A 70,280-nucleotide genomic window follows, 5' to 3' on the forward strand; every position below is an offset into this window, starting at 1 on the left:
GCTCCGGTGCGGTAATATATCGATCGCAGACCGTATGATGCGGTGGAACCTCAGTGACACGTTTAGCTATAAATTTCTTGGCTTCCGAGATCCGGATGATCTTCATCGTCCCGGCTACAGAATCTTTCTTGTACTAGTATATTCAGGGTTTTCTTCATCTCATCGAATTCTGATGCTAACCGCGCCACAACATCTGCATCCCGATCCATCTTTCTCTTACGGCTTCTGTAACCGTACGGGTCATCGTCCTGGGAGAACCCTATTTTCAACGGAATGGCCCCCATGCCTCATACACGTCCTCCGTGTCCAGGATTCCCGAGGGCTTTTGTCAGCGCGTCATTCTCTCTGTTCAACTTGATCTTCCCCTCTTGAGCATCCCTCATTGCGTCAATAAGGGCTTGGGTGGGTTTAAACGTTTTGTTCTGGTGAACACACGCCCCTGCCTCCGGGTGTAGCGTTCTCCCATGTCCGTACCACCAGCTTTTGGCCCTTGGGTCCCATCCCTCTGTACCTAGAGGGATTCCTCGCACCCTCAGGTCGTTCTCCATCTTCTCCCACTTAGGCTCCGAAAGGCGATACCCTCCTGGCCCCATAATATGATTGTACTCCTTCTTAGCCGCATTTTCCTTATATTTTTCGATATTTCAGTGAACTGCTCCGATTTCTTTTGCCTCACAAATTCTGGCCAATCATCTTTCAGTTTCTCATATTGTCCTTTGAAATCCGGAGTCTTGTTCTGGTTGACATAGTCACGGGCTAGATTTTGCTTGAATTTTCGGAATGCGTCGGCCATCTTATTAAGAGCGAACTGTTTGACTAGCCTTCTCCTCTCCTTGTTTTCCGGAATCTTGTTACCCAATTCATCGAATTTGTTGTATTCCGGAGGTAGAACGAAATGTTCCATAAGCTTTTTCAAGCAATCTTTTTTTGTTCTCTTCTCGACAAAACTGAAGCCAAGACGTGCCTTCTTTGGCTCATTCCACTCCTGGACGGTGATCGAGACGTTGTCTCTAACAACGGCTCCGCATTGGTTGATAAACTTGGTGGAGTTCTTGTGGGGCTCCAGCGGCTTGCCGGTTGCAGCGACAACCTCGATGGTATATGTTTCTCCTTGTTTCAGCGTCTTGGTTGCGCCACGCTTTGACGACGTACTCGATTGTTTCGACGATCCGCACGAGGGATAAAATAAGAAAGAGAGTCGCGCGCGTTAGTACACACATATTTATTCAAATCGGTAAGTTTGTATCACCGGAGGCTCAATGTATATATATACCTCGCCGGAGGTGGTTGCTACTTGCAATTGAAGATCGTCGTTTATCGACGTTTCTTCGTCATCATCTCGCTGACGGCCTTCATCTTGACCGTCAAGGTTCAGATAAGAAGAGATATCCTCTTCTTCATCTTCTTCGGTCGGCACATAAAGAACATCGCCGTTTATGAGGCCAATTATATGTTCTTCAGCTTCCGGATCATAGTTGTCCATAATCGGGTCAGCTCTATCGTCCGCCATATGTCAGTCCTGAAAACATGTAGTAAAAACTAATTAATTAAGTGAAGAAGGGGGGCGGTGGCGGTGGCGAAAGGGGGGCGGTGGCGGTGGCGGTGGCGAAAGGGCGGTGGCAAAGGGGAGTCCGACTACGACTTGGCCAGCATTATCACATCTCTTCTACATATAAAGAGAGAGGGCGACGAGGGAGACGAGAGGGGGACGCGTATTAGATGTGTATATGCGGATGATCGATCTCGCCTCGCAGTGACCGCGTGACCGAGAGACCGCCGCTACCTCTGCCAATGGACTGGGTGATTGGCGTGGCCGTTCCGCGCCGGTATATATAGGGACACCCCAACGCCGGGGGTCGAAGGCGGAGCAGGAGGAGGCGGAGCGAGGGTACTACGTAGGAGAGGGCGAGGAAGGGGTGGGAGAGGGTGTCGCGGAAGAGCGCGAGACGGGGCGGCAGACGACAGCGTCACGGAAAGGGAGGCAGAGGAGGACAGAACTTCGCGTCGAGGGCGGCGAGGGTGGCGATCCTCTCTCTCGTAAAAAAACAAAAAAAAAAACCCGCGCGTATACGGAGGGGCGGCGAGGGCCTCGCCGCCCCCTCCGTATACACGCGGGGTCGGTGCGTTAACAAAATTAGCACTATTTTAGGTTTTCAAAATTTTAAGTTTTCAAATTGTTAAGTTTACAAAATTTTAAGTCAATTTTGTTTAACAAATTAATTGTGAGTTCATGAAAAAAAACAAGAAAAGGGCCGCCGGTCGGCCCCTTCGATCTGCGCTCTCCCTCTCCTCTCTCTGTAACGGCGCGCGCGGCGGTGCAGGCGGCGGGCGACGCGGGCGGCGGGCGAGGGCGGCGCGGGCGGCGGCCGCGCGCGGCGCGAAGTACACACGGGCGGACGAGAGTGGCGCAGCGACGTACGACGACGGGGCGACGGCGAGCGACGGGGCGACGGCGACGACGGCGACAACGAGGGCGGGCGAGGATCGGCGCGGCGCTGCAGTGAAGGGGTTCGGCGGAGAAGACGAGTGGCGCGGCCGTTTCACGCCGCGCAAATTTATAGGACCCCCCTTTAGTCGCGGTTGGTGTTTCAAACCGCGACTAAAGGGGTACCTTTAGTCGCGGTTGGCCAGACCAACCGCGACTAAAGGGTTTTTTCGCCGGGTTTTTCGTTCCCGCGCGCAAAGACCTTTAGTCGCGGTTGGCCTATTTTTCAAATTACTTTTCTTTTTCAAAATGTTAAAAATATATATAATATATCAATAAATTCAGAAAAATAAAACTAATTCATTTCAAAATCTTAAAATACAAATAATATATCAAAAATTTCAGAAAAATAAAACTAATTCAATTCAAAATCTTAAGAATATAAATAATATATATAAAAAATCAGAAAAATAAAACTAATTCAATTAAAAATCTTAAAATTACAAATAATATATCAAAAAAATTCAGAAAAATAAAACTAATTTATTTCAAAATGTTAAAAATACAAATAGTATATCAAAAAATTAAGAAAAGTAAAACTAATTCAATTCAAAATGTTAAAAATACAAAAAATATATCAAAAAATCAAAAAATAGAACTAATTCATTTCAAATATTAAAATACAAATAATATATCAAAAAAATCATAAAAATAGAACTAATTATGTTTCCTCGGTTTGCTACTCATGTCCTTGACATAGAAAACCTGAGCGACATCTTTCGCTAGGACGAATGGTTCGTCAAGGTAACCAAGATTGTTGAAATCCACCATTGTCATTCTGTATTGCTAGTCCACCTTTACCCCACCTCCTGTTATCCTGAACCATTTGCACCGGAACAAAGGGACCTTAAAGGAGGGTCGATAGTCAAGTTCCCATATCTCCTCTATGTAACCATAATATGTGACCTTTTGCCCATTCTCGATTGGTGCATCAAAGCGGACACCACTGTTTTGGTTGGTGCTCTTTTTATCTTGGGCGATCGTGTAAAATGTATTCCCATTTATCTCGTACCCTTAGAAAGTCGTTATAGTCGAAGATGGTGTCTTGGCTAACATGTACAGCTGATCTCCAACATCATTGTCATTCATTAAATGTTTTCTCAACCAACTGCCGAAAGTCTCCATGTGGGCCTTCCTAATCCAGGATTCAGGCTTCCCCGGGTTGTCCGAGCGTAAAATATTCTTGTGTTTCTCAAAGTACGGAGCCACCAAGCTAGAATTGGTCGAACTGTGTGGTGTGCTTCGATCATAGAATGGCCGTCCATACATATCGTTGATTTCCTTCCGATCGTGCCTTTTCCACTTAGTCTCCCCTCGTGCCGCGATCGAGGAAGACCAATCGGCTTAAGGTCGAGGAACAAAGTCAACACAAAACTCAATTACCTCCTCATTTCCATAGCCCTTGGCAATGCTTCCTTCGGCCTAGCACGGTTACGAACATATTTCTTTAATACTCCCATGAACCTCTCAAAGGGGAACATATTGTGTAGAAATACGGGACCGAGGATGGAAATCTCTTCGACTAGGTGAACCAGGAGGTGAGTCATAATATTGAAGAAGGATGGCGGGAACACCAACTCGAAACTGACAAGACATTGGACCACATCGTTCTGTAGCCGTGGTAGATCTTCTGGATTGATTACCTTCTGAGAGATTGCATTGAGGAATGCACATAACTTCACAATGGCTACTCTAACATTTTCCGGTAGGAGCCCCCTCAAAGCAATCGGAAGCAATTGCGTCATAATCACGTGGCAGTCGTGAGACTTCAGGTTTTGGAACTTTTTGTCCGCCATGTTTATTATTCCCTTTATATTCGACGAGAATCCAGACGGGACCTTCATACTGCTCAGGCATTCAAAAAAGATGGCCTTCTCTTCTTTGGTAAGAGCGTAGCTGGCACAACCTTGAAACCATTCCGGATGCCGGTTATCAGGGTCTTTCAAACGTTGCTGGTCCTACCGTGCTTCCTTTGTATCATTTGTCTTCCCATACACGCCCAAGAAGCTTAGCAGGTTCACACAAATATTCTTCGTAACATGCATCACGTCGATTGCAGAGCGGACATCTAGGACTTTCCAATATTCTAGCTCCCAAAATATAGATTTCTTCTTCCACATGGGTGCGTGCCCGTCGGCTCCCTCGCGGAACCGATTGCCCGCCAGGACCCTTTCCAAAGATGACTTTCAAATCCTTGACCATATCAAATACCTCCGCACCGGTACATTCCGTGAGCTTCGGCCGTGATCTGCCTTGCCGTTGAAATGCTTGCCTTTCTTTCTTACGTTATGATATCGGTGAAGAAATCGACGATGCCCCAGGTACACGTTCTTCTTACAATTTGGCAAATACACACTTTCAGTCTCATGTAAGCAGTGCGTGCATGCATTGTATCCCTTATTTGTCTATCCCGATAGGTTACTAAGAGCAGGCCAATCGTTCATGGTTACGAAAAGCAACGCTCGTAGGTCAAATTCCTCTTCTTTGTGCTCATCCCACACACGTACACCAGGTCTGCCCTACAAGCGTAAAAGTTCATCAACTAATGGTCTTAGGTACACATCGATGTCGTTGCCGGATTGCTTCGGACCTTGGATGAGCAACGGCATCATAATGAACTTCCGCTTCATGCACAACCAAGGAGGAAGGTTGTAGATGCATAGAGTCACGGGCCAGTGCTATGGCTGGAGCTCCCTCGCCAAAAGGAATCATGCCATCTGTACTTAGACCAAATCTCATGTTCCTTGGGTCAGCTGCAAAATCTTTAAACTCTCTGTCGATCTTTCTCCATTGCATTCCATCTGCGGGGTGTCTCAACTCCCCGTCCGACTTACGGTCCTCTTTGTGCCATCGCAACAACTTAGCATGCTCTTTGTTCCCGAACAGACGTTTCAACCGTGGTATTATAGGAGCATACCACATCACCTTGGCGGGAACCCTCTTCCCGGGTTTCTCGGCCTCAACATCGTCCACCGGGGTCATCGCCTCTCGATCTTATAACGCAATGCGAGTGCATACCGGGCATTCATTCAAATTCTCGTATTCACCACGGTAGAGGATGCGATCGTTAATGCATGCATGTATCTTCGGAACCTCTAAACCTAGAGGGCGAGACAACCTTCTTTGCTTCGTACGTGCGGCGGGCAACTCGTTATTCTTTGGAAACATATTCTTCATCATTTTCAGCAAATTTTCAAATCCCGAGTCGGATAGACCTTCCGTGCCTTCCATTTCGAGCAAATCCGGTGTGCAGCCCAACTTTTCGGACCATTATCGCATCCGGGTACGGCGACTTTTTGTGATCCTCTAACATGCGATCCAAATTCTTCCTCTCCTTTTCGGTTCGCAGCCTCTCCGTGCATCAGCAATGGTCCGACCAAGATCATCGGCGGGCTCATCACGTGCCTCTTCTTCACCTTCCCTTCACCTTCCCCTTCACCTTCCCCTTCACCTTCCCCTTCACCTTCCCCACCTTCAGCATCCTCCATGAAAGTATCACCGAAATGATCAAGATAGTTGTCATCGATGAAATCATCCCCTTCTTCATCTTCTTCCATTATAACCCCTCTTTCTCCATGCTTGGTCCAACAATTATAGCTTGGCATGAAACCCTTCCGAAGCAGGTGCATGTGAACGTCTCTTGAGGAAGAGTAACCCTACTGATTCTTACAGGCAACACATGGACAGATAGCAAAAACCCCCCTGCTTGTTCGCATTAGCCACTACGAGGAAATCTTTCAAACCCGTAATGAACTCGCCGGAGAGTCGGTTACCGTACATCCATTACCGATTCATCTGCATTATTATAATATAAAATATATAATTAACCATCATGCATTTAACTAACTAGCTACAAACAATAGAAATTAAACAATGAACTACACACATGCATATTTTATCAATGACACATGAAAGGTTCAAGTTGCTAACCGCGATCGAGGAGGAAAAAATAAATGAGGAAGCTCAAGTGTGGCTCCGACACTTCATATCATGTTTGTTTCATGCTCTTGGGGAATTTCATCAAACACCTTGTGTGCATAAGAGGAACCAAAAGCAAACCTAACACCCCCTTGTGAAGTTTGTGAAGAGAAGTGGCACCAAATGGCTAAGTGCTGTGAGCTGAGGTCCTTTTATAGGGATGGGCCTTTAGTCCCGGTTGGCCTGGCCAACCACGACTAAAGGCCTTCGGCCGAGCTCGAGGACCTTTAGTCGCGGTTGGCTCTGGCCAACGGCGACTAAAGCCCCTCCCGTACACCGGCGGCCACCGAGCGCGGCCGGGCCCAGGTCTTTAGTCGCGGTTCGCCTCCCGAACCGCGACTAAAGACCCCGTGATAAATTCCTTTGGCCACAAATAATGTTGCCCAATGGTGCGCTGATTTATTGGGGAAGTAAGAGCATCTCCAGCCGCGTCCCCAAAACGTCCCCCAAAACAATTTGGGGCGCGCCGGACCAAAAAACCGTTTCAGCCGCATCCTTCAAACCTGAATTTTGTCCGGCGCGCCCCGATACGGTGTCCGGCTCCCCGAGCCCGTCCCCGTCCCACATGGGACGCTCCGGGCACGCCGGACACAACGAAAAGCGAGGCGGGGAGTGGCAGGGCCGACCCGTCAGCGGCACAGTTAATTTTAACTTAACCGTCGCCTACCTCGCGACGGAAGTTATTCGCGCGCAGTGACACACGGCGACATCTTTGACTTAATGGCGACGGAGGGGCAGGCGAGACGTCTCGTCGGTGCTGCGCAGCCTCCACGCGTAGCCGGCGTTCGCACGCCACCGCCCGTTCCCGCGCGATCTTCCCGCCTCTTCTCGCCTGTTCCCGCACTTTCTTCCCGACGCCGGCGTCTATAAAAGGTCTCCCGGCTCAATGGTAGCCACCACACCCGCCGGCAACAAACACAGCCCTCGTCGCTCCACCGGCGTCTCCTCCACCACCAGTGGCAATGGCGAACCGCCCCGGCGCTGGCCACTTCCCTCCACCGCCGTCTCCTCCACTTCCAGTCCCGGAATCGCAGGTCGACACCGACCCCGCGGCCCGGGAAGAGCGGCGGCGGCGAGGGATGCAGAACTGGCGTGCACACCGTCAACAGCGGCGGGAGGCACTCGAGCAGCAGGCCCGCCAGTAGCGTGAGGCGGCGCATGCGGCGGATCTAGCGGCGTTCTGCGCCCATGGCCCCGCTGCTGACGAGGTCGTGGCGGCAGCAGCGTGGCACGAGCAGCAGTGCGACACCGTTGCGGCGTTCGACGCCTCGACGTGAGAAGAGGCGGCGCCGGACGGAGGAGATGGAGCAGCGGTGGGCTGATGAGCGCCAGCGCCAGCGCGATGAGCGGGAGGCGCTGTACCATGAACGGCGGAAGGCGATCGAGCGCCGGCGGCGGGACTCGATCGAGCGCCAGCAGCAGCTGGCGGCGGAGGAGCGTCAGCAGCGGGAGGCGGCGCTGGCAGCGATCAGGGGGAGGCGGGCGGACCAGCTGGCGGCGGAGGCCGACGTGTTGGCGGCGGCGATGATGGAGGCGCCAACAGATGTGGAGGAGGAGGCGCCAATGGAGGAGGAGGCCGAGGCGGAGGAGACCGAGGTGGAGGACGACGACGACGACGAGTTTGAGTGGTCCGACGACGACGAGCCGCACCCGGACGAGACGGCCGATCAGCAACGCGCGCTCGTCGAGTCCTTCGAGTCGGAGAAGAAGCTCCAGGACGACGCCCGTGCCCACGAAGAGGCGCAGATTCGTCGCGCCGTCGAGCTCTCCCTCCAGGCGGTGCAGCAGGGGAGGGCGGAGGAGGACGCGCGGCTGGAGCGGTGGCGTCTGGCAACCGCCCAATGCAAGGAGAGGAGGCGCAGGAGGAGCTGCGGCGTATGGGAGGCGACGACGGGGCGTGGCCGTCGAACGCACCGTCGGGCGGTCAGTAGTCTAGGTTTAGATGAAATCTAGCCGTTTTCATTCAAAATTTGTAATATATAATAAAATCTGAATGAAAACCTTTATTTTCGTGCACCAATATTTATTTGGGGGCGGCACCTGGGGGACGCGGCTGGGAAGCGACGTCCCCCAAACGCGGCACCAACAAAACACGTCCCCCAAACGCTCAATCCGGCGCGTTTTCAGGGACGGTTTGGGGGACGCGACTGGAAATGCTCTAACGCGCACCGGGGGACTCACGGTGTCACCGCGGCCGGCTGGGATTTAGTAAGTTCTTGACTGCGTTAGGGCATGTCCAGCGGCGCGACGCATTTTAGCGTCCGGAAATATCCGCGCGCGTCCGTTTGCGTCGGTCGAAATGGTCGAAATCGACCGCGCGTCCGTTTGCGTCGGGGGTGGCTCCAACGGCACGACGCATTTTTTGGCCGAAACATTTTTTTAAAACACGAACACATAATTTACATAGTTTAAACATGAAAAAAAAACCCAAACGCCTACTGCTGCTCGTCGTCCCTGTCGAGCACGATGAGCTCCGGTATCGCTCACGGCCAGTTGCCATCCGGGGGAGCGTACGCCGGGCGCGCCAGCGGTGCTGGAGGTGGAGGCGCCCAGGGTTGCGGCGGTGGAGGCGCCCAGGGATGCAGCTGTGGAGGAGGAGCCCAGGGGTTGTACGGTGGCGGTTGTGGCGCCGCCGAGTCCTGTAGAGCCTGTCGAAGGGCTTCATCCTCCGACAGGCCCGGTGGCATGACGCCGGTGGCATAGCGGGGCAGCGGCGGCTGCACAGGCGGGTCATTCTCGGAGACAAGGACGCCAAGCTTCGCCATCTCGTCGTCCGTCATGTTCTCCGGGAACTCGAAATTGCGGCCCTCCGCCATGGCCTGCTGCCATTCGTGGAAGACGGCCGCGACGTAGTCATCGGTGTCGTCGTTCACCTCCTCGTTATGGTACGTGAGCGCCTCGATGTAGTCGTCCTCGTCGTCGTAGGCGTCGTCGTCGTGGTCGTCGTCGTCGTCGTTGTACTGCGCGCGCGTCGGCGGCTGCTGACGACGCGTCGGCGCCTCCTGTCTTCGTGGACGAGTCGGCGGTGCACGCGCGAAGGGAAAATCTCTGTCGCCCATGAAGCCCGCCCTTCTCCTCCTATCCATCTCGGTCAACAGATATGTACGCCAACTTGCGGAGTCGATGGCGTACGCCGTATCGGCGCGGAGGTCCGGCGGCAGGTACCGCCTCCTTCGCCGGATCTCCGCGCTCCGATCAGGCTCGCGCGCAGGACTGGAGGGATGGGCACCCGGCGGCAGCTGAGCCGCCAGCCGCCAGACAGTTGCACGCCGGACCAGGCCTCGCACGACAACCATTTGTCGTGCATGAGCCTCCCCAGCGTGACCGGCAGCGTCACCCTCTTGCTGCCGCTGCCGGAAGCCTCGAAGTCGTTCTTCTTCCCCATGGCGCTGCGACGGTGGTGGTGCGAGTGGAGTTGTGGGCGAAGGAGGAACGCGGTCGGTGGACTTTTAAGGGCGGCCGCGCGCGAGATACGATGCCTTGAAGGCGGCGCAGAAGCCCAGCCGCCGCCCGCCAATGCGTGCAGAACAGGCAGTCAAGCTATTGATGGCGAAAGTTGCGGCGCAGACGCGGAAGCGCTGACCGCCAAAGCGATGCCCTCGATGTAGACTCGCTGCCAGGCGGGCCGATAGAGACGCGAGCGGATACTTTGCGCCTCCGTGCAGCGTCCGCACAGACGCAAACCTGCCGCATATTACTTTGCATCGCGCCGCTGGAGGTGGTGCCAGACGCATTTTCGCTCGCGCCGCTGGACATGTCCTTAGCTTCTTCCCGTTCCCCTCTCTCTCCTCGCCGCGCCTGGCTCTGGCGGCATATAAATCGGCGTCGTCCGTATCGTCTCGCGCTCTCCCCGCCCCCTCTTTGACCCCGCCCAACAAGCCAACATCACGGATGGCGCGCACCACCGTGTCGGGGTCCATGGCCTAGCCCTTCCCCTACCCACATCACGGCCCTGCCAAACTGTCGTATGTACCTTCTCCCCTCACTCCCTCCTTCACTCGGTCAGTCCATCCCTCGTCCCTCTCAGAGCAGGGGACGACCGTCGTCTCGCCGACCGATCTCCGGTGAGTGGGTAAACCACACCAGCCTGCCTCGTCATCTTGCCGCTTCTTCGCGCGTCTGTTTGTTCGATCTCTTGACGAGTTTGTTTTGCCCGCAGTTCTCGCGGGCTCTGCTCTGCCGCCGCGGCGACCGCCATTGGAGGCCCGGGTGGCGATAGCTCTGAACCTGCCGAGTCAAGAAGGCGTCGCTGGGAAGGACGGACACGAGGAGGACGGAGATGGGGAGATCCGCGTTGTTCGTAAGTTCCCTCTGATAACTCCTGTTTCGTGATCTCCTTTGGGGCGGCGCGCGAGAAGGGACGGATGCCGCCTGATATTGCGGTAGTGGCTGGTAGGGTTCTAGGGTGTGATCCGTCCCAATGCGCTCCCCGCTCTTGCCGGGTGAGTGGTTAGCCGTGGCGGCCGCGGTGATCCGGTAGAAAAACTTTGAGGGAGGCGGCGTTCCAAGCCGAGTGATCTTTCTCGGGGTTGTGTCAGCCTCGTGTCATCTCACTGTTCGAATGCTGATTTTGGAATTCTTGATAGGCCTCAGATATAATATGGTTATTGCCGCGTTACTGATCCGCTATTTTGTGTTGGGTATCAAGAAGTGGTTCAGGTTTGCTGTCCTTTTAATTTTATACAAGTGATCGCAAGGGGACAAGGGGATGTTCTTCAGAAACATGCCGGAAAAATAAGTGATATCGCGCTAGAGTGCTATGATACTGTAAAGCACGAATTAGTTCAGATTTCAGTATAATTTTTGTTCCCGGCGAGGCACTGATTTGATTACTCTATGTGTTGACAGCCTGCTTGAGTTCCATCCTATGATATTTTTTGCTCATGATGCTAAAATTTATATTTATTGCCTCCAATTTACGTAATTGCTACTGACTTTTTTTCTTCTTTTGGAATTTCTCCTAGGTGTTTCAGTTTCTGGTTTTCGTAACCATATTTGAGACCCAATGGTCAAGTGTATCTGGCATATACTGCAAGGACATGGCATCGACGGTGTATCGACCTCATAGTGTCACGCTTACCGAATTCGGTGCCGTTGGAGATGGCAAGACTCTTAATACAAAATCATTCCAAAATGCCATATTCTACCTCAATTCGTTCGCGGACAAGGGTGGCGCACAGCTTTTTGTGCCTGCTGGAAGGTGGCTAACCGGGGGGTTTAATCTAATCAGCCATCTAACTTTGTCACTAGACAAAGATGCAGTAATTATTGGATCCCCGGTGAGTTTTTGCACATAATAATCTCCTCTCAGTTACTATTTTGAACCTTATGTTTTTTGGCATGGTTAATATGCACATAATATTTATAATGCCATGTTGATGATAATTTCGTTTGTAGCTAAAAGAACATGAGAAATAAATGGGCAACTAAGTCTTCTTGTAATATTTCTTATATGCTTTATAAATGCGGTTTGTGTGAAGTACTGAAGTTCAGTAAACGCAATTGACCACTTAGCAATAAATTCGAACTTCATTGGATTGAAAAGGTTGTATTTGCAGGACTCATCCGATTGGCCACTTATGGATCCTCTCCCTTCCTATGGGCGTGGTAGAGAGCTTCCTGGAAAAAGACATCAAAGTCTAATATTTGGATGGAATCTGACCGATGTAATAATTACTGGTTAGTAAGTACTATATTTTGGCTCACCCATATTCTTTGGTCATTAGGCTTCCAAGTTTGCAAGTAAGTAAATCTGGTACATTTACAGGCGCTAATGGTACGATTGATGGTCAAGGAGTTGTTTGGTGGGATTGGTTTCATAACCACAAGCTAAACTATACAAGGCCGCATCTTATCGAGTTGATGTACTCCACCAATGTTGTTATATCAAATCTGACATTCAAGAATTCCCCATTTTGGAATATCCATCCTGTGTATTGCAGGTAGGTCTCTATACAACCTCTTCATTTCTGTTTAGACATATGAATTTATCGAGAAATGACAATTTATTAACTAGAGTGCTCTCCTAAATAACCAGCCAAGTGCTTGTCGAGCATGTCACGATCCTAGCTCCTTTGGATTCACCAAACACCGATGGTATTAATCCAGGTAATAGGGAGTTCTGAATTTTTTTCCCACTCCCTTCAACTTTATACCCTTGTTAGTGGCGTGCATGATTATGTCCCCATTCAATAATATATTTGGAAAACAAAGGATAAATACATTGGTACTTGCAATATCATTTATCATATTCTCTCTTGAATGATATTTTCCTTCCTATCTGTTTCAAAGTTATCTTGAACTTACATCTATAGCTGAGATTTTCGTTTAGCATGCAAACATTTGTTTATGATTGATTTGGTTACCAGTATAGATTGCAGCTAGCCACTTTGGTTCCGTTGTGTCGTATATCTAAATAACTAGGTTACATTTGCATAGACACATAATATTCTGAATTGAGAGTTCCATCTCATGATTTTTCATATGCTACAATAAGCTTTAGTATAACCTTCCTGAAATATAACAATTTGTTCTATTTGCCTTTGTTGTACTAATGGAACTCAATGTTCATCTAGATTCATCCACAAATGTTTGCATCAATCATTGTTATGTCAGAAATGGAGGCGATGTTACTGCCATCAAAAGTGGTTGGGATCAGTATGGAATTACTTTTGCTCGTCCCAGCTCCAATATCAGCATCAGCAACATCACCGGAGAGACAAGAGGTGGTGCAGGAATTGCCATTGGAAGCGAGATGTCAGGTGGTATATCCGAAGTCCGAGCTGAGGGCGTCCGCATTGTGAACTCATTGCATGGGATCAGAGTCAAGACCGCTCCGGGACGTGGAGGGTATGTGACGAACGTGTATGTAGCTGATGTGAGCATGCACAATGTTTCGATGGCCATCAGGATCACAGGGAACTATGGCGAGCATCCTGATAACAACTATGACAGGAATGCTCTCCCTGTGATAAGCAATATCACTATAGAGAACGTCGTTGGCGCTAGTGTTGGTGTTGCTGGCATCTTGGAGGGCATTCAGGGCGACAACTTCAGTAGCATTTGCATCTCCAATGTTTCACTCAGCGTACAATCCAGACATCCATGGAGTTGTTCGCTTATCGAAGGTTATTCAAACTATGTGACCCCAGAGTCGTGCGAGCAACTCAGTTCAAATTCTGGTCAGACACCAGTCTGCTATAGTGGTGTTAGTTTCTCACCAAGTCAAATACGCGCACACCCACATAGGAACATCGCCGGTGGCTTGGTAGATTTTGTACTTCATTTGGCCTCAAATATAGTGTAGCTACACTGCGTCCAGTTAGCCATGTACATCTTATTCTTCTGATCCGTTTTGCTTAGCATGCAGTTTTTTTGTATATATCTTTGCTGATAAGTGTTAATGAATCTGGCACATTGTGTTACAATCTTCGGTTTTCGCACTATATGTTTGCATAGCCTTGTTGGAACATGAGAGCAAGCAAGATTGACGTATGATTCATTTTTTGAATATAAATCTAAGAACATGTAATTTTAACGTGTCCTAACTTGTGATTTAGGATCCTCCACTAGTTTGAGTAGCAAGAGATCACATTTATGCATGAACCGAAATGCATGATGAAACTCTGTATCACAAGGCTAGAACACGCCATATTTAGTGATTCCTGCTATTTAAATTATGAAATATTGTATTTACATTTCAGTGAGAAAAATAACGAAGATGGCTGGTTGATGATGAAAGTCTTGTTGTCATCAGAGAATGCATTAAAAATCATTACCTCGCATTTAAAGACTAGATGAAAGGGCAAAGGTAGATACTGGAAAGTGGAAACTAATACAACCTCTGGCCTGAATTACTTGTCCTGTATGCACAAGCAATATTGCTATAAATCTGATAAATGCTGCGACAAGTAAATGGGGCCAAAGGGAGCACAAAAATCTGCTCATGAACAATGACATACTTGTTCCTCGCTAATTGAAGTATAATGATAAATCAATTATTTATATTCAAATAGGTACTTTTTGACAAATCACCAATGACAGAATATATGTTGACAATTACATTATTATTTCAGAGGATCGGGGGCTTTACAGACGTGAAATCCCACCATATCTTTACCTACACATTTGTACATTCGAAATTTTCTCAAAGACTTGTTAATCAACCAGGGCACCATTGCCATCTACATGTTTTATCTCGTTGGCCTTCTGGTTGTTCCTCGCAGCATCAGCAATAAAATCATCAAATCCAATAGCGATAGCAGCACTCAACAGATTGTTAATTAAGGATGCCACTGTATTCTACCAGACGAAGAATGCTAAGGTAAGGAGTGAACCTTGAAACAGGATAGATGAACAACATCAAAGAAAATTGGGCAAGGCTCACATGATTAATACATTTCGCAATCTGGTAACTCAATTTTTCAAAGTTTTTTGCAAGCCTAGAGTAAAAGCGAGACCCTGGTTAGTGGGACAGATAACCAAATGATGGAGAGGATCTAATATAAAAAGCGAAATTGCCAATGGTAACTCATCCATCATTTACCTTTCTGATGGAAAATAAAACATTATTATGCCGGTAGAGTTTATCTGCATTTTTATGGAACTTAAACCTATCTCTTGTGTACTGAAGTAGTCTACTAGCATAAAGTAGCTTTATCTGCATCACTTTATCTCCATGTTGGAATAGGCAACTTTATGTAGTTACACTGAAGTAGCTTCATTTTTTAAGACACTGAAGTTGCTTAATTTGATAATGTGATACAAGATAATATCAGTACTAATATGAGAATCAGGAAAATCTAAAAGATGAAGCATGTTCAAGATTGAGCGAAGAGATTAAAACATAAAACCCTTTGCCAGAAGAAAGTTGTACTAATTCCAAAAGCATTAAGCGGGAACTGGGACTACTACAAGAAAATACTTACGATGTATCAAAATGTAAACAGCAAGCACCAAGTAGTTGGTGGCCTCTGTACATAGGGCACCCTACCTCTCCTATCGCAGTAACTTCAGCATGTGGAGGATGAGGATCAGTGTAATTCAGAACCATGTGATGGCAGCTAACTATCACTTCAGTCATTGCGGACAACAACTGCACCAAATGGGCCTCCATGGCTACAGTCCACTCTTCGGTAGGCTTCTTCTACTGCTTTTGATAAGAACCTGTGATCCCTGTCCTGTACAGTTGTTTAATGCAGCAAAGCGTAAACAAGTAAGTCTTTTTGAACACTTTTCAATTACAGAAAATAACAAATCCCTTTGTTGCAGTGCATTATGAACGAGAGATAGCAGATGGATACTAATAACTAGTACCTTCCTGATGACCGGGAAATGCAGAGATGATTACATCATTGGCCTCCAAAACTACATAAGGAAGCAAGATAATTTATGAGGAACGGTTAAATGAGATCTTGCGCATGATTTTAGTCAAAACTTAAACTGTAGCACCTAGCTAGAACAACTTATGAAATGAAAAAAAAGATTATCTCATAAACAAAAAAGATGCCCATGAAATCAGAAGATTGTAAACAATACTGATATGTAGGACAAGGGAAGTCTGTATGTAACCAGTTTCAAAAAGAAGTTAATAGTAAAAGAAAAAAAGAAATGGAATCAGGCAATCTAACACACCTGCAATCGAAGCACAAATATCTTTCAATATCCTGACATTGTTTTACTCCCATCCATTGACTCATGTACCTACTCTATGATTGTGTATAGTCTGCACCGTTCACAGATATTCCAAGAATTCCTAGTTTTGACTAATGCAGCACCCTGTCTCACTGTCTGTGCTTTGTGCTCTGTTTCAATGCGCACCATTGCCCTGTTTTCTGCAAGTGCCTACAAAGCAAACAAATTAAGCATGGAAAGCAGGATCACACAAGTTTTGATGTGCCCAAACTCGTGAGTAGGGATTCTCCATTAAAATTTTAGCAGCAATAAATGATAGTTGGATGCCTCGGGATTCCGGACCTGGCTCGCACTGCTACCAGCCTGAGGGCGAGGTGGATTTGGAGGATGCATACTGATCCCCTGCGACCTTGGTGCGGGCTGGACATGAACTTCTCGAAGACGGAGTTGGATGCCTTCGCGGTCTCCACCACCATGGTGACCGGGAACGGGGAATCCGCCCTCTTCTGGGAGGACAGATGGTTGGACGGCAAAGCCATGAAGGAGGTGGCGCCTGAGGTATATGCGCTGGTACCAAAGCGCCGGAGAAAGACGCGTACGGTCCGCCAAGCACTGATGGACCGCACCTGGATCGCTGACATAGTAGGGGCACCAAGCGCCCTGGCACTATGGAAGTACGTGCAGCTGTGGAGCTGACTCAGGGATACCCAACTCTCGGCGGATTCGGATAGGATGGTTTGGCGTTGGACGCCGGATGGCCAGTACTCCTCCAGTTCTTGCTATGACTCCCTCTTCCAAGGGGCGATAATTGCAGGCTACTGGAAACTGAACTGGAAATCCTGGGCGCCGCCAAGGGTGAAATTCTTCTTGTGGCTGGCCTGTCTTGACAGATGTTGGACGGGGGAGAGGCTGGCCAGACGGGGATTGCCGCATACCCCCAACTGCCCGCTCTGCGACCAGTCCACGGAGAACATGCGCCATCTTCTCACAGGCTGCTCGTTCTCCAGGATGGTTTGGTTTGAGGTGTTGTCGTGGATCCGATCCACTTCAAGCCCTCCCATGGCTGAGGGTGACTTCGCGGAGTGGTGGTCCCTGGCGGTGCGGGCCGCCCCTCGCCAGCTACGCAAAGGCACTTCGTCGGTTATCATGCTTACGGCATGGTGGATATGGAAGCATCGAAACGCGGTGGTCTTCGACAACGCGCGGCCTTCGGTGACGACCCTATTCAACGACATCGTGGCGGAGGCGCGGCTATGGGCGGACGCGGGAGCCCGGGGTGTGCGCCTTCTGCTCCCCTAGACTAGGTTTCCTTTTCTTGGGTCGAGAGTTGTATGGCGTGGTGTTCGTCCGGCTTCGGGCTTGTACATGTAACCTTCTTTTCTATCAATGCATCAAAACGCAAGTCTTTTGCGTTTTCGCGAAAAAAGCAATAAATGATAGTTATGCACGAACGGAAATGCTGAGGAAACTCAGTTTCAGGAACTTCTTTGAACCTGGAGTGCAGGATTAGACAGTTAATAACAAATTAAGCATAGAAAGCAGGATCAGAAAAGCTAAGTAAATTATGAAAGGTTGCATTGTTAAATTCCGTAAAGAAAATCAATAAAATGAAGATTGCTTGCTGGTGATGAGGGTCTTGTTGTCACCAGCAATGAATCCAAAATTAGTTCCTCATGGTTGAAGTAAGATCAAATGAAGGAGCAAATTAGAGACTCTAATACGGGAAATCCAAATCGGCACACGGGTGCATATGAACTCGTTGTGTGAAAATACATTTTGAAGTGTTAAAAAATTATGAAGTAAATTTGTGTATGTATATCTAGACATTCTATGCTCACATATAAGTTTTTGGGAAAAAAAAAAATTTGTGTGTCTCGTGTAAAAATGATAAATGTTGATGCTCCAACACGACTAGGTACAGGATATTTTTTCTCTTTTTTGTACATGCCACATAAAATGTTGTTTTTCTACAAAAACTTGTGTACAAACATAAAATGTTAGGATGTACACCAAAACATTATTTCAGAATTTTTTTAACATTTTAACATTTGTTTTTTAATTATTTTGTATAATAGGTGCGTATGCACCTATGAGCCAAAATGCCACCTCCCTCTAATACTAAGCAAATGAAAATGCTTGTTTCTCAAAAATTGAAGCACAATGAGGATCAATGTATTATATTCAAATTATAGTTTGCGGCCCATCACCAATGACATAATGTTGAAGTTACATTATTTGTTATGAACATCAAGGGCTTTGAAATCAAAGTCTTCTCAATTAAACTACACATTAGTACATTCGAAATTTCTCCTTAGTGTTCTCGAAGACTTGTTCAGCAAGCAGAGCTCCATTGCCATCTGCGCGCTTTATCTCCATGTTGGCCTTCTGGTAGAACCCAGTTCCTCTGAGAGCATCAGCAATGAAGTCATCGAATCCAATGGCAATAGCAGCTTCTGCCTTGGCCCCATACACCAGCCTCTGCATGGCAGCATTCAACAAGATTGTTGATTAAGGCTAAAACTATATTCTACCAGATGAAGAATGGTAAGGCAAGGGCTAAGAAATGAACCTTGATCCGGGATAGATGAACAGCACCAAAGCACATGGGGCAAGGTTCGCAGGACGCATACATTTCGCAATCGGAGAGCTCAAGTTTCCCAAGCTTTTTGCAAGCCTAGAGTAAATGCAGGACACTGATTTAGTGGGACAGATAACTAGACAATGGAAATGATCTAATATACATGAAAAACTGCCAATGGTAACTCATTGATCATTTACCTTTGTCATGGAAAAATAAAACATTATTATGCTGGTAGAGTTTATCAGCAGTGTTATGGAACTTAGACCTATGTTTAGTGTACTGAAGTAGTCTACTTTATGCTGGTAGAGTTCATCTACATCGCTTTATCTCCATGTTGGAATGGTCAATGTTATGCAGTTACACTGAAGTAGCTTGTTTTTTTAAAAGACACTGAAGTTCCTTAATTTGATAATGTGATGCAAGATAATATCACTACTAATAAGCATGTACAAGAATGAGAAAAAGATATTAGAACACAAGCCATATCATTTGTGTAGACAGGTGAACGCAATGTATAATACCCTTTGGAAGAAGAAAGTGGTACTAGTTCCAAAAGCATGAAGGGTGAATTGAGTACAACCTACATCAGCAAGTGAGGCTACAAGAAGAAATATATTAAGTACCGAAATGTAAACAGGAAGCACCAGGTAGCTTGCGTCCACATGGCACCCTACCTCTCTTATTGCAGTTACTTCAGCGTGCGCAGTTGGATCAGTGTAATTTAGAACCATGTTATGGCAACTAACTATCACTTCGTCATTGCAGACAACCACTGCACCAAATGGACCTCCATGGCCACAGTCCACTCCTCGGTAAGCTTCTTCAACAGCTTTTGATAGGAACTTGTGATCCCTGTCCTGTACAGCTGTTTAATGCAGCAAAGCGTACACAAGTAAGTCTTTTTGAGCAGTCCTCCAAATAGAGAAAACACAAAAAGCTGGAGAAAAGGACAGAAGACCTTCAATGGTCAAATATGCAATGTCTTGCAGTGCAGTAAGAAGTAGAGAGAGCAAGTGGAAACTAGGAACCAGTACCTTCCTGATGACCAGGAAATGCAGAAGCAACCGCGATGGTTCCATCCTTGGCCTCCACAACTACAAAAGTTACAAAGTAGAGCACCTTATTGAATAAATTAAAGAAAATTCATTGGAAACATAAATGACCTGGCATATACAGACATTTTTCACTCGTATGGCCTGTTGGAGCTGAATCTCTCAGCTCCTTGTTCTACCTCTCACAACTCTCAATCTCACTTTTGCTCACACAAGAATACGCACGCACTCATACTAGCCAAGGGAAGAAGAAAAAGCTTCGCCATGAATACTCTCCCTTGGCACCACCGTGGCTACATCTACTCTCACCTTCTCGTTACCAAATAATCTGATTTACAATGCCTTAATAGCTAGCATGTGCACCATGCGAGGGCAACGACCTGCCCACTAACCAACTAACTCACGGGCTATTCCTATGCCACTAACACATACCATGACCATGACCAGGCTTTGTCCTAGATTCTCTCCACGGTACAAAGACCTGGCCAACATGCACATTATCAATTACATCACTTGGCTTCAGCTCTCCCATGCAGCCGCCTCATACGGCACTGGGCATCTCGCCATCTAGTTGCATTGCACGACCATCACAGGCATCATGCCTTCCGTGCCATGGCTAAAGCTTCACCTGCTTTCCTACGACACCTAAACTGCATGCTCAACAAGAAACTAAAATATGCAGATACATATGTACCAAGATTATGTCTAAAATGTACATTGCCTCATGAGTAATGGATGGCCTACTCTATGGCTGCTCATATTCTAACTGTCCAACAGAACTACTACAGGAATTCCCAATTTGACAGATGCACAACCCTGTCTCAGCTCCGCCTTAATCCACATCATTGCCCTGTTTTGGGCGAGTTGTGCCGACAGAGGACCAGCACTGACAGTGTGGACCAGAACAATTTTGGTACTGATGAGAAAGAAGGAAACTGTGCCCCAATGGAAGAAGACTCAACAATTAAACTAGAACGAACAAAATTATATCCCCATTCCCCACCCCACCGCTCGTAGGACCTGCCTCTAACTGAACCAAACATAGGCTGGGAAGCGTAAAATCCTACTCTATGATCGTGTATAGTCTGCATCTTTCACGGAATTCCCAGTATAACTCCTAGTTTTGATGAATGCGGAACCCTGTCCGTGCTATCGGCGCCATTGCTCTGTTTCGGGCAAGTGCCAACAGAGGAGCAGCACCGACAGTTGGGCCAGAACAGTTTTGGCACTGACGAGAAAGAACACAATTGCGCCCGCCCCAACTGAAGAACACTGCAGCAATCGAAGTACACCGAGCACCGGACCAAATTAGATTCCACCCACCCCATCCCACCCGGCTTAGGCTGTGTCTCTAACTGAACCCGAGCATATGCTGGGAGGACAGCGCATCCTTCCTAACCCACTCCCAGCCCCATCCATTTTCGGACGAAAACAGCTCCCAGGCTCCCACGCTCGTCAGATCTCGAGCCGCGTTCGACAGGAAAAACAAAATCGACGCGATCGGGAGCAGGACGGGCAGACGCGCGCGCGCGAATCGTGGATCAGGAAATTCCGCGAGACGATCGCGTGCGCCACCGCGGAGCTAACCGACCAAGCATTGAGAGAATGGGAGCGGCGTACCCTTGGCTTCGTCCATGGCGACGGCGGGGGAGGGCGAGCGGATCGGCGGAGGTCGCCGAGCGAGCGAGCGAGCGAGGAGATGCGCGTCTGGATGGATGTCTCTGTGCGTGGGAGTGGGAGGAGGTCGCGGGTTGGGTTTGGGTGGTCGGTGCTGCCGTGTGCTCGGGTGGGTACCGTATAAATAAGGCCGCGGCCGGCCGCTGCCAGGTGGGCCCGTAACGTGCTCGTGTGTAGGAACGGGGAAGGCGACGACGCCGATCGACCGGGAGAGTCGTGTTAAACGGAGCGGCGACGCCAGAAGAAAGCAACACGCCACCACCTCTTTTTTTTTTTTGAACAAACCACCTCTCTTGAGGTTGCGGATATGCACTTCCTCCTCTCGATTGGGTGTACATGTGTAGCTGACGTCAACGCACATGGATTTGCATCTCATCGATTATCTCAAGACATATCCGCATCCCTAACATTTTACATGTGGCATGTCTCCCAACAGCCCTTGACAAATTATGCTACTGCCTGTATGTGCAACTTGTGGCACAACCACCGTACCATCCACCCCTTGTGATGGTATATCTATCTCTACAAAGCAAAAATGCTAAGGAGGGAAGCATGTATACTTCTTGCCGGAGGTTCGCCACGGCGTCGATTTCGTTGCCGTTCTCCATGGACGAAGGGCGGCCCCTCCAATCTCAAGGGACGGAGATGGTTGCCTCTTCTAGCCGTGTGCTTTAGGTCTTCTATAACCTCCATGCTATCAAGCCACTGCGGGAGGCCCTCTGATATCGGCGTAGTAGGCTTCCATCTCCACGCCCCAAGTGTCTTTGTCCCCGGCAACATGGAGTTGTACCGCGACGAGCATTGCTGCAATGCAGAAGGAGCTGGGTTGGATCGCTTTTCATGTTTATCTTCTAAGAACCTATCCGCAATTTGTAAGGGTCTATTTGTCATTTTCTATTTTCTTGGGGCCCTTTATGTAAGTTATACCTCCACCGCTTATGAATGAACCCTCGGTCCTTCTGGACCAGCCCCCTGGTAAAAAACACAAGATAAAGTTTTATTATGTCGATAAAAAGTGATTGTTGCCACCAATTGACATGGTGTGCTATGACTACCATGTTTGTATTGAACATTTGCCATATTAGTGTGTCGCTAAGATTAGCCACACTAGGAGTATCATAAGTGGTATCATGAATGCTATGTTGGAAAAAATCTGATGTGGCACACCAATTAATGAGGTGAGAGGCGGGAGTGGTATCATAATATGATATTGTATCGGTTACATTATGTATGTCAGTTCACCTGATATGAACTGGTACTTGCCTACTTTTACATAGTTCTTGGGCTTCAGCTTCTCCCTAATTCTTCATGGGCCTTGCATATTCCTTCCTGGATATGTACCAGGGATGGTAATGTTGAGCACCCGATGCACTCGAGTCAAGTCTCAAATCTTGACTTCTTTCTTTGCAACATGAACTCAAATTTGAAGTTGAATTAACGTTTCACTTATCATTAGATATTGTTTTGTCATAGGGATATTGGTAAACAAGTCTGGTGCATCCGACGAATCGGGAACCAGTTAATTGCCAGAGCAAATACATGTGAACCTACTTCAAACTCGAGTCCCCAGACACGAATTCGGATTACTGGCGTAATTCAGCTTGGGCTGCAGAGGTCTTATCGAGTTCTAAATTCCAGCTAAATGTTAAGGGCACCCAACACGTCCGTTGGGATTTTTCATCATATCGTCGATATGGATAATTTCTAGCGGAGCGCATTCTTGTGCGAATACTAGGCTGCATAGGACGCATAGGACGGATCCTAGGGTCTTACCTTCATGCTGAAGAGCACGAGTTCCAGACATGTTATCACGGTGGACGAGGGGATGCCTTGTTTGGCTGTTGCAGAAGCCAAAGTTGACGAATCCATACAGACGGCGCCAATTGACGAGGAGATACCTCGACAATTCTCATAAGTATGGACTTGGGTTTTAGGAAATGAGAGCGCTGGTGGCTTCACAGACTTTTTAGACAAATTAGGTATCCGACGAGATCAATATCAAAGGGCTGAAGTCACCGAGATTGTATTCAAAACTAGGGCTACAATGGTGTGTGTATTGCTAGGATTGTGGATTCCCTCCCCGGTGGCTCCTCATAGCCCTTATCTAGTGGGCTAGGTCTCGGAGTCCACATCTGGGTCAGTTACATTATGTATGTCGGTTCACCAACATGGGCTGGTACTTTCCTACTTTTATATAGTTCTTAGGCTTCAGCTTCTCTCTAATTTTTCATGGGCCTTGCATTTTTTTTCCTAGATCTATACAAGGGATGGTAAAATCAAATTGGCACATGAACAATAACAATTTTTTCCCTAGATCTATACTAGGGATGGTGCTAATTAAGATATCCTGCTTGAGTTTCTTCATATGATTTTATTTCCTAATGGTGCTAAAATTGTATTACATCCAAATTATGCATGAACTTTGTGAGTTGGAATCCTCCATTGCAAGTTTAGTAGCAAGAGATGGAAGTTATGCATGAACTGAAATGCAGGGTGAACTTAGTTTCAGGAACTTCTTTGAGTTTGGAAAGCAGGATCATAAATTGAGTAAAAACATGAGAAGCGAAAACGGTGTATCAAGTGATTCCTGCTATTTAAATTATGAAAGGTTGCACTTTGGTTGACTCATAATGAAGCTCTCTGTTGTTGTATTTAAAAAAAATAGTACCTCACAATTAAAATAAGATCAGATTTTTTTTCAAGGGAGAAAGTAAGATCAGATGAAAGGGCAAGGTAGATACTCCAGGGAAATTATACGAATTGCACATGAACAATAACATAATTGTACTTGTTTCTCCGAAGCTCAAGTATAGTGATAAATCAATGGTGGTGTATATTTAAATTGAAAGTTGTTGACCCATCCCAATGACAGAATGCTTGACAATTACATTATTCTTTCAGAGCATCAGGGGGTTTTCGCAATGTGGGAAATCCCACCATGTTACACATTGGTACTACATTCGAAATTTTCCCTTAGTCTTCTCAAAGACTTGTTCAGCAAGAAGGGCTCCAATGCCATCTGCGCGCTTTATCTCCATGTTGGGTGTCGGGTAGAACCCAGTTCCTCCGAGAGTATTGATCCCACTGGCGATAGCAGCTTCTGCCTTTGCTCCATACACCAGCCTCTGTGCGGCAGCATTCAACAAGATTGTTAATTAAAAACAAAACCATTATTCTATTTGACAAAGAATGTTAAGGGCTAAAGAGTTAACCTTGATCCGGGATACATGCACAGCGCCAAAGCACATCGGGCAAGGTTCACAAGATGCATACATTTCGCAATCTGACAAATCATTTTTTCCAAGCTTTTTGCAAGCCTAGAGTAAAAGCGAAACCTTGATTTGTGAGACAGATACCGAAACAATGGAAAAGAAATAATACTATATATGGGTCCAAAGGTAATGCCAACCATGCAACCTAGTGCCACTAAATATAGCCCTTGGTGGGCTGCTTAGAAATATAAGCATGTTTTCATGTTGAAATGAATTTCTTCTGTTTTATCTACTGATATTGAGAGTACCTACTCTATCTATGCTAGTTGCAAGAAAATTCTAAAAATATAAGGATAAAACGATAAATGATTCGACTTTTTTTTATGGAAAATAAACAATTATTAGGGTGGTGGAATTTTTTAGTATGATTATGAAACATAGCTGTCTCTAGTAAAGTATACAACACACACTTGAATAGTCAAGATTGTATAGTTACAATGACTAGCATCGATAATATAATGCAAGATCATATCACTACTACTAGAGTATGCTAAATACCAAGGTTTTAAATAGCGGGCTATAGCCACCGTTTAGCGGGCTAATGCACTTAGACACACCTTTTCGGAGGGCTATAGCCAGCCTATAGCGGGGCTATAGCGGCTATTTAAAACTATGCTAAATACACTTTCTCAGTTGGGTACAACACACAACTGCTCTGCACAAACTATAATACATTGTGAAAATAGCCACTGTCTACAGGGCACCTTACATCCTTACCTCTCTTATTGCAGTTACTTCAGCATGGGCAGTTGGATCAGTGTGATTCAGAACCATGTTATGACAACTGACTATCACTTCGTCGTTGCGGACAACAACCGCACCAAATGGGCGTCCATGGCCATGTTCCACTGCTTGGTAAGCTTCTTCTATCGCTTTTGACAAATACTTAAGATCCCTGTCTTGTGCAGCTGTTCGACGCAGAAAAGCATAAACAAGTAAGCCTTTTTTTTAACAGTTCTCTAAACACGGAAAGTAACAAATGTTGGACATGTCTTTTTTTTGGGTCAAATATGTATGTCCTATAATGCAGCAGAACTAGAGAGCGATCTAAACTAGTAATAACTAGTACCTTCCTGATCACCAGGAATTGCAGAAACAACTGAGATGGTTCCATCCTCGGCCTCCACAGCTACAAAAGAATGAATGAAGATGATACATGAGGCACCGTAGAAGTAGAACAAACAAAAGGTGTCAAACCTGGAACAGCGGTAGCATCCCAAAACAAAAAGGATCCCCATTACTGAACCCAGAAGATTGTAAATGCTACTGCTATGCAGGACAATGGAGGACTGTGTGTGCTTAATCAGTTTATTACAAAAATAAACTTAGCAAAAGAGAAGTAGCAGAGTCTGCAATCGACATATGCAGACAATTTTCCCCTCCCAGGGCCAATTGCCTCATCTAAGGCCTACTCAGTGATTGCACATGGTCTAACATAGTCCCCAAAACTAGCAGAATTCCCGATTTAGATACAGAGAACCGAAAGAGCACACTAAATCCCACGGTCTTACTGAAATTGAAGAGTCTGAAAAAAAATGCTTCATCGCAAGTCCCAGCCGACCCGTTTGTGGAACTAATCCACCCCCATGGCCCTATCCATCCCATCCCAAACTTGCAAGATAACCTTCTCCTCAGCAAAGCAAGAGGTGATCTGCCGCCCAGAAGGGAAATTTTTTTGCCCCGCGGATCACGAGATTCACGACAGTAGGTGGACGTACCCTTGGCTCCGTCCATGGCGATGAGGAGCGGAACCGGACCGGCGGAGCGACGAGATGCGCGGCTGTACAGTGTGTCTGCCTGTGGGAGGAGGAGCCGTGTGTGCTGCACTGCCGCTGCTGAGTCGGTCTGGCCGGCGGGGTCGCCACGTTCTCGCGACAGTGGCCGGCGCGGGCCATTGTCGGATGGTCCCGGCACCGGAGCTCGTCGCGTGCGCCGTGGTTGTGTGGACGGGGGAGGCGACGACACCGACCGGAGAGGCGTAGACCCACCTCTCGCGGACTAGGTAGGGAGTTTTTTTTTTTTGTTTGTCTTTTTTTTGACACAGACTGGGTAGGGAGTTTTTTTTTGACACAGACTGGGTAGGGAGTTAATAGCAAATAAAACCAACCAAATTTGACATATACTGGACTGGAGCTCGTCGCGTGCGCCGTGGGTGTTCCCGGATCGAGACGGAATCAGACTCTCTGGAAACTGGTGGTGACACCTGGCGGAGCGAAAGGTCTGCGATCTTTGCTGATTGTCTGGACTTCATGATGTGAAATTTAAGCATTGTCCGAGAGAAGCAAATAAATGGCGGATGAACTAGCTAGGTTTTGTTTTCAGAGTGTTAATTCTTGTAATTGGATCGATGAACCCCCTAGGTTTATTCTACAAACTCTTATAGATGATGTAACTATTATGTGACTCGCGGCAGCAGATTCCAAACGCACTCTTTTCCTTTCAGGGTACCTGAGGGGGCTGGAAAGTATTTAATGAGGCGGCCTGATGTTTGCTTAATAGAATGGTTTAAAGTTTCAAAAAAAAACAACCAAATTTATCCAATACTACCACTTACGATTTGCGGAAAAACCCCACCACATTTGTTCATGTTTTTAGCAAAAAAAAAACATTAAACATGAATAGACAACGATTTTGGCCGGTGGGTTTCACTATCAGAACTGAGGTGGCATCACACACTTGGTAAACTTGCTGATGTGGACATAGATTCCACTTGTCAGCCTATACTAAAAAACAAAAACATAAAAGTAAGGGGGTCTTCTTCCCCCCAACTCGATCGGATCTCCACGCTGGAGCGCCGGGACAATGTTTCAGATACAAGGAGGGGTTTTCACAACCGCGATCCCAATATGTTGGCTTCTAGAATAATACTCCTTCTGATCACGTATAATCAATCAATGCAGACGTCGATTAAACATGATCGAAAGTAATATTTTTCTAAAAACTTCATAAATTTAAAAAGATATTGAAATTCATTTAAATTCGTAATTGTCGTAGGAGCCCCATGCCTCCTTGAAGTTGCTGTCCTGCGGTGGGGTCACCAAAGTTGGCCTGAGAGCCGCCCTCAGCTCCTCGAGGTCAATGGCATTCTCGATGTTCGTTGCCGACCACCACTACGCGAACCGTTGTTGGCCGCTGGCGCGGTGTTCAAGGATCGACTCATGAGGGCCACCTAGGCCGTGCATCTTCGGGGTTATCCGGCACACAGTACGTCGCCTGAAGATCTAGCTTGAGATCCCACCAATCCTTCTTCTTCTTTGGCGGTGGCAGGAGAAGGACATGCTTCTCGTTCGGGCGCCGTAGGTATATGCGCCCGCACCGTGGCGACGGAGAAGGAGGCTCCTTCTTCCTCACCACCTTTTCCTTCTTCGAGTCAAGGAGCACCGAGGCCAACGAAGTGTCGCGTTACACGTGAGCCTTGCGGCTGATGATGCCGCCAGTGCGTCTTGGTGACGAATAAGGCGCCGAGCCTGACGAGCACGATGACGATGTCGATCGGGAGTTAGTGTTGGGGAAGCTGGCAATCTCCACCTCCCTTTCGCGCTGGAAAAGGCATGTGGAGGCGAGTTTTGTGTAGCACGCCGCCTACTCCAGATTGAGATTGCACGGGTGGTGCGTGAAAATCTCCCTCATCGCCGCTAATTCCACTACCGCTGGCTTCGTGGTTGTGCGCTACCGCATATACAAACTCATTTTTAAACTCATCTCGTCTAAATTTATTGATGTTATATATTTTTAATACTTTGTTAGCCTTGAGACTATAAAAATAACTTTTACTCTTCAACTTGCCACACTATTACGTATGATATCCCTTTCATATCGAGATACCAAAGATACCACATTACCTATAATACGAGTAAGATAGTACCACATTAAAATACCATCATGATACATATCGATTGGCCACGGTTGTACCTAAAATTGTAAGATACCACGAATATGTATGCTTGTACTATTATGTATGGCTTGATTGGTGGGGGAGTGATGTTCAACAACCCCTAACTAACTTGAGGATTGTTCTTTGGTAGTTTTTATTTTTCGTGAAACATATTAATACGTGGATTCAGTTCCTAAGGGCATGTGCAATGGTTGATAAGATTTTTCTTACCTTAATTGGCTATATAATCTAGATATGACGATAAAATATGATGTACAATGGATTATTCTTTTAGTCTTATCTCTACTAATTAACCAGCACGTCCTAAATATGCGGTGAGATAGATTGTGATAAGAGATCATCTCTTAATTAAGAGAAGACAAACCCTTTTTTCACCCTTCTCGTTCTCCACCTTAACGTGGCACTGCTAAAATATCACCATTATACATGCCCTAGGATTTGGAAGATGAAAATACCTGTCAAAATTAAGATTTTTGGCTGGTATTTGCGTCGAGGAGTAATCCTAACCAAAGATAATCTTGTAAAACGCAATTGACATGGGAGTACACGGTGTGTTTTTGTCAACACAATAAGAGGATTAAACACTTGTTCTTCCAATATCGCTTTGCCAGATCTATATGGTCATGCATCCAAATAGCTCGTGATCTGCATCCCCGACTAGTGTGGCCAACATCTTCGGTAATTGGCTTCATGGGATCGATCACAAATTTATAACGTTTATTAGGGTGGGGGCGCTAGAAATGACAAAGTTTTTAATGACAAGAATTGTTCTCTCTTGCAGGTTATCTACATATATACCGCTACTCTCCGTACGTGGACTGCGCTGCAGAAGGTGGAGAACAACGACCTGTTTACGGAGGTCTGTACACGGTTGGAGGACACGACGAGGGATACTTTTTTCCTACATGGGTGGCAGCATAATCAACGGATTGGGCCTCCGCCTTCACCTTAGGCGTTTTACATTTGCTCATGTCTGATATGTAATTCGATTTTTTTAGCACTCCAGACTTTTGAGACTTTTTGAACGGCTCTGTGCATTTTATCTATGCAGAGGTCGGGTGTAATTGCATTTTATGAGTAATAAAGCGCCCTTATAAAAAAATGCCCTAAGATCTTGTGACAATGACGTTAATAATAAAAACAGATCTTGATTTCTATATATTGGGAGATGAATGGGCACATGGATGAAACAATTTCAAAATACAAAAACAAAGTATCTATATTATTAATTTTTAAGGGTATATAATTTATTTTATTAGAATATTTTTTAGCCATATTTTTGATTTTTTTGAACGAATTTAGTATATATTTTGTCAGTAGTTGAATGGGCACATGGCTGCGTCGTTCAATACGGTCCCAAAAGAATAGGCACTGCATTGTGTGGCAAAAAAAAGAGAACAAAATAGGCAGAGCCAGCGAAAGACGTGCAGGCCCATTTAGAGCTTGAGCCCAAAATTTTCTATCCACTTCCTCTCCTCCCTCTCCTCTCCTGACTTCCCCGGCGGGAAAAGCCGGCCGGCGGCAGCGGAGACTGTCGGACTATCGGAGGCTCCTCGCCGCGCTTGGGCTCGCCGACGACGCCATGGGCATCAAGGTACTCTCCCCCAGAGGTTTTCCGATTCGCGCATCCTTTTTTCGCCCTCCGCCGTTAGCTCTCGATGTGACGGTCTCTCCCTCCCTTACTCCATCCTCTGCTCTTGGCCCGCTAGGGTTTGACGAAGCTGCTGGCGGAGCACGCGCCGAGGGCAGCGACGTTGCGGCGGGTGGAGGACTACCGGGGCCGCGTCATTGCCATCGACGCCAGCCTCAGCATCTACCAGTTCCTGGTGAGTCACCTCCCTTCCATCTACTCCACTGACCCCCTTCCGCTTCGATTCGAGTGCTGCGAGTTGTAATTGTGCAATCAGCTTGTACAATGCTGTTACTCCGGTGATGGGTTTCGGTCCAAGCTTACTTCCAATGCCATGGGCGATTGATTGGGCTTGCACTGGCACATTAGAGCACTGTGGCGTGATGCCCACCAAAAGTTTGAGCAAATGCCAAAACAATTCCACACGGCATATTCTGTGCGAGAGGCTGTGAGGTTCAGTGGTTACCGCTAGCTGATTTATGTCGGAGAGCGTAAATTAATGAACACGCCGTTTTCTTCTAACCGCAATGTTGCTAGCATGTACAAGCTGTCCATATGTTGACAAAAGGGGATGCTTATAATATACTGTTAGCATGTGCCAGATTTTCCTATGTTGGAAAAAGGGGATGCTTATTGGTAAACAGTTGTAGAATCCGCTGTTACCAATTCCATTGCATGTTGCTTTTGCTGTGTTTCTCTGCCTGGCTTTTTAAATAATATTTGGATGCAGAGGCCGGGGGTTATGCTCCTTTTCTAAAAAAGGAGCACTTGCAAACCATGTGGGTTGGCCATTTGACTGCGTATTTTTTTGGTATAACACTGGGATTCATTTCTCTAGGTCGTGGTTGGAAGGAAAGGAACAGAGGTTCTGACCAATGAGGCTGGTGAAGTCACAAGGCAAGAAAAAAGCAATTTTAAGATATTGTCTGCCCATCAAAATTCTCGTCTGATTGGTCATGAGCCCATGATGTTCATTAGCTCATTTGAACTTTCATCCTTAAATCGCAGTCATCTGCAAGGCATGTTGAACCGGACCGTGAGATTGCTAGAAGCAGGAATAAAACCTGTGTAAGTTGATCCATTTCTGTGGTCGCTGTTCATTCCTTGGGTACAGCTGCAATTGATACTCTGACAGGGTTAACTGCTGAACTTCTTGCCAGGTTTGTGTTTGATGGCGAGCCACCTGATCTGAAGAAAAAGGAACTGGCCAAAAGGTATGCACTGGATCGTTCCCTTGCTTCCATTCATCACTATCATTTGCAAATCCCATTACATGTTATGCCATAAGTTTTCTGTTTATTAGGTCTTTGAAGAGGGATGATGCTTCGAAAGATCTTCATAGTGCTATTGAGGTCATGCTCCTCACCGTAGTTCTAGTGTCTCCAGCCCTCCTCCTTACTCGCCATGCTTCTGTATTTGTTGTGTTGCCAGACCTCTAAGGTGGCCATTGCATTACAGGTTGGAGACGAAGATTCAATTGAAAAATTGAGCAAAAGGACTGTGAAGGTAATTGTTCTGTGATTTGGAAAGGAGGCAATAATTTTTGTGTGTATTAACTTTTCACAAAAAAATAAGCTTCGGTATAAAGTATCCTCACATCCATTCTGCCATTTTGATCTTTGTCTGCAACTGGTTCCAGCTTCCAAGCATGTATTGCGATCTTTTTGTTCCTTTTCTTTCCAGATGACGAAAAAACACAATGACGACTGTAAGAGGCTGTTAGGATTGATGGGTGTCCCTGTAGTTGAGGTATCATTAATTCTTTCGTCTATCCGTTGCTTAAAGTATTTTTATACATTGTTCTCACAGATGAGTTAGTTTCTTAATTGATGTGTCTTTTCAATGCCGTGGAGATTTAATAGAACATTCAAAATCTTTCGCACACAAAGAAGTAATCACCAGACTTCCACTTCAGGAAAAAAAACATCACCCTCACTTATGTGCCTGCTTGGGAGGCCTTAAATCTGCTCAAATATAAGTTCTCCTAGATAGGGATATAAAATTATTTCTCTGTCAGGGGATCCTTTCACGCCTAGTAATTGTTCAGGCGAGCTCAGCCTGCGGGCCTCTGCAAAATCTTAACCATAAGCAGCAAAGTATTCCTTGCTTGTCTCATGTATGTTTTCTCTTTAGCTTGTCTGTTTAGCTAAGCTTGAGGTAACAAAAGGCCTAGCTTAAGCATTGGTATGCATACCATATCAGAGTAGTGATACTTTGTCCACCAACAGTTGTTCCCCATGGTATAAGCAATATCATGAAATGAAAACAGGCTGTATTGGGCTTTGCTTCTTTGGAGAGAAATTCTTTGAACAGAGCAACATGCCGAACTGCAATTTCATGGCAATGACGCGAACTTGTTAGCTGGCCTTTATGAGCTTCTCAGCTATATGTATATACCTAATCACTTTGTCCGAGTACTTACGCACTCTGCTTATGCAGGCACCAGGTGAAGCAGAAGCACAGTGTGCATCACTTTGTGAGAACCATAAGGTGTAACACCCAAACAACGTCGTAAGAACTATCTTTCTTACACAATTAGCATGACTGAACTATATTTCATTGTGAGTGTCAGGCATATGCTGTTGCTTCAGAGGATATGGACTCATTGACTTTTGGTGCTCGAAGATTTCTTCGCCATGTAACTGACCTTAGTTTCAAAAAGTCTCCTGTAACAGAGTTTGAAATGTCAAAGGTAATATCTTCTATTTTTATCTGAATTTTTTTCCTTCCGATTATCATTTTGTTTCTTTGCTATTTCACAGGTTTTGGAGGAACTTGGACTCACAATGGATCAGTTCATCGACTTATGTATCCTTAGTGGATGTGACTACTGCGAGAATATTAAAGGTTTTACTGCTTCATATGTTTTTTTTACACAGTTTTGATATTAGATGGCCCAAATTATGATGCAGTACTTTATGATTTTCTTAAAGACGCACAACTCTGAAAATGTTAGAGCTGCCTCCCTTTTACTAACTGCTCATGTCATGGGTGGACACACCAGTCAATTCCAAACATAGCTCCAGCAGAACTGTGGAAGTGTAATATCCGGCCTTCAGATTCAAAATTTATCTTCTGTGCCTGCCTTAAGAATTTAAATGTATGTTTCTGTTAGCTACAAGTGAAGTTTAAATTATGTTGAGCAGGGGCTTTGCTTATAGTGCAGTGGAATTGGCTGATGTGATGTTTCCACCCACGACAAATCTTTGCCATAAATCAATAAATTGGTCCAAATTCTACAGCCTTTTTAATACTTTTAGTTTCTCCATCTTTGTTCGAATAGGTATTGGGGGACAAAGAGCCTTGAAACTAATACGTGAGTATGGTTGCATAGAAGAAGTTGTGCCAAATCTTAACAAGAGGTATGCTTATCCTTGCTAGTGATTTATGTTGGTATCAAAGTATTATGAAACTTTTTGAGTCCATTAACCTGATCATGCATTCAAATTCCATGTGGAAAAAACTATGCTATCAGACATTATGGACACATTTGAATCGTAGCAATGATGTTTCAATGATGATTTTCCATGTGAACATGCTAAAACATGCTTAACATGGATTGAGTATATTATCATATATGCCTTTATGTTTTAACCGTGCTGCCGCTGTGTCTACCACACATCTTATTCCAAAAGACCTAAATAACTGTCACTGTCCCACACTCTTGAACTGCTACTGTGGCCATGCCACTGTGCTTTATGCGCTATGACACTGTTATATTCCTGCACATATCATTTCGCTGTGTTGCTCTTGTGCTATTGCAGTCACCCCCAGGTTAATGGTATCAATGGGGGCTGATTTGTCTCTTTTTTGTGCGAACCAGGAGCATTTAATTCAGTAGAAACAGTAGAGTTACAGTTAAGTTGAAGGCAACTAGTAAGGAAACTTAAAATCATGTTCACCCTAGTACACCTTAGCCTATCAGCTGAAGCATTTTTTGCACACAGATGAGCAGCAGCATTAGCCAATCTATGAACAAAGTTGAAATGAAAACTAGGGAAACCTGTACACAGCTCCTTGACGTCCTTGAAGATGGTGGCCACCTCCGACCTGTCCTCTCCATGTTTGGCCCAAAGATTGACAAGCATCTGGAAATTGCTTTCTACCAGGATCTTGGTCTTCCGCATATGAGCACCCATCCTAACACCATCCCTTAGAGCATTAGCCTCCATGACAAGAGCATCGGGAGGAGCATGGTAAAACTTGATATTGCCTGTAAGAGGCAGCCAGTCACCCCTTGGAAGCCATTTTGTTGGAACCCAGCATCAACATTGATCTTACCACCCATTAGGCTGTTTTCATAACTCAACACTTTTCGGCTTATCATCCCTTGCATTTCCAGAGCCTGCATTCCATATGTCAAAAGTCACATCAACAGGCCATTGAACACATGTTTTCACTGGCTTCTCTTTGGCATCATGAGTGAGAGAATTCCTAGCATTCCAGACTGCTCAAAGGCCACACATGATGAAGCAAGATTCCTGATCAGAATTAGCTCTACAAGTGATGAGATCCCCCACCCACAAATCAGGATGCAAGAGGGCAGTTTGACCCCAGTGAGATTGCGCAAGGTGTTCCAGAAAACCTTTGCCTTCGCCCAAGTGCATCTAATAAGAGTACGGAAAATTCTCTATTCTTCCATACCACAGATCTCACAAGTAGTAAGACGTTCCATGTGTCGTTTCTTCATTATAACATGACATGGGATGTATTCTTTGATGATTCTCCAGTAGAAACATTTGACTTTCGGGGGAACCTTGAATTTCCACAACTTCTGATAGAAGAGATCCTCACCATTAGAGCTAGAAGCTTGCTGGTCATCCCTAGTATCAACCAGGAGCATGTAAGCAGACCTGACCGTAAAACAGCCATGCTTTTCATAAGCCCAAGCCTAGAAATCATTTGAAGATTTGCCCAAAGGAATACTGCAGATTGTTGTCAAATCAGAACCACAGAAGTTGGCAGTAACCTTTTGCACATCCCGCTCAACTTTGCCCTCCACCAACAGACCATTGACCACCATAGCTGTAGCAGAAGTAGGCTGATATGTAGGTTTATGGTCAAAGTTGCTTGGGATCCACGGGTCATCGCACACATTTGGCTAGGCTCCATCTCCAATTCTTTTAATTAAGACCTTTTTTTCAGAGCTTCTCTTCCATGAAAGATAGCACGTCAAATGTGAGACTTCCTTCTTTTTTCCTGCTTGAAGGAAGCTGCTATTGCGGTAGTACTTGCCACTCCACACCTTCGCGAACAAATAGTCCAGGTTTGTTAACAGCCCCTCCACCCCTGCTTTGCCAACATCGCTTTCAATTTCCTAATTTCCCTAAAACCATGCCACCAACACACTTGGGGCCTTCAAACTTGGGCCAGCTTGCGCAATGCAGTTTATATTTCTTTTCATATCCTCCCCACCAAAATTTAGCTAGGCTTTCGGTGATGTTCTTGCAAGTCGTGACAGAGAGTTGAAAGCAGCTCAGTAGAGATCGCTTGACCTACTGTCTTGATCAGAATTTCCTGCGCAGCTGCAATCAGCAACTTGGAACCACAAGAGTTCACCAGATTCTTGACTTCTGTTGGGAGATGCTCAAAGGCCTCTGAGGTGGGGATTGATTTGCATTGCGAATGACATGTCTTGACTTTTGATGACTAATTTCTGATGAATGCATTGCCAGTGTCAAGGTGGTAATTTACAGTTTTGTCGAGGGCTTGAGGCAATCCTAATAATTTTGAATATTAAAATCTTACCAGAAACTGAAATTCCTTGGGCTCCATGGTAGACAGCGACAGCTATGTCTTGTTTTGACAAGGTACTCCGATTAATCTTGAAATGTTAGGTTTTACTGAGCACACTCATATTTGATCCATAGGTACATTGTTCCAGAAGATTGGCCTTATCAGGAAGTACGGACTCTGTTTAAGAAACCGAACGTTACTACAGAAATTCCAGATTTCCAGTGGACCTCAGCAGACAAAGAGGTTATACTTGACAACTCATATCACATGGTCCATATTTTTTCGCACTCACACATGTTGCTCCCTTTTTCAGGGCCTTGTGAACTTCCTGGCACTTGAAAACAGTTTCAGTTCTGATCGAGTAGAGAAGGCATGAAAGCATATTTATTTCACCTATGCAACTCTTATTAATCTCTCATAATTTGAATTATCAAATGACTGATTTGTTGAATATTTTATTATTATTATTTACTAGGCGGTAGAAAAGATAAAGGCTTCTAGGGATAGATATTCCCCAGGGCGGTAAGTGTAAATCTGCTTGTATCTCATGGATAAATTCATAAATATCACTGCACCTATAATATGATATCTTTTTATTGTCTCAGAGTGAAGCTTTTGACACCAGTAGCAGATCTACAAGGATCTACTACAGAAAAGGTGCGCTAGTGTTAGAGTTGGTACTATTTGTCTCGCACATGCTTCTAATCGATATGGCTACACTTCACATTTTTACAGAACAGTAAAATGCACAAAAATAATACAAATAAACAACACTTCACATCCACTCTCTTCTCGCTTTCTGTTTTTTTCTCTCTTCCAATATCCTGTTTGCTTAATTTCTACATTTCCCTGGAAGTTACATTTCATGTCCAGTATGAATGGTAATATATGAAGATTTGGTTGAAAAATTATTGAGCAACTGCTCCATCGCTTTCATCTGTCCTTCCTTTCCCTCCATTATTATGCGCATTCAAGTGATCTTAAACCAAACCATTTGTTCATGAGAGAAGACTTTCAGTAGACCTCTCTGTAGGTGGACGCACCTCACCGTGATACATTTGTCCATGAGCTAGGCAAATACTGGTTAGGGTGATAAAGCCCGTAACACGCCATACAGAAGGGGGCTGTGATGGCACACATGAATGTGGGATACTAGAATAGGGAGAAACCATATGTGAGAGAGAGAAGACTTTCAGGAAACAGACTAAATTCTTCTTGCTTGCGTAATAGCATGTATATTTTGAAACCCTAACCATTAACAAGATGTTGAGCCTCTTTTGTCTAATGGGTGTCCCAAACAAGAATGGCCGACCAACACAACTCAGACTCATCTGTATCTGCCAACACAGCTTGGACTTCAACAACTAAAGGCTAACACTTAAAAAAAATGCTACACAAAGTAACACTAATGCTTGCAAAAGGTATCTATCCAAATTGGACTCTGTTCACACTTAATCTTCTTATCCATGAGTCTTTGGCTCTTTGCGGCCAACATTCTGTGCACCGGCCTGGCTTATCTGCGCGAACTCTTACAGTTCACTCCATCACACCTCACACAGTGGTAGATTGTCCCTTCAGAGTATTCTGCCCTTGCAATGAGAAAATGAAAACATTCCTGTTTCTTCAAGTATTATTTGTTTCTTCTAATGTGGAGTAGTCTAGTGGTGCGCTATTACCTATTTTCTTTCTGAATTTTCTTTTTGGGTATGCTTTGTATCTTATTTGGTTGGATAGAAATATATTAGTATGAAGTTGTGTACAATTTTTAAAACCAAGAAAGACTATAATGTCGATCTTTATCTTATGTGTTCATATTTTACTGGATAACAGGAATCCAAGTGCGTTATAGGTGCTTCAGGACACGGTCTGAAGAGCAGGTCTGCTCTACAAGTGTGCAGGAGCTCAAGCTCTGATTTCAGATACGGTAGTTCTAGTTCAAAACCATTGGTGCTGGGAAGGCAATCAGGATTTCGTGCGATGCCTCATGCCTTCTCTTTCATCTAAATCTGGAAATTGCTGGTTCTCAAGATTACTGGGCGAAGCACCAAGTTACAGGAAGAATGGATGAACACTTGGAATGTGTTAAGCATATGCTTTGATTGTAATTTAGGCTTATGTCTTGTAATCTGGAAAATGAAATTCAATGCTTCAGCTTACTCATATCTAACACTTCTTCGTACTGGAATGTCCCGTGGTGAACAGAAAATGTTTGATCGCCTTTCGTTATCAATGCTCATAACTATACATATCTCCCTTCCATTATGTCAAACTTAAAGTAGTAAATTTTATGTTCTAGTGTGAGCAATTTTAGCCATATAGGTTTTCAGGTTCTATGATGTATTTATCTTTTAACGCAGCATAGAGATTGTACATTAGCCTGTCATGCTTCTGGTGTTCAGGAAACTGAGAAGTATCATTTGAACCATGATACTTGAACATTTCTCTGATGTAAGTTGTGCCATTTGGGTTATTTTTGGATGCCAAACGGGGTTGTGTGCAAGTAAGTTGGAGCCTTGGAGATGTCTGATTCGCCACATCTTATATTCTTATGTATGACTTCAATATAGGCGGCTGGTAAACAAAAACACTTGGAATGGTCCCAGTTACTAGCAAGTGGACATATATTCCCCAAGTACGCAGAATACCAGGGTATTTAATACAGATGCTGTAATATTCTTTGGTTCCTTCAATTGGTGCAATATATTCTTATGCCACTTTTGTAGGTACCACGTTGTGGTTCTGACTCGTGGACATATGGGAGCCTTGAGGGTGGAACACTAGCCCTGTTTCCTTCTATGATAGGAAGGAAAGTGGCATCTTAACTTGATGGAAAGTTGGAGCCGGACAACAAATTGGATGTGGATTATTCTGAATGCTGCATGTCATGCCATCAATCTACGAAAGCATCTGTGCATCTGTTCTATTCTGTATGTTGACAGCTTGTGCTTACTATAAGTATAGCACCAGATCCACCAGGTTCAACACCATTCATTGGCTCATTGGAAGCCTTCCAGTGTTCATTGTTGCGAGGTAACCGACTTTTTCGTTGTCCTCCCCAATCTTTTGGTTTTCTGCGAGTATTTTATTTCAAGTTTGTTCACTGGAGTAAGGACACTTTTTTTTGGCTTATCATGCTGGATCAAGGTGTCATATATAGTTATTAACACTTAGGTAATATCATGAATTCAGAATTGGGTGGGAACAATAGCGAGGTGTAACAGATGCTCTTACCAAGGTTTAACCATTTAAATATTGGTGCCGAGTTTTTTAGTGTGAGAAGCAGAATAATGTTAACGTGTGTTTAGCATGGAATCAAATTTTCTACCATGCCCGCCATTGTTTAGATTGCAGTGATATAAAAGTGTTTGTGGATTGCTAAAGTCCAATTTTGTTGCTTCAGTTCAAATGTTTGTGAAATTTTGTATGGAAGGACTTGCTTTGCCTCCGTGTTTGTTTTAACCTAGCATATTGCAGATATTTTTTAAAGACTATATTGTTTCTTTAGGAACTTCTCATTGTTCTTTCAGGTTGCTCTCTAACTAGTGTTATTTAATTTGGCAGCTGCCTCTGCTTTTGATTATATAGATGGCTGCTATTGTTGAAGGTCCTACTCCCAAGTACGAGTGCTTGCTGTTTGGTATGTACCACGCTTTAAAAAAATCTGAAGAATTGTTGAAGTTATTTGTTCCTTTTGTTTTGTACACTCCAGTAAATGTTATTTGCTTACTGCAGATCTGGATGATACCCTGTATCCTCTTAGTGCTGGCATCAATCTTGCTTGCCGCAAAAATATAGAAGGTACTGCAAAAGTAATAATTTTCCATATCTTCCTGCTTTATGAAGTATTTTGTTAAATGATGTGAGAGACTAATTTGAAACTATGGCTGCTAGATTACATGTGTGACCATCTGCAAATTGTAGAAAGCCAGATTGCAGAAATGTGTCTGGAACTTTACAGGGAATATGGTACCACAATGGCTGGTCTTAAGGTACAGATTGTATTCATTTATTGCTTGCTTCTAGCTGAACAGCTCATACGTTTCCCCCTTATCATATGGCTGTTATTTCTTTGCAGGCATTAGGTTATGAGTTTGATAATGATGAGTTCCATGCAAATGTTCATGGTCGACTGCCATATGACAGTCTGAGGCCTGACCCTGTTTTGAGGACCCTTCTACTTTCCATTCCACAGAGAAAACTAGTATGCGAATCTACCACAGTTTACTTGTTCTTATAATGTAAAACATAAAACCTTGCATTAACAGTTAATTCGGAATAATACTTTGCTGCTGACAAGGTTGTTGCAGAAATTCATCATCAACCAAAATTTGCCTGTTGCAGATATTCACAAACTCAGGCAAGGTTCATGCGGAGGAGGTTCTGCTCAGGCTGGGTTTGGAGGACTGTTTTGAGGGCGTGATATGCTTCGAGACACTGAATCCACCAGCCGCGCCGAGCAATGGCCTATGCCACTCCCAGGAGGATTATGTGGCGCTCTCTCGTGAACCAGCTTCCGACTTGCACTATCTCAATGGTTCGTATGCCATACCTAAATCCCCCATCCTCTGCAAACCCACTACTCAATCCATGGAAGCTGCAATCCGGATAGCGAATGTTGATCCCCGGAAGACGGTATGAGCAATCTCTCTTTAGTACACGCCCAAGAACACTTGCACTACAGGAATGGCGCGATGCGCCGACGGCCGTGGCGTACGCCGACGGCCAAATGTCGGGGCCGTCGGCGTACGTCCGGTCCAGGGCAGCGGCCCAAAGAGCCCCTCGGCGTAGACATCCCCTCGGCGTAGAGACGGATACGCCGACGGCCACCCTCGGCGTACCCAAGGCCGTCGGCGTAGCACGAGCATCTGCTCCGGTCCCACTCCGGCCGTGACGGCCCGGTCACGGCGTCAGCGAGGCGCCGAGGGCCACCCTCGGCATAGGGCATCACCCACCTATGCCGACGGCCACCCTCGGCATACATTTTTTTCTTTTTTTCTTTTTGGTCATTAACTTTATATTATGTTTGTTTTATTTATGTACTAGTATGAATTATGTAAAAATAGTTACTTTTTTAAAGAAAAAAATGGTAGATGGCTTATGTAGATCCCACGAGTGACGCTCTTCGTAGACGGGTCGACGGGATCCAGTAGGCCCAACATCTGCTATCGATGTACATATGTCCTAAAACAAAGGAAAAAAGTCCATTGCTAACCCTAACTCTAACCCTAACCCTAACCCTAACCCTAGGGGTAGATTTGCGGGGTCCCCGCCCCTAGGGTTTCCCTAGATACAAACCACCGGAGCGTCCGAATCGCTGGAAACTCCTCGCTACGGCTCATCCGGGGCCTATTTCATTCCAAACCTATGGTTTCCATGTGCATATGTCCGAAACAAAGCAAAGAAATTAAAAAAATCCATTGGTGAACCCTCGCACGAAAAAAGCTATAGGGGTAGATCTGCGGGGTCCCCGCCCTAGGGTTTCCCAAGATACAGATCACCGGAGCGTCGGAATCGCTTGAAAACTTGCATTTGTCCCTAACATATGTGTACAAGTGTGATGTAAGGTTTGTCTAACCTTGCATGTACCCGGCGTTGACGATTTCCGCATACATGGGCCCACACTTGGTAAAATCCAGGATTTGTATGTGGAAACTCCTGCTACGGCTCATCCGGGGCCTATTTCATTCCAAACCTATGGTTTCCATGTGCATATGTCCTAAACAAAGCAAAGCAAATAAAAAAATCCATTGGTAAACCCTCGCACGGAGAAAGCTATAGGGGTAGATCTGCAGGGTCCCCGCCCTAGGGTTTCCCAAGATACAGATCACCGGAGCGCCGGAATCGCTTGAAAACTTGCATTTGTCCCTAACATATGTGTACAAGTGTGATGTAAGGTTTGTCTAACCTTGCATGTACCCGGCGTTGACGATTTCCGCATACATGGGCCCACACTTGGTAAAATCCAGGATTTGTATGTGGAAACTCCTGCTACGGCTCATCCGGGGCCTATTTCATTCCAAACCTATGGTTTCCATGTGCATATGTCCTAAACAAAGCAAAGCAAATAAAAAAATCCATTGGTAAACCCTCGCACGGAGAAAGCTATAGGGGTAGATCCGCGGGGTCCCCGCCCTAGGGTTTCCCAAGATACAGATCACCGGAGCGTCGGAATCGCTTGAAAACTTGCATTTGTCCCTAACATATGTGTACAAGTGTGATGTAAGGTTTGTCTAACCTTGCATGTACCCGGCGTTGACGATTTCCGCATACATGGGCCCACACTTGGTTTTCCATTTTCGGGGTGCCGGAAGGGCTTTTTTTGTGAAGCAGCCTACATGGTGCGCATTTCAGTATCGCGCGGGACCTCCGCGCGGCGGTAGGATACCTCCTACGCACCACCTATCACATGCCATATGCGCGCGGAAGCCATCTGGGAATCCCACCCGCTTCCTGCGGTGCCCCGCCGAATCCGCCGGAAACCGTCCGGATTTGAACCGGGCGACACTTTCCTTCGCTCAATAAATGGAGGGAAAAATGTTTTTAGGTCTAGGACGCGTCATTTTATGTGCTAAATGTTTTCCGTTTCGCGCGTTGGTGGACGGGTGCACGCGCGCGCCCGGTACGGCCATACCGCATGTCCCGGCGGCCCCGTTTTGCGCAGTTGGCAAAGCAAACGGAGCCAAAAATCGAGCGGAGCGGCGTGGCGTCATTTTATGTGTCCTAGTAACCACCGCAAAAGACGGAACCGGGATACGGCAATTATCTTGGAGAACCCTTCACGAACAAGGCTATCTCGTCCGGAGTTCTATGGCTTTTAGGGGAAATGAGTAGGAAACGGCCCGTTTCACCACATAGTTTGTCGGAACGAGGCCATATTTGGCACGTGCGTGGGCCTTAGGATGGGAAGCAAGGCCCCGGTCGCGGATTTCCAATCCGAACCACGGGCGAGGGTTTTTCCATTTTCGGGGTGCCGGAAGGGCTTTTTTTTGTGAAGCGGCTACATGGTGCGCATTTCAGTATCGCGCGGGACCTCCGCGCGGCGGTAGGATACCTCCTACGCACCACCTATCACATGCCATATGCGCGCGGAAGCCATCTGGGAATCCCACCCGCTTCCTGCGGTGCCCCGCCGAATCCGCCGGAAACTGTCCGGATTTGAACTGGGGCGACACTTTCCTTCGCTCAATAAATGGAGGGAAAAATGTTTTTAGGTCTAGGACGCGTCATTTTATGTGCTAAATGTTTTCCGTTTCGCGCGTTGGCGGACGGGTGCACGCGCGCGCCCGGTACGGCCATACCGCATGTCCCGGCGGCCCCGTTTTGCGCAGCTTGGCAAAGCAAACGGAGCCAAAAATCGAGCGGAGCCGCGTGGCGTCATTTTATGTGTCCTAGTAACCACTGCAAAAGACGGAACTGGGATACGGCAATTATCTTGAAGAACCCTTCACGAACGGGGCTATCTCGTCCGGAGTTCTATGGCTTTTAGGGGAAATGAGTAGGAAACGGCCCGTTTCACCACATAGTTTGTCGGAACGAGGCCATATTTGGCACGTGCGTGGGCCTTAGGATGGGAAGCAAGGCCCCGGTCGCGGATTTCCAATCCGAACCACGGCGACGGTTTTTCCATTTTCGGGGTGCCGGAAGGGCTTTTTTGTGTGAAGCGCCTACATGGTGCGCATTTCAGTATCGCGCGGGACCTCCGCGCGGCGGTAGGATACCTCCTACGCACCACCTATCACATGCCATATGCGCGCGGAAGCCATCTGGGAATCCCACCCGCTTCCTGCGGTGCCCCGCCGAATCCGCCGGAAACTGTCCGGATTTGAACCGGGGCGACACTTTCCTTCGCTCAATAAATGGAGGGAAAAATGTTTTTAGGTCTAGGACGCGTCATTTTATGTGCTAAATGTTTTCCGTTTCGCGCGTTGGCGGACGGGTGCACGCGCGCGCCCGGTACGGCCATACCGCATGTCCCGGCGGCCCCGTTTTGCGCAGTTGGCAAAGCAAACGGAGCCTTCGGGAGATGGCAGATGCCGCAACAACGTACTATCCTGATGAAGTTCCCACTCTGCATAACCCGGTCTCTCGTTACAATGTCGACGTGCCCATGAATGACCCCAAGCTTCAACTATTCCAATGTCCCGGTGGCAAGGCTGGTAAAGGACAAAATATAGATTGGAGAGGGAAGAGAAGGATTGCATAATGCTCTATGTGCTTATGAACATGAAGGAAGTGGTGGGGGGACGACGACGATGGCGGTCACGATTTCATTAGGTAACATGGTGTAATGCTTATTGTATCTAGTTTCGATCACCTACACTCAACTCGGTCTAATGCTTATTGTATCCTTTCAGCGAATTCACTGGATGAACAAGTGGTGGCTTCCGCGCGATCCCACGGGCGCGGAGTTGGAGACTCTACCGAAAGAGGGTGCTCCCGAAGTAAAAATAAACTTTGTGTCTTGGTTCATGAAAAAAGTAATGTCTAAGCTGTCCCTCTTACCTACCAATATGTGACTTGTCCCCGTTATTCCACGTAACTAATGCACACAACAAATTTGAACCGTGATTGTAGGGAGCTGATGCAAACGTTGAGATGACGAGATGAGTTGAGATGTGTTTCCCAAGGTTGTAACCGTGACGTCATGAAGTATGAGAAGTATGACGTGAATGGGTTTCGATTCCATACGGAGACACACCGTAAGGGCCGGGCGAATCCAAAAACGATAAATACCGGTGTCTTCACTAAAGGATCCGATACCTTTGATTACTACGGGAGGTTAGAGAATGTATACGAGCTGACCTTCAACCGTACAAACAAACAACTCAATCTCGTTGTGTTCAAGTGTCATTGGTTCGACCCAAGAGGTGGACAGAGAATTACCAAGTCCATTGGGTTAGTTGAAGTTAAGCCTTCCACCACCTATACCGGAGCCGATGTCTATATTGTTGCTCACCAAGCCAAGCAAGTTTATTATTTGCCGTACCCATGCCGTAAAGCGGCCCTCAACGGCTGGGAAGTCGTGTTCCGTGTATCGCCACATGGTAACCTACCGATTCCCTCCGAGGACGATTACAACAACATTGACCCCGTAACATACGAGGGAATTTTCTATCAAGAGGAAGAGGACTTCGGGCACTTTGAGTTAGAATGTGTTCTTGAAGAGGACCTCAGGAACGATGCGAAACTCGTGGTGAGTCGATGGTGGATCTAAAGGACATAGATATGCTCGAGAAGTTACAAGTGGAAGATGATAGCGATGATGAGCCTCCACCCGTCTATCAAAATCCAACTTACTACTCAAAAGATAGTGATAGTGATAGTGGCAAGGAGAAACAAAATGAGATTGACGATGAGATTGATGACGGCTGGTGAGGGTCTTTTATGTGTTTATATTTCAACATGCTTCTTATTTGTTTAGTATCTTTATGCTTAGTATTTATATTTTTTTCAACATGCTTCTTTATTGTTTAGTATCTTTATGCTTAGTATTTATATATTCTTGAACATGCTTCTTAATTGTTTAGTGTCTTTATGCTTACTATTTATATATTTTTCAACATGCTTCTTAATTGTTTTCTCTTTCTCAATGCAGGTGATTGAACAATATGAGCGGCGGCAAGGAGGACTCGTCGAGCTTGCTTAAGAAGATGCAACAACGCAAGAACAATGTTAGAAGGAGTGAGAGGGAACCGCGTCGCAATCCGCGTTACGAGGACTTTGCGGTAGGAGGAGGAGGACGAGGACGAGGACGAGGACGGGGACGAGGTGGTGGAGGTGGAGGTGGCTTAGGAGGAGGTGGAGGTGGAGGTGGAGGTGGAGGTGGCTGGGGAGGACCGGACTTTGAGCCACCACCCTCGGCTTCAGGCGACGTTGCTTCCGGGTTCTTTTTGGAGGGGACGTCTAGAGAGGAGGCGGAGACGGAGTCTAGAGCCGAGGAGGACTCTAGCCGCGGGTTTGAGACTCCGGAGGAGGATGGGCGGCCGAAGGCACTGAAGATTCGTGGGGAAGCGAGAGTCCCCGACGAGAGGAAGGAGCCTAAGACCCATGAGGCGAAGACCCTTATTATTCCTGGTGGCCCTGAGTAAGTGTACTAATTTGGCAATTTCGATTTTCATGTACTAATGTTTGATTTTCATGTGCTAATGTTTGATTTTCATGTGCAGCAATTGGATATTTCCTCCGGGGTCAAGGGGCGCCTGCCTAGCAGCATGATTGGAGCTTTGCTTAGGAAGTTCTGGCCGGGCAAGTACTATCCCCTCGGCACTGTCCCGAGCTGGCGAGAAGAAGCTAGCCACTACTTGGATGGACTACGAGAGTGCCCCCGGCGTAGGCTTCCCGACGGCTCGCTGAGGCCGTGATGAGAAAGTTTTGGGTAAGACATATTTTCTCGAGCTTCGTTCATATTTGATGACCCCAATGTTCTAACTCATGAATCTCACAATTGTTTTTTGCATGATTGAAGTGTTTTTATCGTGTGGCGCCCGAGGTTGAGGAGACGGCCGCGAACGGGACTTTGCGGGCGACTTGTGAGAGGTTGACACCGCAGGTGTGGTACAACCAAAGGATCACGTCCGCGGGTCACTTCGGGCGGAGAGAGGCGAGAGGGTCCATAAGCCGGACATTGTCGGTAAGAATGCTAAGGCCGAGTACGAGATGACGGTGGAGGACTACATGTCGGTGAGTAAAATGTCAATGAGATTCTACATTGCTACTAAGTTGCGATTGCATTAGATTGAGTTGAGTATTGCATTTTCAGGTTATCCCCGATTGGGCCGAGCCGCATGCCGAGGCATGGGAGGAGATGGTTAGGACGAGGTGGCTCAAGATGGACGAGGACTTTGCAGCCGTGGCGAGGCGGAACGCGGAGAACCGAGGCGACGGTGGCACACACCGTGGGGGAAACCTCGGCTACGAGCGCTACAAGGGGAAGACGGTATGTATACATTTTATTTTCCTTCAGGTTCAAAGTTGGTACTCACAACATTTCCTTTCGCGATGCAGAGGGCCGCGTTAGGACCCGAGGAGGAGATGTCTGACCTCGAGATATACAACAAGATGCGGCTTAAGAAGCCCGATTTCTCGCAGCCTCAGCCCTCGCTCCCTGAGTAGTTCGGCACCTACGCCGAGGACGTCGAGAACTACTGCGAGATGGTGAGGCATCGTCACCCGGAGGTGGATGACCCCATGAGCGCGGAGGTCGACGAGGAGTCGTTGGTCCTGTCGTCCGGAGGGTTGCCGCATGTCCGTCTCGCCATGATGAACAAGGCCGTCAAGCATACCCTCACCACGACCTTCACGCGTCTCAAGGCGGGACTCACCAAGGACAGCCCCCCTCTCCCGCCTCGTCGCCGGGCTCGGCAACCCGCATACGACGTAAGTTTCCCTCATTTCCATCCTCTTTCCGACTTTCGTTCATACATTGCTAAGTGCTAACGAGATATGAATTTGTGAAATTGTAGCTCGACTTCGAGGCGGCCTACGTGGCCGCTCATCAAGAATATCGGTGGCCTTCAACCAGCACCAGCAGCAGTTCATGGAGTACATGGCATATATACATGTAAGTTCCAACCTTTGTTTTCGCAAATGATGACAAGTCCCACTTTCCCCTAGTTTGATGCTTCATTTCTGCAAAGACTGACATGTAAACTATCTTGCAGGCGTCGTTTGTGGGCAATCAAACTGGACAGACAGCGGATTTAGGGCCGATGCCTCCCTTTCCGGGGCCGGCGCCAAACATGCCATCGAAGGAGAATTTCGCTGCGGAGTACTATGGGAGAACAACGGTAAGTTCTTCGCCAAACCGAATACTACGGCTTTCCTTTGCCTCGCAAATTGCTAACATCTCGGGAACATGTGTGTAGGGAACGGGATGTTCCGGAAACCAGGGTGGTGGGAGGGACATGACACCGGTTCATCATGGTGGTCCTTCTCCCGGTGCTACACCCGGTACTTCTCCCGGTACTTCTCCCGGTCCTTCTCCCGGTGGTTCTTCCGCAGCTTCTACCGGAAGGAATCGGCCCGGGCCGGTGTTTAGCGGCGACGAGCTCCTCTAGTAGTCCCATGTATCTTATGCACACTATGGCACCATGCATGTATGCACACTATGGCACTATGTATGCATCCTATGTCACTATGACACTATGTATGCAACCTATGGCACTATGACACTATGTATGCACTTGATGTTATATGTATTTGCACTTCATGCCTATGAATTTCATGTGAATTATATGTGCTTGTGTATCCTGCCAAATCTGGAAAACGCGCGAAACAGCAAAAAACGCAAAAAATGTACCAAATGGTACCCTCTACGCCGACGGGTTCCCCCTCGGGGTAGCTCCCAGGATCACCCAGGGCGCGCCACGCGTCCAGAAATGGACCAAATGGTCGAGCCTACGCCGACGGGGAGGCCCTCGGGGTAGCGGCCGTCGCCCAGGGACGCCCAGGCCGCGCCACGCGTCCAAGTACGCCGACGGGGAGGCGCTCGGCGTATCGGCGCCAGGATCGCCCAGGCCGCGCCACGTGTGGCGGTACGCCGACGGTGAGGCCCTCGGCGTATCGGGAGGCAGGAGCGACCAGGCGGCGCCACGCGTCCAACTACGCCGACGGGGAGGCCCTCGGCGTATCGAGCGCCAAGGTCGACCAGGGCTCGCCACGCGTCACCGTACGCCGACGGTGCGGCGCTCGGCGTAGCCGTAACGGCCGTCACCTTGACGGTGCCGGTTAGCGACCTGCGCCGACGGCCACTACGCCGACGGGTGGCGCCAGCCGTCGGCCCACTCCGTCTACGCCGACGGGCGGAGCTACGCCGAGGGCCAAGTGGCATGCGCCGAGGCCCACCTTCCCCGAGGAGCTACGCCGAGGGGCCCCGTCGGCGTAGTGTACGCCGAGGGCGAGGCGGTGATACGCCGAGGGCTGGAGGCCGTCGGCATCTTGGCAGATTCCTGTAGTGTTGCTAGCAGGAATGACAGCCCGATAGTTTGCTGTTTAAAAATTGCAGATATTCTTTGATGACAGCACTCGGAACATCGCTTCAGGAAAGGCCGCAGGATTCCACACCGTAATCGTAAGATTTCGCACGAACAATTCCAAACTAGTTGTTCTTCCACGTTTCATGGAAAATGTTTGCACCTGCAACTCTTTCGAATTTGCTGCAGGTTGGCAGGGGGGAGCTTGTCCCAGGAGCGGATCACGCCCTAGAGAGCATCCATAACATCACGGATGCTTTACCCGAGATATGGGAAGGCCAGGATTGGTCAGCATGTGATGCTGATGCTGCTACTCCTGCTGCTGTCGAAATGGCCGTTGTTGCTTGATGTCATGTTCCAATTGGTTATCATCGGGAAAATGGAATGTTTGGGATAGAGTATGGTAAAGATGGGGTGCAATATTGGTACTTATTTGAGTATAAAGACATGTGATAGAATACGGGTAGAGTATGCTGAAGATATATGATATGTCCTATCAACAAAAGTGAATTTCTCTTTTAGGTCAAATGCAGAAGTGAACTTAGAGGAGAATTGGTATCTTTGTGTAACAAAACTATAGGGTACCAAATGTGTGGACCTATGTAAGAATAATGAGACAACTCTCTCACATAACAAATTTAATAGAGTAATAATACTGCCTGTTATTGTCGTATTACCGCAAAATGCAGAGAATTATAAAGAGAAAACGGTAAATCTCAGTGGGCACGTGTCCTAGTGTTCCATTGCTTCTCTTTTTGGAAGAGAGATTCCATTAATTCAACATGGTCCACATAGGATAAGCATGTCTTGTTAACTTAACAGAAAATTAATTACGGAGATAAACTTATAGTATATGATAAACACCTAACAGAAACTGCACAACTTGGCACAACTTGGCTGCAACACCCAAAGCTGCTCAAAAATTAGTTTCTTGGATTTATAACAAGCCTCGAGATTTTAGCTTAAATTTGAACTAAACCCTCGGACACTCATTATGAAGGGGCGGAGAGAGTAATATTATTTTTTAGAAGCACAAGACTAAATTACGACGCATATTAATATTCAACATGGTCCACATAGAATAAGCATGTCTCGGTAACTTAACAGAAAATCAATAGCTGAGAGAATGTTGACTGCCAAAACCCACCGGCGGGCAGCGGCCTTGTCAACACTGTAGAGCCGGGGGGAGCCTAGAGCTGCGGCTGGCTGAGACCCCTCCGAGCGACGGCCCGCAATGCTCTTCTGGTCACACGCGGCGTTGCGAAGTGCAAGGGCGTGCCACCTGACCTATACCTGGTCAGGAAGGTGATGAGGTTGCCTCGCTTAGTTTCCTGCAGGGCATACATGTAAACATTAAATACGAGCCTCGATCGGCTCTCAGGTTATCCTGTGAATCGGCTCAAAGAGCCGATCCACCCATGATCCGTACGGGGTGCACGAATACTTGGTGGTCCTGCTTGATCAAGATGAAGCTAATGAGATCTACGACGATTTAGGGTTTTCACCGCATAACCGGATCATCCTACTCCAGAGTTGGGCCTTGCGGCCACGCACGGTGCTCGTAAGCCGATCCTAAACAAGGCCAAAAAACCAACATGAAGTTGATCCTAGGAACATCCCGTTTAGGACTTGCGAACGCCACCCTACGTGCCACTGGATCCTCCCCCCATTGTAAGGCCAAACTATTGCAGATATTAAACTAATCCTTGTAGAACAAGGAGCAATCGTAACGGATCGGATCTACTAAATAATGATCAAGCGGGTGCCGCCCCACACCTGAGATAGGCGTGAGGGCGGCTAGATATGCAAGGGTTGCACTACGTAAGCATGCTTAAACGAAGAACAATGCTAACCCTAACACATCTAATGATAACTACGTTGCTCGCCATCAAAAGCGCTTCGAGTACGAGCAACGCATGAACAACGTGGGGCTTGTGCTGCCTAGATCGCAAGATGCGATCTAGGCAGCATGTCGCTTACCTGATAGAAACCCTCGAGACGAAGGAGTTGGCGATGCGCCGAGATTGGTTTGTTTTTGGGGTTGAACGTGAGTTGTTGTTTATTCCATAAACCCTAGGTACATATTTATAGTCCAGGGGACTTTCTAAGGAGGGCGTGCACTAAACCGTGCACGAGTAAGATTCTATCTCTAAACTAAAATAGGTCTAATATGTTACAGATACACGGGCAATTAAGCCCAACAGGCCGATTCATATAATTCTCCACGTATATTTCCTTAAGCCCATCTTGATTGCGGCCCACCTCCGACTCGGTCAAATCTTGGTGATAACACATGCCCCCTGGTTTTGGAATTGGTAATTCCAAAATCACTCTGCTTTCCTTCGTCGGGTCATGTCGTGGCGTAACCGTCGCAGTATCCCTCATGATGATGCCTTGCCTTCTCAACTTCTCCGCGTGACCTGGCAGTTTTTTTTTCTTTTAGGCACCACTTCCTCGGAAACTGCTGTGGCATTAAATTTCCACTATATCCTCCTTTGATTTAACCGCTCTGAACAGTTCTCCTTTGTATCTCCTCCGCATTAGCACTCCAAAAACCCTCCCAGCCACCATGTCTTCCTCCTCCTCTGCTCCATCGGATCTTGCTAGCCAATCCTCCACGTCCCGTGAGCCGACGCCGGAGTACGACGCGGCGGCGGTTCATGCAGCCAACACCCGCCGCGCCATTGCGGCAGGGGAGGAATCAGACCACGACTTCTCCGTCTGGTCCGAGGACGACCAGTCCTTGACGGACGGGGAGAGCGACCTCCGCTTCCTCGCCGTTGGGGAAACGGAGGAGGGGAGTGACGACGACAGCTTCTCCTGCGACTTCACCTCTCCCGGGGAGGAGGAGGAGCAGGAAGAGGAGGAGGAGGACGACGACGAGGGCTCCTCCGACGAGCCGCCGGCCAAGCGGTTCTGCCCTTGGCCGGGCAATCGAGCGACTTCGACAGCGACGAGGACGACGCTGACGAAGAAGATGAAGACAACGAGGGCCCGGTCGGCGGCCATTGGAGCGACGACGAGCCCGCCGGGAGCAGCGCCGATAGTGGCGATGCCAGCGACGACGAGGGCAGTGATGGCCCATAGATAGGACCTCTAGAATAGGGCCAGTAGTAGTAGATGGGGCAGTGGATCCCCTAGTATTCCCCTTTCGAGAGCAATTAGCTCCTTATGTAAGAAATCTCCTTTTAATCAATGAAGAACTTTTCCCCAATCTTGATTTTGCCGATTCCTTTCAATTGAGCCGATTCTCTCTTCTACTGACCTTGCCGATTCGTCCCCTTTGCCAATGCGTAATGAGCCGATAACAACGCACCGGTCCTTCAACGGAGCAATCTACCAGGCCTGTTGCCCCCCGAGTCTCAGCCAACGCAAAACAGAGACGAGGATACGCGCATGAACTGTGTAGACCTGGGCCTGATTGTGTGTGGGGAAGCTCCTTATGCAGCGTCAGCCGATTTGAACATAAATCGGCTTCTCTGAGCGGAAAGCCTTCAAGGTGAGCTGCCCCCCGAGCTCTTACTCGAGGCGAGAATGTGCCACAGCCGATCCTCTTTCTTCCTCTGACAGCCGATAATCTTTCGTTTCAGCTGCACTAGCCCCACAGATTGGAAGTCCTGGATTTGGTGAAGGCTTAATAATCCTCGCACAACTAGAGTCGATGGCTACGCATCGGCTGTTTCTTGATTCTGAAGTCGATGTCTGCTGCATCGGCTGTGCCTCGAAAATTTTCGAATTTTCACTTTTTATTACGGCCAACCTGTGCATCGGCCCCCATATTCCAATACCCATCAACAAAAGATGAGATGCTTCGTTGCATATCCTCGTATTTTCATATACACTGGTGCCCCCCGAGCCGATTCTGTCAAGAAAATTGATGGTATCGGCTCTGTTGGATAACATGTTGAACCCAGGCAGAAAGGTAGGTGAGGATAATTTTGGCCGATTGCTGGAATCGGCCTCCACATTGCTTGCTCGTTGAAGGTCTTGTAAGTTCCCTTCGTAAATTCTTTGGGGCCGATCACAAGGATCAGCCTCTCCTGGTTTGCCCATTGGTTTGATCTTGCTACTTGGTCAGGCTGGATGAAACCAACCCAACCTCTGACTTGATGCGCCTGCTGTCGTCCACCTTGAGTGCTCCGTAGAGTCGTGGAGCGCTACGCTCTGTCGGCAAGACGAGTACCATGTTTGTGCCGGCCGATGTCTCATCATCGGCTTTCCTCTGTTTGGGGCGCCACTCCATTTTCCGTGGACGACCCTCTTCATCCAGGGTTCGCTGAACTTTTGCAGCCAGATCAGGCCGTGCCTTCCTTAGCGTATGCAGGTACAACCTTTCGGCTTCCTCCGGGCCGCGCAATCGCTGAACCCTGCGCTTTTGGGAACGGCTGAGTCCGTCGGGGCACCACCTTGGCCGGTGGTACTGTCTTCTTCCACTTCTCCCTCGTCTTCCGAATCCTCAAGATCTGCCCAACGAGGTGACTCGGCGCGTTTGCTTTGTGACGGGAGAGGCCCTAGGCGCTCGAACACGGACACGTTGGCTGCCTCCTTCTTTTTCGATTGCATTCGGGCAATTGCCGATTGTGGGCAATCGGCTCATTCCTGAATCCCAGCAGTGTCTGAAGAAGGGGCAGTCCCAATGCCTGGCGTTGTTGTCTTGCTCCCTTGATGCTTCCGTGGCATAGCGCTCGTGCTCCTCCTCATCGTGATCCTGCCGACGATATCTTCTGGCTTCTATAGCCAAACGATCTTCTCTATCACCGTAATTGGGTCGGCGGCGTTGATCATACTGACTAACATATTTGTTGAGGAGGTGATCAGAGAGGGGTCGCTGATATCTTATATTCTTCACCTCTCCCTCTGTGACATAGCGCTTGCCATCATGATGGAGCCGATCGCGTGGAGCGGCCTCTTCGTATCCTTGCTGTGAGAGCAGCTGCCCTCATCTCCATCTTTGCCGAGTGGTTTCCGGGTCCTACCATGTTGATGCTGAACGAGGGACCTGGCTGGCAACCTTCGGGGTAGATGATTTCTACCATGTTAACGGCGGGGAAGGGTTGGGTGTCGACCTTCATGGCGTACTTGGTTGAAAATTAGCCGCCCCTTCTCTATCGCCGCTTGGATGTGCCGACGCCACACCCGGCGATCGTTGGTGGCATGGGAAAGCGAGTTGTGGAATTTGCGGTACGGCTTTCCATTTAGCTCTTTCGCCGTGGGGAACTTGAGACCTTCGAGGAATCGTCAACCTGTTTCTCCTTGAGCAGGAGGTCGAAGATTTGTTCAGTCTTGGTTACGTCAAAATCAAATCCCCGGGCGGCCCCGGTGGCTTTACCCATTTGCGAGGCCACGGGGTTCCCCCCGAGTCCACTCAGCCCATCGCTATCTCTTGGCCTCCCGCAGGCACTTCATCCTCCTCCGTATCGACCATGACTACTGCACGCTTGAACTTGTCTTGGTACGAGGTCGGGGTGGCGCTGTTCATATGCCGATAGTTTCGAACCATGTGCGCCGGCGAGGATAATCTGCTTGGGAGGCCATGTCCTTGAGCTGTGTTGCAAGGCCTGCTACCGCCAACTCGATCGCTTCCTTTTCGGTTATACGAACCGAATAACATCGGTTCCTAAGATTCCTGAAGCGCTGGATGTATTCTGTCACCGTTTCCCCGCGCTTCGACGTAGTTGTGCTAGATCGGCAATGCCAGACTCGGAAGCTTCCGAATGGTATTGCATATGGAACTGTTCTTCCAATTGCTTCCAAGACTGGATGGAGTTCGCTGGTAGAGAGGTGTACCATCCAAAAGCCGATCCCGTGAGGGACTGTGAAAAGAGCCTCACGCGTAGCTGATCCGACACTGAAGCCGGTCCTAGTTGAGCCAAATATCGGCCGACGTGCTCGATGGAGCTGGAGCCATCCGATCCACTGAATTTAGAGAAGTCGGGGAGCCGATATTTAGGTGGCAGCGGGATCATCTCGTAATCGTCGTGGTACGGCTTGGAATAGCCGATCGCCCTTCTTTTCGGCATCATGCCGAACCGGTCTCTCGGTATGGTACTCGATCCGATCCGCTGTGCTGGCCGTAGGAGTTGCACTCTGAAGATTCGCCGGGGTGGCGTACTTGGCCTGCCACGTTTGTTTTTCCAGCTCTGAGCCAGCTGCAGGAGCTGGGCTCGGGAGTTTCGTCGGTGTGGCGTATTTAGTTAGCCACGTCTGCTCTGTCGCCGACGTTCCTCCTGTCTTCGCCGGAGTCCCCGATGTTGTGGCCTGGTTTGTGACTGCCAAGTCACCACAATCCGGCACATACATGCACGCGTATCCATGAGGGATCTCCTTAGGCGCCTCCATTAAGAACTGGTAGTCACTGGGGTCGCCACCAATTCTGTAGACGAGGAATGCCGGTGTAGTCGGCACTTCAGCTGGTGCTGCCAACGCAAACGGCAGCGGTGGACGGGACTCGGAAAGGCAACTCTCCTTGATGAGTCCCGAGAGCTGGTCCCGACGGCGAGTACCGGTGGCTCATGATCTCTCGGATCACGCGCAGAGCGACACGCTCCGAGCACGTTGACCAAGTTCTCGAGTGGCGGTGTAGCGAGTGAGCCACCGGGTAGTTGATCTCCTGCCGCGGACCCCCGGTGCGTTCCTCCGACGGGGAAGAGAGGTCTATCCCATCGAGTGCACCTTCGGTGAGAACCCCTTCCATCCGATGCCACCAGAACGGGTTCTCTGAAAAGAGCCGATGAGGTCGGCTTCGAGGGTAGCCTTGATCTCGTTGTATTGCTTCTTGAGGTTGTCAGGCAGATCCTCGTAGGTGACTGGCGTGCCGTCCGCCATCTCAGATGTAGATGGCGATGTGGTTGATGTAGACGATTGTCCCACCGGGCGTGCCAGAATGTGTTGACTGCCAAAACCCACCGGCGGGCGGCGGCCTTGTCAACACCGTAGAGCCGGGGGAGCCTAGAGCTGCGGCTGGCTGAGACCCCTCCGAGCAACGGCCCGCAATGCTCTTCCGGTCACACGCGGCGTTGCGAAGTGCAAGGGCGTGCCACCTGACCTATACCCGGTCGGGAAGGTGATGAGGTTGCCTCGCTTAGTTTCCTGCGGGGCATACATGTAAACATTAAATACGAGCCTCGATCGGCTCTCGGGTTATCCCGTGAATCGGCTCAAAGAGCCGATCCACCCATGATCCGTACGGGGTGCACGAATACTTGGTGGTCCTGCTTGATCAAGATGAAGCTAATGAGATCTACGACGATTTAGGGTTTTCACCGCATAACCGGATCATCCTACTCCAGGTTGGGCCTTGCGGCCACGCACGGTGCTCGTAAGCCGATCCTAAACAAGGCCAAAAAACCAACATGAAGTTGATCCTAGGAACATCCCGTTTAGGACTTGCGAACGCCACCCTACGTGCCACTGGATCCTCCCCCCATTGTAAGGCCAAACTATTGCAGATATTAAACTAATCCTTGTAGAACAAGGAGCAATCGTAACGGATCGGATCTACTAAATAATGATCAAGCGGGGTGCTGCCCCCACACCTGAGATAGGCGTGAGGGCGGCTAGATATGCAAGGGTTGCACTACGTAAGCATGCTTAAACGAAGAACAATGCTAACCCTAACACATCTAATGATAACTACGTTGCTCGCCATCAAAAGCGCTTCAGTACGAGCAACGCATGAACAACGTGGGGCTTGTGCTGCCTAGATCGCAAGATGCGATCTAGGCAGCATGTCGCTACCTGATAGAAACCCTCGAGACGAAGGAGTTGGCGATGCGCCGAGATTGGTTTGTTTTTGGGGTTGAACGTGAGTTGTTGTTTATTCCATAAACCCTAGGTACATATTTATAGTCCAGGGGACTTTCTAAGGAGGGCGTGCACTAAACCGTGCACGAGTAAGATTCTATCTCTAAACTAAAATAGGTCTAATATGTTACAGATACACGGGCAATTAAGCCCAACAGGCCGATTCATATAATTCTCCACGTATATTTCCTTAAGCCCATCTTGACTGCGGCCCACCTCTGACTCGGTCAAATCTTGGTGATAACAGAGAAACATAGGAGTATATGAGAAGACATGAGCAGCGCCTACACATGCTACCTCCTACGCTTATTATTCTTCTTCTTCTCGGTGGGGATGGGGGATTGAGGATTGGGAGCCTCTCCTCCATGGAGCCTAGGCTCGTCCTTTGTCAAGGGGATTCCCTTATCATCACAAGGTCCAACTAGAGCATCACGGAGATACCTGCTGAAACCGCAAGAGACGTGCTGGTCAGGAATCCAGTGCGCCAGAGGTACAGATGTGACGATCTTCTTCTTCTTCATGTCAATCGCGAGCAGATAGTGCGCACTGCACGGGATGAACTTCCTCATCCTCTTGTAAATGCTCTCGTGGCAGTGGCCGAACACCAAGTACACAACATCCGGGTCCTCCTTGCACAGGAGGGGGTGCATGGGCGTGAGGTCCCTGGGCACGTCGCCGAACCCCTCGAACCCCCACAACGTCTTGAGGCTGAGCTCGTGCTCCAACTCCCACGGATCGTCCTGGCCGTCACAGGAGAGCTTCCACACAGTGACGGTGCGGTTCTTGAGTTTGACGGGGTACATGAAGCCGTCGATGGAGACGAACCTGATGAAGGAGTCGCAGACGACACCCATGGTCCGGTACGCAGAAGGCTGCGCCAGCAGCTTGAGGTTGCGGTAGTGGCCCCTCTCCTCCAAGGGCAGGGGGATGAAGCCGAACTGCACGGCAGGGCCGCTGTTGTCGTCGTCGAAGAGGGCGTCGCAGCAGCAGAAGGAGACGCCGCACACGAGGTCCACCCAGTAGGCGTGGCCGTAGAAGGAGAACTCCATGTCGATCTTGTTGGTGATCCAGTTGTCCGGGAAGCTGCACTGCTTGCGCTCCGACCAGGGCGGCGACGACGAGGAGGAGGGCCGGCACAGGTAGAGAGAATCACCCTCCTGGGGCTCGGGGCCGGCCAGCTGACCCGTGTGGACCAGGGCGTAGGTGGCGTCGCCCTGGTATGGGCGCGCGATGGAGATGTTGTAGCTGTTAGCTGTAATCTTGATTAGACTATTAGTTAGCAGCATGCATGAGTTAGTTGCTCGGCAGCGCGGTAGATAGGCGTGTGTGTGCGTCAGTTCAGTTAGCTGTTAGCGATTCATACGGAAGTGATCATGTCCAGCAGCTGCAGCCGTCCGTGCCGATCGTGTATGAGCACGTCGTGCAGGGAGCGACGAGGCATGCGGATCGTGGCTAGTGGGTAGCGTCCGGAGCGCAGCGTGGCGTGAGTGCGAGCGCTATAAGTACCCTCTCTGTAAGTGTACCAGAGTTAGCCATGTAGCCATTGTAAAGAAGAAGAAGATTAGGGTGTTTGAGCGCCGGTGGCGGCGTTCGTGCGACGGAAAAACTTCGTGTCCACTATTCTTCTTTCTTCCACCTCCGTTCGTGAGTGAGCTGGGATGATCGGGGAGAGGGTGCAGCCTCGGGCTGCACCAACAATTGGTATCAGAGCCGGAGTAGTGCTGGCGGCTGCGCGACGAAGCTCCGGGCCATGTGTCGGCCTATGGAGGTGTGCATCGCTGCGACTGCCATGGAAGACACGGAGGCGGCGCGCGGTGTGTCCGCGACGAGCGCGGTGGACATGGAGGCCTTGGCGGCGCGGCTGCGTCTCGCGGCGAGCACGTGGCCGGTGGTCGCAGAGGCGCGGCACGACGACCATGGTGCGGCGACCATGGAGGCGCAGTGGCGTCGGACGAAGGCGACGCGATGTGACGCCGTATGTGCGGCGAGCGCGGAACCTGCGTAGGGGCGCGAGAGGCCACGGTGGCGCGGCATGGCGGAGGCGTGGAGGTGCTGCGCGGCCACGGAGGCCGTAGCGGCGCCATGCGACGGCCATGGCAGCGGCGACCGGGTGAGCACGACGGCGACCGGCGTGTCCCGTGTGTCACCGGCGGAGAAGAAGCTCGGCGTGTGTCGCCGAAGAAGAAGACCGCGTCCTGGGCACGCAGGGCCGGCCGTGTTGATCGCGTTGGAGCGCGACGTGGGCACGAGCTGGGGCGTGTGGAGCGTGGCGAGTTAGGCGGAGGAGTTGGTCCAGCAGCAGGCCGGCCGCGTTGATCGTGTTGGAGCGCATCAGGCGCGCGAGCTGGGGCATGCGGATCATGGCGGAGCTCGAGTTGGAGCTCGAGTGAAGCAAGAAAGCCGTTAGTGCGGCAGGCGTCAGTGCGCCGGGAAGATGGTGCGACGGCGTGTGGCGCTGTCCCATGATCACGAGTTCAAGATTAGGAGGGAGATTGTTAGCTGTAATCTTGATTAGACTATTAGTTAGCAGCATGCATGAGTTAGTTGCTCGGCAGCGCGGTAGATAGGCGTGTGTGTGCGTCAGTTCAGTTAGCTGTTAGCGATTCATACGGAAGTGATCATGTCCAGCAGCTGCAGCCGTCCGTGCCGATCGTGTATGAGCACGTCGTGCAGGGAGCGACGAGGCATGCGGATCGTGGCTAGTGGGTAGCGTCCGGAGCGCAGCGTGGCGTGAGTGCGAGCGCTATAAGTACCCTCTCTGTAAGTGTACCAGAGTTAGCCATGTAGCCATTGTAAAGAAGAAGAAGATTAGGGTGTTTGAGCGCCGGTGGCGGCGTTCGTGCGACGGAAAAACTTCGTGTCCACTATTCTTCTTTCTTCCACCTCCGTTCGTGAGTGAGCTGGGATGATCGGGGAGAGGGTGCAGCCTCGGGCTGCACCAACAGTAGCTAAGGGTATAGGCCCAATTGGGGTCTCTTGGCTGCAGGGGGATCAAGCGGAGCGACAAGGCAACGGCGTCGTAGATGAGATAGGACAACCGGCCTCCATTGCCTGCGAAGGAGAGCTTGATGACGATGACGGTCTTGTCGACAGCTGCGATTTGGGCGACCACCCCGGCGCCTAGGATGACCAGGTAGGAGACAGCCGGCGGCGCGTCCGCGAGACACACTCCGATGACCATGCCCTGAAGCGTCTGGTTGTAGTCGTAGGGGTCGAGTTCGTACCCGTCGGCCTTCCTGTGCTCGCACTTGAGGATGAAGAGCGGGAGGCTCGGGTCTGCAAGGTCCTTGTCGCCGCCGGAACGCACGCGGCGTTCCAGCACGCACTCGGAGGGGAACATGATCGATCGAGCGACCTTTGGGGAACGAGCGACGATGCAGAGGCTAGCTAGCTACCTAGGTTTTCTTCCGGGCACGCGCGCCGCAATTGTTTGGTTCGTCTTGCTCGTGGTTAATTCGATGGGTACCGGCGCGGACTTATACGTGCTGGTAACCGACTCTCTCGAGCAGGGCTTCCTTGGTCTGTCCCGTGAGCCCTAATCCTCTCATCCTCGCACAAGCCCATCATGTATTTTTATTCGGAATTGCTAGAAATCAGGCTCCTGAGATTTAATAAATCTCAGTCACCTATCAATCCATTAGATTAAGTGCATTAAAATTCGCGCGATCTTGTTGTTCTGAGGAGCACACGCTGTGATTTTGGACGCAGGCCCTGGTTATCGTTTTGTCGTGGCCCGTGGGCTGTTGCGTTTTCATGGGCTTCGCTTTGACTCGCTTCTTTTTTGTGCCTTTGTAGCCGCTGGCGTTTAGCTTTTTCTTTTTTGTTTATTGCGTTATTCTCTGCCTCGCTCTTGTTCGTTGAAAACAAGTTAATATCGACACATTTCTTGCAACTGAGAAAATTGTCCAAGGATTGGATTACGTTACTATTCATACTAGTTTAGGGGTTATAAATTGATTGTAACTGAGATTTTCCCAGTTGCATGTGGGTCATAACTTAATGTTTTTGAAGTTACATGTCGGTCGGAATTGCATGTGGGTCGTAACTGAGATTTTTCCAGTTCCATGTGGATCATAACCAAGATTTTCCCAGTTATATGTGGCTCGGAACTGATTTTTTTTCAAGTTACATGTGGGTCGGAATTACATGTGGGTCGCAACTGAGATTTTCCTAGCTACATGTGGATCATAACCGAAATTTTCCCAGTTGCATGTGAGTCGCAACTGAATTTTTTTTCATGTTATATGTGGGTCGAAACTGCATGCAGACCACAACTGAGATTTTCCTAGATGCATGTGGGTCATAATTAAGTTTTTCCAAGTTGTATGTGGGGTCGCAAGTGATTTTTTCAAGTTGTATGTGGGTCGCAACTGAGATTTTCTCCAATTGCACGTGATAGTCGTGATAGTCGCAACTGAGATTTTCTTAGTTGCATGTGAGTTGCAACTGAGATTTCTCAGTTGCATGTGGGTTGCAACTGAGTTTTTCTCAATTTTATGTAAGTTGCAATTGAGATTTTTCTTGTTACATGTGAGTTGCAACTGAGAATTTTTTTAGTTGCATGTAGATTGCACCAGACATTATCCTAGTTGCACGTAGATTGCAACTAATATTTTTTTCTCCTTGTGTATAGGTTGCAATTGAGACTTTTCTTGTTACGTGTGGATTGTAACTAAAATTTTCCCATTTACATGTAGGTTGTAACTGAGATTTTCTTGTTGTAGATGGAAGTAACTGATATTTTTCCAAGCTGTAGCTGACATTTTTCAGTTTCACGTAAATTGTAGCTAAGATTTTTTCAGTTGCGCCCGTGTTGCAACCAAAGTTTTTCTAATAGCATACGAATTGCAATTAGGATTTTTTTCATTTTTTCCGGTGAAAGATGTGAGTATGGAGCTTTGTTGTTTTTTCTCATGTACTCTCTGTTATGTAACGTAACAAGAAAATAGTGGACCTCACCTTATCTGTAGTACTAGATAGCAAGTAAAGGCCAAGTCAGTCTAGCGTCAGGTGAGGTGACTGAGATTTAGTAAGTCTCAGTCGCCTGATTACTAGCTGTGCCTATTTTTATTTTAGGCCAGCCCGATCGAACTGCTCGCAACATATCACGCACGCGGCCGGCCGGGAATCAAACTGCACTCCTCCTGCGATGCCGAAGCGGTGGTCCTGGCTCTGCTTGCGTGCAATCTTCTCTCGCTCTCCTTGCCTACGCTCTGCTTGCGTTGTACTTTTTGCGAAACACCCCTGTATAATTTTCGGTGGCACATTTCCCCTTCAAGGATGACCTTCGGCGGTGTCTCCCCCGCCGCGACATCTACATACGTGGCGTGGGCGTCACCCTCGCCTACGCGGCAGCCATAAGTAACCAAACCGATTAGCTCCTCCTCCGTTAATATCTTAGATTTGGTATAATCTGTCTCGTAATTTGGTAAAGGTGTGAGGTGCGCCAGCGGCGTATAGGTCGTGCGACAGGAGCTCTCGCACCATCTGCTAGGTACGTGCTGATTGTGCAGAGTTGCGTGATAAGCCACAAAATACCCCATAGTTTTTATGGGTAATACTAATCAATGCGGGTACACCGCAACGCTAGGTTCATACAGTTCGAATCCCAATCATTGTGTTAGTTTTAAGTTTAACAGTTTCTTCTACAACTGACTAGTGGGACCCACCTACAAGGGACCACCTATGTGACATTTGCCACAGAAAATTATACAGGGGTATTTCGCAAAAAGTACAACGCCACATTTTCAATCCTAAGTTCCTAACTGGTTTTGGACCTATTTGCTCCCTTGATATAAGTTGTAGTACCAGTACTGGTACACATTTTGCAAGTTGTGGTACTAAACTGTACATATAGTGCAAGTTGTAGTACAAAAAATGTATATGCTCAAGAAAGTCTATGCTCGATAGAAACAAAGCTGTAAAGATGGATACAAACTAAATCTAGCACCACAAGAATACTGCTAGGAACCATCTAACAGAAACTGATAACTTGGCTGCATCACCCAAAGCTGCTCAAAAAGTAATATTGGTTGTATTAACCATGATCCACATAGGATAAGCATGTCTCGTTAACTTAACAACTAATTAATTGCGGGGAGAAACATATACTATATGATGAACATCAAGAGCTACATATGCTTCCTCCTACGCTTACTCTTCTTCGCTGGGATGGCGGATTGGGGACTGGGGGCCTCTGCTACATTATTTCCTCCATGGCGCATAGTAGGCTCGTCCTTCACCATGGGGATTCCTTCATCGTTACAAGGTCCAATTAACGCTTTACTGATATACTGGCTGAAACCAAACGAGACGAACGGGTCAGGACACACGTAGCGCGTGAGCGGTACAGATGTGACGATCTTCTTCGGCATGTCAACGGCAAGCAGGTAGCGCGCGTTGGACGGGATGAACTTGAAGTCGAACGGGTTCTCGCGGCACTCGCCGAGTACCAAGTAGATGACATCCGTGTCCTTGGTGCTAAGGAGAGGGTACATGGGCGTGAGGTCCTTGGGCACGTCGCCAAACCCCTGGAAGCCCCACAGGGTCTTGAGGCTGAACTCGTGCTCCAACTCCCACGGCTCGTCCTGGTCGTCACAAAGCTTCCACACAGTGATGGTGCGGTTCTTGAGCTTGACGTGCTGCTGGAAGCCGTCGATGGAGACGAACCTGATGAAGGAGTCGCAGACGACGCCCATGGCCCGGTACGCTTCCGGCTGCGCCACTCTCTTGGAGTCGCGGTAGTCCCCGTCCGGCTCGAGGGGCAGGGGGATGAAGCCGAACTCCACCACGCCGCTGGTGTCGTCATCGAGGAGGGCGTCGCAGCTGTAGTAGGAGACGCCCCACAGAAGGTCTACCCAGTAGGCGTCGCCATTGAACGAGAAGCTAGTATCGATATCGTCCATGCTCCAGTCCTGGAAGCTGGGCTCCTTCTTCTCCGACCAGGGCGGCGACGATGATGAGGGCCGCCACAGGTAGAGAAAAACAGCCTCGTCCCAACCCGTTAGGACCAGGGCGTAGGCGTCGCCGTCGCCTCCCTGGCATGAGTGCGCGATCGAGGCACGTGAGCTAATGATGTAGTTCCAGTAGGGGTTTTGTGGCTGGGAGACCAAGCGAAGCGACAAGGCGACGGCGTCGTAGATGAGGTATGAGGTCCGGCCTCCGTCGCCCACGAAGCCCAGGGTGATGACGATAACGTTCCTGTCGACGGTTTCGATTTCGGCGAAGAGTTGGGCGCCTAGGACGGCCAGGTAGGAGACGGCTGGAGGCGCGTCGGCGAGGCGCACTCCGATGGTCATGCCTTGAAGCCTCTCGTTGTAGAGCTCGAGTTCGTGGTCCGCGTAGCCATCCGCCTTCCTGTGCTCGCACTTGAGGATGAAGAGCGGGAGGTTGGTGCCGGCGAGATCCTCGTCGCCGTCGGAACGCACGCGGCGTTCAAGGACGCACTCTGGGGGGAACATGATCTCGAGGAGCTTTGGAGGGCGTCGTCGGCGGGGAAGGATCGACAATCGAGAGGCTAGCTAGGTTTTGTTCCGGGCACGTACGGCGCAATTGTTTCGAGGTAGGCAAAGGTTGGTCCGTTTCGTTCGTCTCGTGGTCGATCGCTACCGGACTTATGCTCGTAACGTAAGCGGAAACCGACAGAGTAGGGTTTCCTTGGTCCGTCCCGTCGCACTCCCCGTGAGCCCTCCAGAGTCCAGACGTCCTTCTCATTCTTGCACAAGCCCATGTACTTTTAGGACGGCCCGATCGACGTAGAACCAACATATCACGCGGCAAACTCTGAACAGTTTGGGTTGACTCACCTTATACACATCGCATTAGCCATCCAGCCTTTGCTTAGCTGCTGTCTGAAAACTCTCTAGTTCGTACAATCGGTAGAAATAACATGAGCAATAGGACATGGGACATTTACTATCTACTTAGGGAAAATTTTCCACTAGACATTGTTATTTTCCGGGCGTTTGCCAAAACACAGGGATTGTGTTTTTGCCAGGTATCACTATAATTTTGCGTCATATTTGCCAGAACACACCACATGACTAAAACGGGAAATTTTGCACTTTTGCCTGGGATGACTCGTTTTGATAATAAAATGCATAAGTTTCTGTTTTCGGCCAGGTGATTTGTTCTAGCGAATGTGCCATAAAATTATAATGATACTTGGCAAAGATACAATCGAGCGGTGTATTTTGGCAAAATGCCAGAAAATAACGGTGTCATAGCAAATTTTCTCATTTACTTATCACCATAAAAATGAAGAGGAAGCTACCGACGAATAAGGAGAGAAGGTCTACTATGTAGAACCGGATTTGTCAAGGGGCATCAAAGGGATAGACTACGATATAGTACATGGAGTAGAGGCGGAAGAACTGGAGACCGAAACTTAGAACTCTTAGACTAAGGTAGACGAGCCAAGCATCGTAGCACCATATTAAGTAAGTTGCTGAGTTTAGATGAAGTCAGACTTAGCTATATCATCTTGCTTCAATACCATAGATTTGAATTTTCCGTTTACCGTAATGATTTGAATCCTCGTTGGACCAAGGTGGATCTCGAAACATTTGTACACTTTTGGCTTGTGATTCTGAGTTTATAAAGAGAAGACTTTGAAATTGTTGTACCATTCTGAGGGGTGTAATATTTACGAAACGGTGTTTCGTGAGTCGTATGCCAACGACTTTTACACTACAACATGCAATGGTGACTACGTAACGAGGCAAAGGTAGGGTCATGACAGTGAATGGTCGTGGACCAGTCTATTGTAATAATAGCAAAAGATGCTTGGTGATGTTACTATTAGTCAACCGGACGGCTCGCGTCTTTGTGAAGAACCAACATGACCGTTGTCCGACTAATGTTGGTTGAAATAGCTAAGTTTTGGATTTGACTGCCAGGAACTCTTCAAGACCGTTTTGCTAAACTTTTGCTATTCCAATTGATTATTCAATTTTTTTAGCAGGAATGAAGCTCAGACGTACAATCTGCATGTATACCTCACACTATATGTATTCTTGAAACAAATTTGTAGTTCAAGTTTTAAACATGCGATATCTTGACTCCTTGTATTCAAATTAAATAATTAATCACTGTGATTTTAATTTATAAAGACTGAGGTAAATTTCATGGGGATAGTTCAAGCGTTATTATTTCAAATGTATAAAAAATCATTAGATGTTGGGTCTCTTCTGTCTGCCCGGTCGGTTTTTAAACTATATATTTGATGTTAAAACAATTATTAAAATGATTTTATCATGGGTTTTGAATCTAAGGAGGCTGAGAGTACTTCTTCGATTTGAACATCCATCAAAAACATATATACATTATAATTGTAAATAATTTAACTTTTCTAACGAGAAATGAGATAGTTTCTATTTTAGAGCTTCACACACTGCCTCGGATTTTGCTGGCCCGGTCTTACATAAGAGTTTGAGAGTGTGATAGATGCTTTTTTTATGTGCTTCGGTTTCTGTTGGCACTACCAAATTTGGCGTGCATTCGGAACCACTAAGGGTGTGTTCGGTTCTAGAATCAGGGGGAGACGGAATGGAATGGTTCCATTCCAACATCATGGGATGGTTTCGACCCCGTGTTCGGTTCAGAAAACATCGAGGAATGGAACGGTTCTTTTTTCTGTTCGGTTCTGGAATCGCACTGCGGAATGGAACAGCTTAAACATAATTTTTTGTTGAAATTAAAATCAACACAGGTCTGAACATGATTTTTCGTCCAAATCAAAATTAAAATAAAAAATTAAAATCACTGCATGCGGGCGTGCACCGCCGTCGCGCGTGCTGGGCAACCGTCGCGGGCGTGTGCCACCGTGCGTGCTTGGCAGACACCGCTGGCCGTGCTTGGCCGCCACCGCGGGCGTGCGTCGCCGCGCGTGCTAGCCGTGCTCGGCTGCCATGCGTGCTGGCCGTCCTGAGCCACTGCGGGCGGTCGCCGCCGCACGTGCTGGGACGACGCCGCTGGCCGTGCCGTTTCGCCGCCGCGCATGCTTGGCCGTCGTTGCGGGCGTGCGCTGCCGCCGTTGGCCGTGCTGGCCGTCCTACGCCGCCGCCGCTGGCCGTGTTGGGTCGCCACCGTGGGCGTGAGATGCCGCGCGTGATGGCTGTGCTGGGTGGTTAGCGTGATGTTTTTTTTTTCTTTTCATCCGCTCGGTGGTTAGAGCCTCGTTCCTCCAGATTCTACCAAATTGGCCGGACGAGTCTATTCCGCATCTATGCGGTATATTCCATTCCGAGGAACTGGTTGGTTTCCTTCCTTCTACCCATCCGAACACAAGAATGAGTGCTAGGTGTGGAACCGTTCCATTCCATTCCTCCTAATTCCAGAACCGAACACACCCTAAGCACACAAGATAGGACAAATAATACTATGTCAGAGTGTGCATCGATCTCACTAGGGAATTCACAAAATCAAGGATCTTTACAAAATTAATGGGTGAAGAGGGTCTATAAATTTACCCAACAGACTCCATCAGCATAGCAGCATTCAGTTAAATTAATGGAACCTGATCAGCATAAATTTACCCAACTCCATCATCATAGCAGCATTCAGTTAATTTAATGCCACCGCAGCATTCAGTTAATTTAAGGGAGTAGTATGCAACAACGTTTTGAACATATAACTGGTTGAGGTAGTCAAACTATGAGGAAAGAACAAGGATGGAAGTACAGGGCATAAAACATTAGGTGCATCACATAAGCTGCTCGAAACAGGTTGACTTTTAAACGCAAGACTACGATACGGTAGATGCATACAAGGATTCGACACGGTCCAACGATGATAAACAATGGAGGTCTGAGTAACGAAGAGAAAAATTCGAGATGATAAACATGACAAGCCAGACCTAAGAAATAGTGGTCCATAGCAAGGAACTGACCATGGCCATCATCCATCCTTTTAAGATGTTTAACAACTTTGGCGAACATCAGCGACGCTTGCGCTTACGCTGCTTCTTCACGGAATCATCACTAAAAGGAACGAGAGCTTCACAGAGAGACTCGCTGAGACCGCAAGAGAGGAGCCGGTCACGAAACAGGCCCGCCAGAGGTGCAGATGTGACGATCTTGTTCCGCATGTCAACGGTAAGCAGGTAGCACGGGTTGCAGGCGATGAACTTCCATTTGTACCTGTCCTCACGGTACTCGCCGAGCAACAAATAGACGACGTCCGGGTCGTTGGCGCTCAGGTGGGGGAACATGGGCGTCATGTCCTTGGGCACGTCGCCGAACCCCTGGAACCCCCACAGCGTCTTCAAGCTGAGCTCGTGCTCCTTCTCCCACCCCTTGTCGTGGCCTAGCAGCTTCCACACGGTGACGGTGCGGTGCTTGAGTTTGACGTAGTCCTGAAAGCCGTCGATAGAGACGAACCTGATGAAGGAGTCACAGACGACGCCCATGTTCCTGTAGGCGACCGGCTGCGACACCCGGTCGGTGTCGCGGGTGTAGCTAGGTGTCTCAGGAGGCAGAGGAACGAAGCCGAACTCCACCACGGCGCTGTTTTCGTTGAAGAGGGCGTCGCAGCTGTAGTAGGAGACGCCCCACAGGAGGTCGACCCAGTAGGCGTGGCCATTGAACGAGAAGTACGTGTCGATATCGTACACTCTCCTATCCGGAAAGCTGGGCTCCTTCTTCTCCAACCAGGGCGGCAACAACGAGGAGGGCCGCCAAAGGTAGAGAGAATCCCCCTCGTCGACGCCGACCAGCCGACCCGTTTGGACCAGGGCGTAGACGTCGCCCTTGCATGAGCTCGCGATGGAGACGCTGGAGCTAATGGTATAGATCCAGGAGGGGTTTTCCGGCCAGCTGGCGATCAAGTGGAGCGACAAGGCGACGGCGTCGTAGATGAGATATGACGTCCGGCCTCCGTCGCCCGAGAAGCGCAGGCTGATGACGATGACGTTCTTGTCGACGGTATCGATTTGGGCGAACAGTGGGGCGCCCAGGATGACCAGATAGGAAACAGCCGTAGGCGCGTCCGCGAGGCGCACTCCGATGCGCATGCTCTTCAGCCTCTCGTTGTGGATCTTGAGGTCCTTGCCATCGCTGTACCCTTCCGCCTTCCTGTCCTTGCACTTGAGGATGAAGAGCGGGAGGTTGGTGTCGTCGAGATCCTCAGCGCCGTCCGAACGCACGCGGCGTTCGAGCACGCACTCGGAGGGGAACATGAGGCGTCGTCGACGGGGAGTAGAGGGGAACGAGAGACTAGATTTGTTTTCCACCGGGCACGGCGTAATTGAACTCGGTGGTGACGGTTTGATCCGTCGTCCGTCTCGTTTCCTTGTTAATTCAATGGATTGCTACAAAAAAAAATCGTTTTTCAGCTCTGTTTTTCCTTTTTTCCGCGTCGTGCGTGTGCTGGACTGCTTGTTGGTTGCTCTATCAAGCATTACGGAGTAGCTGAATTTTTTGCACTGCAGTCGTACCTGTAAACGGACACGTCCGTGGCAGCCCACCAAATGCCGCTTGTGGCCTTTTAAGCTGAACGGGACTCTGCAGCTTTGCCGTTTACTCCCGCTAGGATTAGTGGCTGGCCTGTTGCCCGCCAGCAATTGATCACTGCTGCTGCTCGCTGCCTGCCTCGCTGCTCCTACAGTTTGCGCTAGTGTGCTAATAATTGATGCCTCGCTGCCTGGCTATTCATGCGTTTAAGGTAATTGTTTCGCTGCTCTATGCTTTTCAACTACTATTTACATCAGTTTTGCAAAAAGTACACACATTATTGCAATCAACGTGACATCACATAATCCCTTCATCACGATTTATGTGTCAGACGTGTAGTTTAAAATGTTTTTTTTTCATTTATGCCCTTCTTATTTTGAATTAAACACCAAGTCGTTCCGATCTGGCGATCCAATCCTCCCGACGCACCTTCCCGCCGGTGGCTTCTCGCGCCGGTGGAGCTCCCGCGCCTCGCGCCGGCGGGCGGCCTCCCTCCCTTGGCTCTGGCGGACTCCCGCGCTTCTCGCACCGGTGGAGCACCCGCGCCTCGCGCCGGCGGGCGACCTCCCTCCCTTGGCTCTGGCGGACTCCCGCGCTTCTCGCACCGGTGGAGCACCCGCGCCTCGTGACGGCGGGCGCCCTTCCTCCCTTGGCGCCGGCGATCTCCCTTGCCTTGCACTGCCGGACTCCTGCGCGCGGTCGCATGTTCCCGCCGGTGGAGCTCCCGCGCCTCACGTCGACGGGCAGCCTCCCTCGGCTCGCACCGGCTGGCCTCCCGCGCCTCCGCTGATGTAGCTCGCCTGGTGCCGGCGGGCCTCCAGGTGGAGCTCACATCCTCGCGCCGGCGGGCGGCCTCCCGCCCTTCGCGCTGGCGACCTCTCGCGCCCCGCGCCGCAGGGCTAGCGGCCTCCCGCGCCTCCGCTGATGTAGCTCGCCTGGCGCCGGCGGGCGGCCTCCCGCCCTTCGCGCTGGCGACCTCTCGCGCCCCGCGCCGCAAGGCTAGCGGCCTCCCGCGCCTCCGCTGATGTAGCTCGCCTGGCGCCGGCGGGCCTCCAGGTGGAGCTCACATCCTCGCGCCGGCGGGCGGCCTCCCGTCCTTCGCGGCCGGCGACCTCTCG

General features: G+C 48.4%; 5 protein-coding genes and 1 pseudogene across 7 annotated transcripts; 3 read left to right on the forward strand and 3 right to left on the reverse strand.

Moving 5' to 3' along the window:
• Positions 1-10,622: 10,622 nt before the first annotated feature.
• LOC124681529 (probable polygalacturonase) lies at positions 10,623-13,874 on the forward strand (the record flags this gene model as incomplete). The annotated part of the gene is made up of 6 exons (XM_047216439.1): positions 10,623-10,759; positions 11,428-11,742; positions 12,022-12,142; positions 12,231-12,405; positions 12,501-12,571; positions 13,039-13,874. Coding segments are annotated over 6 exons (1,550 nt in total), but the record flags the coding sequence as incomplete, so codon positions are not given.
• Positions 13,875-14,578: 704 nt separating this feature from the next.
• Positions 14,579-16,572, reverse strand: LOC124681524 (annotated as a pseudogene).
• A 1,674-nt stretch (positions 16,573-18,246) lies between these two features.
• Positions 18,247-21,430, reverse strand: LOC124681526 (guanosine deaminase). The gene is made up of 5 exons (XM_047216434.1): positions 21,350-21,430; positions 19,712-19,771; positions 19,352-19,542; positions 18,666-18,770; positions 18,247-18,574 (listed from the first exon to the last, which is right to left on the reverse strand). Exons 1-5 carry the CDS (start codon positions 21,363-21,365, stop codon positions 18,386-18,388), a joined length of 561 nt encoding a protein of 186 aa, XP_047072390.1. The 5' UTR covers positions 21,366-21,430; the 3' UTR covers positions 18,247-18,385.
• Positions 21,431-24,166: 2,736 nt separating this feature from the next.
• Positions 24,167-25,802, reverse strand: LOC124681525 (guanosine deaminase-like). Its single transcript, XM_047216432.1, has 4 exons — positions 25,748-25,802; positions 25,396-25,586; positions 24,619-24,723; positions 24,167-24,531 (listed from the first exon to the last, which is right to left on the reverse strand). Exons 2-4 carry the CDS (start codon positions 25,450-25,452, stop codon positions 24,361-24,363), a joined length of 333 nt encoding a protein of 110 aa, XP_047072388.1. The 5' UTR covers positions 25,453-25,586; positions 25,748-25,802; the 3' UTR covers positions 24,167-24,360.
• Positions 25,803-30,140: 4,338 nt separating this feature from the next.
• Positions 30,141-38,192, forward strand: LOC124681528 (flap endonuclease 1-B-like). Of its 2 annotated transcripts, XM_047216438.1 has the most exons (17): positions 30,141-30,167; positions 30,283-30,399; positions 31,042-31,100; positions 31,212-31,271; positions 31,364-31,417; positions 31,507-31,555; positions 31,662-31,709; positions 31,887-31,952; positions 32,643-32,693; positions 32,776-32,895; positions 32,966-33,050; positions 33,487-33,565; positions 36,074-36,182; positions 36,253-36,309; positions 36,415-36,461; positions 36,545-36,596; positions 37,770-38,192. In XM_047216438.1, the coding sequence occupies exons 1-17, from the start codon at positions 30,156-30,158 to the stop codon at positions 37,941-37,943; spliced, it is 1,239 nt and encodes a 412-aa protein (XP_047072394.1). In that variant the 5' UTR covers positions 30,141-30,155; the 3' UTR covers positions 37,944-38,192. The 2 variants fall into 2 exon arrangements, with proteins under 2 accessions (XP_047072394.1, XP_047072393.1); XM_047216437.1 differs by having other exon boundaries at positions 31,042-31,271.
• A 509-nt stretch (positions 38,193-38,701) lies between these two features.
• On the forward strand, positions 38,702-49,586 carry LOC124681527. Of its 2 annotated transcripts, none has more exons than XM_047216436.1 (8): positions 38,702-38,969; positions 39,467-39,576; positions 39,672-39,737; positions 39,831-39,928; positions 40,015-40,140; positions 40,281-40,571; positions 48,943-49,008; positions 49,100-49,586. In XM_047216436.1, the coding sequence occupies exons 2-8, from the start codon at positions 39,525-39,527 to the stop codon at positions 49,256-49,258; spliced, it is 858 nt and encodes a 285-aa protein (XP_047072392.1). In that variant the 5' UTR covers positions 38,702-38,969; positions 39,467-39,524; the 3' UTR covers positions 49,259-49,586. The 2 variants fall into 2 exon arrangements, with proteins under 2 accessions (XP_047072392.1, XP_047072391.1); XM_047216435.1 differs by having other exon boundaries at positions 39,501-39,576.
• The last annotated feature ends 20,694 nt before the right edge of the window (positions 49,587-70,280 follow it).

Source organism: Lolium rigidum, unplaced genomic scaffold (genome assembly GCF_022539505.1).
Source record: "Lolium rigidum isolate FL_2022 unplaced genomic scaffold, APGP_CSIRO_Lrig_0.1 contig_46162_1, whole genome shotgun sequence".
Lineage (NCBI taxonomy): Eukaryota > Viridiplantae > Streptophyta > Magnoliopsida > Poales > Poaceae > Lolium > Lolium rigidum.

Excerpts from the sequence above, each read along its gene's own strand:
- LOC124681526 (XM_047216434.1), bottom strand. Across the intron at positions 19,543-19,711 it reads ATTTCCTGGTCATCAGGAAG|CTGTACAGGACAGGGATCAC; the intron begins GTACTGGTTCCT and ends TGCATTAAACAG. Across the intron at positions 18,575-18,665 it reads TTCATCTATCCCGGATCAAG|AGGCTGGTGTATGGGGCCAA; the intron begins GTTCATTTCTTA and ends GCTGCCATGCAG.
- LOC124681525 (XM_047216432.1), bottom strand. The coding sequence starts at position 25,452 with ATGGTTCTGAATCACACTGATCCAACTGCCCATGCTGAAGTAACTGCA. Across the intron at positions 24,724-25,395 it reads AAGTAACTGCAATAAGAGAG|GCTTGCAAAAAGCTTGGAAA; the intron begins GTAAGGATGTAA and ends CTTTTACTCTAG. Across the intron at positions 24,532-24,618 it reads TGCATGTATCCCGGATCAAG|AGGCTGGTGTATGGAGCAAA; the intron begins GTTAACTCTTTA and ends GCTGCCGCACAG.
- LOC124681528 (XM_047216437.1), top strand. Across the intron at positions 31,272-31,363 it reads GAAGCAGGAATAAAACCTGT|GTTTGTGTTTGATGGCGAGC; the intron begins GTAAGTTGATCC and ends ACTTCTTGCCAG. Across the intron at positions 36,597-37,769 it reads AAGGATCTACTACAGAAAAG|GAATCCAAGTGCGTTATAGG; the intron begins GTGCGCTAGTGT and ends ACTGGATAACAG.
- LOC124681527 (XM_047216436.1), top strand. The coding sequence starts at position 39,525 with ATGGCTGCTATTGTTGAAGGTCCTACTCCCAAGTACGAGTGCTTGCTG. Across the intron at positions 39,929-40,014 it reads CCACAATGGCTGGTCTTAAG|GCATTAGGTTATGAGTTTGA; the intron begins GTACAGATTGTA and ends ATTTCTTTGCAG. Across the intron at positions 40,572-48,942 it reads ATGTTGATCCCCGGAAGACG|ATATTCTTTGATGACAGCAC; the intron begins GTATGAGCAATC and ends TAAAAATTGCAG.